Source organism: Puma concolor, chromosome B3 (assembly GCF_028749965.1).
Source record: "Puma concolor isolate L17-30 chromosome B3, mPumCon1.1.hap2, whole genome shotgun sequence".
NCBI lineage: Eukaryota > Metazoa > Chordata > Mammalia > Carnivora > Felidae > Puma > Puma concolor.
Genome location: NC_141672.1, coordinates 116,940,815 through 117,010,667, shown reverse-complemented (window position 1 = coordinate 117,010,667; position 69,853 = coordinate 116,940,815). Strand labels below are relative to the sequence as shown.

Below are 69,853 nucleotides of genomic sequence, written 5' to 3'. Positions count from 1 at the left end.
CAAGCTAGCCCTGGGGGAGCCCTGCCGAGAGTCCTCACTGAGGCCCAGCTCCCCTTCCCTGACTTCCTGGACCCACAGCCTTGGGCTCCCCATTTTGGCCCCTGTTCTCATTGCCCAGCTCCTTTCTCTGCAGCCCAGGGCACTGGAAGGAACCTTCTGCTGAGGTCGGCAGACCAACCTTGTCACAACGGGCGGAGTGACTGTAGGCAAACCACTCCCCTCCTGCTTTGGCAGCCTTCCTGGCAGAGGGGGTATGTGAACATTACAGGTCCCTAGGAGCCTCGGGCTAGACCCTGCTCTGAACTTCTTCTAAGGAAGGCCCCCCGCCATGGCTCTTGACATGGAGGCCGCCATGTTTGATCCTACCAGCAACCCCTATTTACTGGGCACGGTCTCACTACTTCTCACAACAACCCTGCGGGTAGTGTCTCCATTTTACAGATGATAAATCCAAAGTCAGAGAGGTGAAATCACTTGCCAAAGCAAATTCACCTGACAAATGGCAGGGCCAGGATTTGAGCCCAAATGTGTCTGACACCAGACTCCCCTTCCCTCCCACCCTGGTTGCTCCTAGAGGTTATAAGGCTGCCAGCAGGGATGTGTGGGCAAGGCGGACACCAAAGTGATCCACTGAGATAGGCTCCTACTTGGGACCGACAGGCCCCCAAGTTCTACAGGCTTATCTGGAATGTTCGAGAGGCAACCATCTTCCCATAGTGAGGGTGGGCAGTGGGCAAAAACTGGGCAGGACCCAGAGAATCTACCCCTGTTCCTGGGCCACTTAGGAGCACCAGGGCAGGGCTGCAGAGCCCTAGGTATTCCGAAGGTCTGAGACCCCAGCCTCTCTGGTCAATCCGCCAGGCTGGCCCAGGCTGCATGGAATTAAGAGCCAGTGGCATATGGAGCCCTGCCATGGGGCTCCTCAGATAAATCAAAGACCCTCATAGACCTAGACAATACTGTATCCATAGGGGCGCCTCTGTACTGTGTGCCTGGGATCGGTTTCGTCCAGGGGTGATGCATCTCACTCCTTGCTTGTGCTTTGCTTTGGTTGAAATTAAATTACCTTGCGTTTCCTTCAGTGCGCGGCAGTTAGAGTTGCAGTGATAAACCCAGGGGACCCTTACAGGTCATTTTGTTCACTGTTTCTCAGCCCTTTTAAAGCCCTGCCTCCCTTTGATAAATATAAAAACCTCACACTTGCCTTTAGTGACGGGTGACATTTCTAAAGGGAGTCAATGCTGTGGTTCTAGTATGCTGAGTAATGGCCCCCAAGCAATTCCTGGGCCCAGTGAATGTTATCTTATTTGGGAAAAGCTTCTTTGTAGCTGTGATTAAGTGAAGCTAGAGGGGAGAACATCTGGACTGTCCGGGTGGACCCTGCATGCCACCACATGTGTCCTTAGAAGAGGGAGATGTGACACTCGCAGAGGGAAGGCCATGTGACTACAGAGGCAGAGGTAGGAGTGATGTGGCCACAAGCCAAGGAAATCCAGCAGCCACCAGAATTCGGAAGAGGCAAGGAATGGATTCTCTCCTAGAGCCTCTGGAGGGAGTGTGGCTGTGGCGAAACCCTCCATTTCAGCCCGGGACTACCGATTTCAGACCCCTGGCCTTCAGAACTATGAGAGAATAAATTTCTGTTGTTTTAGGGCACCCAGTTTGTGTCAATGTGTTACAGCGGCCACAGGAAACTGATACAATGATTTAAAACAAGTCAGAGGGGCGCCTGGGTGGCGCAGTCGGTTAAGCGTCCGACTTCAGCCAGGTCACGATCTCGCAGTCCGTGAGTTCGAGCCGCGCGTCAGGCTCTGGGCTGATGGCTCAGAGCCTGGAGCCTGTTTCCGATTCTGTGTCTCCCTCTCTCTCTGCCCCTCCCCCGTTCATGCTCTGTCTCTCTCTGTCCCAAAAATAAAATAATAAAAAAACGTTGAAAAAAAAACTAAAAAAAAAAAAAAAAAAAAACAAGTCAGAGCCACTGTGGATTCAATAAGCTGTTTGTAAACTGCAGAAGCCACCCTTGGAGGTTCTGACAGTCCCTCATGCTTAGGGTTTGATGTTATCTAATGCACCCAATTTACAGAGAAGAAACCTGAGGTCCAGAGAAAGGCAAAGACTAACTCAACGTCACAAGAGTTGTTATTGGCCGAGACGGGACTAAAGCTGAAGAAGCTTGACTCTCGGTCCTCTGAGGGTCCCAGGCTGTCTTCTTCCCCCTTTATTCCCCTATCTGGGGAGACAGACGGGTCTAGAAAGTTCTGGTGATCAGGAATGGGAGATAGGGGCCAGGCTGAGAAAAGCCTGGAGCAGCACCCCCTAGTGTTAGAAGCTGATCCGATAGATTAGGTGCAGATGTTCTAATACTCTTCTTACTAAAAAGTAAAAACGGTATCTTTTATAACCTGTGATGGAGATCACAGTTGGGTACTGGGCAGTCAGGAGAGGCATCTGGCGGAGAAACAGCACAGAAGGGAGGGGCAGTGGGGTGGGCTAGGAAGGGGGCAGAGCCACGGCCAGGGCCAGCGAGCGGAGTGGGCGCCAGCCTCAGAGTCCTCAAACTGCTCAGCTTTGCCGAAGACTAGATCTTGCCATGAGCAGAAGCGGGCAAATGCAGCCAAGCCTTAGCGTGTACATGTGCCGTGTGCACACGTGTGCTCAGAGGGACACACTGGATTCAGGCATGCACACATAGACCATAGACCATACGCGCGCACACACACACACACACACACACACACACACCACGAGGGCTGGAGCCAAGCCTGGGCAGCCGGGGAGAGCTATTCATAATTCGTCAGTTGCCCTTTGGGTTACACTTTAAGTCCAAAAGCCAAATGGAGCGTGTTGCCACGATTTGTTCTCTTGGCATAACAGCTCTTGAATGAGCCCAGATCCCTAGCGTGAGATGCGCTGCGGCCGGGAATCGTACAGCTTCCTCTCTTATGGTCTGCAGCTGAGCCTACCAAGGGCATCCCCCCCCCGACCCCGGCCCAGGGCCTGACTCCCTCTCCCCTCCGTTACATCACTCTGCTTGAGCCCCAGCACCAGAAATGGCAGGCCCAATTTCCCATGAACAATCACAAGCTCAAATGCTCCAGGATTTAGAAAATGATTTTTTTGAACTATTTTTCAGGGCAGAGAGAAATTTTCAGGGTAGAGAGTATGAGAAGGCCTGGGGTAGCAGCTGACCTGGGAAACGGAGCTGCCCAGGCCTGGGCCTCCTGTCATGTCACCTCAGCGTCTGTCTCAGAAAGACCACTGTCTGGGGAGCGGGAGATGCACACCCGAGGACAGCAGCCAGACAACGTGTGCCCGGATGGTGCACAGAGGAAGGTGAGGACATAACCGGACAACTGGCTACCAATGCAGCACAGCCATCTGGGGTATAGGGACCAGAGGGCAGCTTATGGAACAGATAAGGAACCCCAGGAAACTTCTGGAACCCTGGGAGGAAGGACTAGCTCCAGGGAAAGGAATGATGGGCACAATGATTCCGGGTTGAGGTTTTGTTGTGCTGTTGCTGTTTTTTAAGATCCTAAATAGTCTGGAGGCAGGCCCTGCTGCTGGGATGGTGGCCGGGCTTCAGGTCAACACCAGGGGAAGACCGGGAAGCAGTGTGTGCTCTGCCTGGCCCAGGACAGCAAGTCCACTCGGAGACAGACCAGGCTCTTTCCCGGGGCTGGGATGGGTATAGACCCAGGGCAAGCAGGCCGGGCCAGGTGGATGCTGGGCCTCTGGCACTAGTCTGACCTTCCTACCTTAAAGCGTGTATACAGGCAGCTTGGGGTCAGAGCAAAGGGCTTCGCTCTGGCTCCCATTGTTGGGGGGTGGTACCTCAACACGGTCCAGTCTCCTGTCTGCTGTGTTGACCCTGACCCCTGCATTGCTCAGGCCAGACCTGGGCACCGAGCATGCCCAGTGAGCCCCCATCCTGGGAGAAGTGAGGGCTCACCAGGGCCCCCCCACTAAGTTCTACGTGGAGACTTCACTAGAAGCACCCGAAGGTCCCTTCTCCTCCAGAGTCTGGGAGCTACTACCTTTTGAGGCCCTCCTGGCAAGAAATGATGGAAATCCAGTTTGAGCCAGTGAGACACAAAGGGGATATGACTGGATCACGAAACCAAATGTTGGGGAAGGTCGGGGAGCAGCAAGCCTCAGGGGAGACGTGAGACCCTTACACTGCAAGGCCTCCCTCACGGCCTCTCCTCCCTGCTGGCTGAGGCTGTCAGCCTCCTTTTCCCATGCCAGCCTTCTCTGTAGGCCAGAGCCTTGCACATGGGCTCCGGGGTTCCCTCTGCCAAGAGCTCTCTGCAGGAAAGAGGGGGCCTTCTTTCCTGGGTTCAAATGTTCAGATCCCAGGGAAAGATGCTGATTGGCTAAGCTTAGGTCATGGACCTGTCCTGTGGCTGGGGACTGGAGCGGGGGGGTGAGGGTGTGCTGTGATCGGCAGGTCCCAGAGCAGCAGGGAGAGTGGCTGGGTAGCCACGCAATGGGGATCCTAGATCATCTATAGCATCCTCTCCTCTGAGCAGATAGGAGCAGGGAGTCGGGGCGGTATAGGTGGGAAGGGGTACAGGTGACACGCAGAGACTGTCACTCCTCCTACTGCCCTGTCACAAATAGGCTCTCAGGTCCTGTCTTTGACATTGAAGTCCCTTTACAGCTCCTTCCCCACATCCTTACCGCTCCAACTCCTCCGGCCCCAAACCACTCAGGGACAGCAGAGCACCTGGGTTACAAGTGTGGCCTCTGGAGCTGCACTGTCTGGGTTCAAATCCCAGCCTTGCTACTTACTAGCAGTGTGACCTTGGGCAAGTTACTTGACTTCTCTGTGCCTTAGTTATAATTTATTTTATTTTATTTTATTTTATTTTATTTTATTTTATTTTATTATTTTTTGGAAAGAGAACATGAGCAAGGGAGAGGGGCGGGGGGGGTGGAGAGAGAGAGAGAGGGAGAGAGAGAATCTTAAGCAGACTCCATGCTCAGGGTAAAGCCCACTTCAGGGCTCGATCCCACGACACTGGGATCATGACCTAAGCAGAAATCAGGAGTCGGTCGCTCAACTGACTGAGCCACCCAGATGCCCCCCTGCCTTATTTACTACAAGGATGAATTCAGTTTAGCCATACAAAATCACTTCGAACAATGCCTGGCACACAGTAAGCCCTCAGGAAGTGTTAGCTGTCATCCTGGCCTCTAAGACTCGGTTTGCACCGACCCCCACCTAGCACGTCCCTACTGTGGTCCGAATCCTCGTCTTCCTAAAGCCCTTCTGGCCACTGTGCCACTATGGATAAGCCTCATTTCAGAATCCCCATGGCATTCAGGGCCAGGCATCTTTGGGAATGACTCATCTTCCTAACCCGTCCAGGCTCCCTCTCTCGGTGCCTTCCGTCCCTGGAGCGCTGTAGCTGGTCTGGGCACACAGGAGTGTCAGGAAACGCTTGGGCACACCCCACAGTCCTTACAGGACAGGCAAGCAATGGAAAGAAGCAGTCATCAGTCACCCTGGAGCCCAGCACCGATGAGGCCGTTAGAACCAAGTAAGCAGGGCCCTGTCTCCCAGATGCCACTCCCCCAAGAGACGGGAAGACCTGTACCTGTGACATCACACCTTCACCCATAAAAATAACCAGCAATCTTAGCAGCCCGGGTGCAGCCTGCTTCATGAGGTGACAGGTTATGAGTGCACGTCAGCACCTGCTGGCTGAATGATACCCCTCCTCTCTGACCCTGCAGCAGGGGACATAGATGTGCGCCCACTGGCAGAGATCTCTGAGACCAGGACGGACAGGGAGACGGCCATAGGCCGAGTCCCGGTTTTCCAAACCTAGTTCTGGAAACTGGCCGGGCCGGTTTGGAGCGTCTGATACGCGGTCTCGCTCTGGCTCTGGAACTGGGTCTCTGCCCCTGCTCCTGCCTTCATTCCTCCCTCTTCCGAGTCCATCAGGGCTGAGGGAGCGCCCGGGGCTGTGGGTGGCATGACAGGGGTTTGAGGAAGATAAACACAGATTAGTCAAGGACTGTCAGACCCAATTATAGTTCCATGGAGCCTGGCAGCAACAAGATTTAGTCTTGGCCCCCTTTAGTCTTGGGCCCCTCCAAACCAGACACTCTGGACTCTGCTGTCTACCACTGGGCCTCCCCTGGGCTCTGGTCACAGAGACAGCCTGGCTGTCCCACCCAATCCTCTGAGTGAGCCCAGGATCAGAGCGGGTGCCCACCTGTCCCTCTGGGCTCAGAGAATTGCCTAGGATGGGTAGGTGCATTTCCATGCCCTCCCAGCCTGAGGTGATACAGAATGGCACCAAGCAGGCCGGGTCACTCTTGGACCCAGGGTCCCCCATCTTCCTGTTTCCCAGCGTCTAGGAGGTTATTAGAGGCAGCAATGGCCTAGAGGAACGCCCAGAGCAGGCCCGGACGCGTGCACCTGTGTGCAAAAGCAGCGGCATGTGGCACCAAGTTTGGGAGTCCACATTTGCTGTGACTGGGCCTGGAGGTGAGTGGTCGGAGGGGAATGTAGAATAGCTGATGACTGTATGCGGTAAGAGGGTGTCTAGGCGTGTGCCTAGGAGGATGAAAGCTGGGGAGGCTTCCTGGAGGGGGACACTGTGAAGAAGTCTCCTCCTACGCTTACCTGGGCGAATCCCCTTTATCCTCCTATCCTGCTGTATCGTTCCTGGCAAAGAGTGGGGCCGGAGAATTCCAAACACCAAGTCTATTTGGCTTGGGGCCTCATTACAGAATTATTTTTTCCATCAGAAAATTTGCTGAAGCAAAATGGTGTTTGGCTTCAGCAAATATTAAGCCAGTTTGCTTTCCCAGAGCTCACACTGGAGGGAGGGTGGTGAAGAGCCTGGGGCTGTGAGAGGCCAAGTGGGGACCCTTAATTGGCAGGGAGAACCCTCTGGTGTCTGCCCGGTGAGCAGCCTCACATCCAGGAGGGTCTCTCACCTCTCTCTGCCTTTGCCTGAGCCTGGAGCGCTCTCCCCCCCGCCCACCGGGAGCGCAGCTGCTCTGCCTTCAGGGGTTAGTGCACCTGCCCTGTCTCCGTCTGTGAAGCCGGCTGATTCCCTTCCCCTCGTCACACCCCCAGCACCCGCCTCTTGTGCTCGGTTGTCCTGATTCCTCTGAATGGTGAGTCTGTACCTCTCCCAACTGGGGTCTCTTGGCAACAAGCCTTTCCTTCGGTTTAATGCGCGGTAGCCACTTCCAAAAGGTTAGTGCGTATTGACCACCCACTATGTGCCAGGCACTTGGTAAGGAGCGCTGCTTTTATTCTCAACATGACCACCTGTGAGCTCAGTTCCCTGTTGAGTATTCTCCTTTTAGAAAGGCGATTGAGACTCATCCTGTCCAGGAAAGGAGGCGGGCATCGAAGCGTGTCTTTCTGAGGTCAGAGCCCAAGGTCTTCACCGCTGTGTTACGGCGCCTCCCCACTGAGACGGAAGATCTGTACTCGAGGTCCGAAGGCCAGAGGTCTGTGCTGGCTGTGCCTCCTAGCTCTTTACGACCCAGACCTTGGCTTCTCCCTCCGTAACATGCAAGGCAGGTGCTTCCACCTTTAAAGGTCTATGCCAGTAGCAGGAGAGGCAATGTGTCTTTGGATCAGCATCTTGTTTTAAAGATTATTCTCTCTGCTTTGTTTGTTTGTGGCCTTCTGCCCATGGCCTCTGGAAGCCTGGCTAAGCGAGGCGGGCATGTTTTCTCCGGGCAGTTTGGAGCAGGACACGGTGCCCAAAGCCGGGGTCTCAGACACTGGAGTTCAGTTGTCACTCTGCCTGGGCACTCCCGTGTGGTCTGCGTTACCCAGCCGCAGGTCTGGGGTCTGAGGCCAACGGGCGTCAGCTGAGCTGTATTGGAGCTGGCCTCCAGGACTGTGGGACAGGTGGCGCTGACTGCAGAGGGTCCCCCCTCCCCCCTCTCGGAAGAGCCTGTCATTCTGAGTGTCCCTAAAGCTCAGGCTGCCCTGCACACATCCTCCCCAGCTCCTCCAAGGGAGCCAAAAACCCAAGTCCCCAGCTGGGCAGCAGAACGTGGGAGGTAGTGCCCAGGGCACTGGCTGCCTGAGCGCCCAGCTGTGCCCACACCGCCTCTGGGCATTGCCAGACAAGCCTGCCCACACCACCCGGGCCCTGGACAAAGGAGCCCTGGAAGAACGAATCAATGGGCCCCAAGCCACTACCATCTGAACGCTTCCCACAGGGCACACATCTCTCCCTTCCTCCCCCTTTCCTGGCTCCTGTTCGGTTTCCTTGCTCTCTCTCTCCCCTTCCCCTCCCTTGCCTTCTCTTTTCTTTTTCCTCTCTCTCCCACACAGCTGCCTCTAACTCCAGACGATACTTCACAGCCTTGAAGCAGAGGAAGGCCACAGGGTCACGGTGTGCTGTTTGTTCTCAATTAGAGAAAATTTTCACCGGAGACAATCAGCCCGACTCAGGGTACCTGAACCCCAATCTGCAGGGACCGCGAGCTCCTCACCGGCCCTTAACCTCTGATTAAAGTCTCAAACATAGCTGGCAGTGTGTTAAGTCACTCCCTATGCACACGCACAAGCTCACAGGCACGTGCACACACATGTACACACCAGACCCCCCCCCCCCCCCCCCGATCAGACCAGAGACTGAGTGGATGGATGGGTAGATGTGCCAGAGGTGGAAAGGTGGGTGCCACCACAGTCAGACTAACGAAGCTGGCTTGGACAAATGAAGGGATGTTGGATGGTGGGCTGGAGGTGAACGGGCGAACAGGAAGATGAGAGCAAGTGTTTTGTGCTTTGCGTTGTCGGGGCGTTGAGGTGGGGACGCACCCACTGGGGAGCTAGGCTGATAACACCCCACACGATGTGATGGCGTGCCAGTGTGTGTGCAGCAACCAAGGGATCGCCTGAAAATTTGTCACCCGGCCACTTGGGCAGATTCCGTGACCCAGATGATCTCTGGACAGCCTCATCAACAGGCCTGGAGGCAATTCGGTAAAGAGATAAAGGGCATAGGAGATCAAGGACTGGCCAAGAACAGGAGTCCGCTGACTTCTCTGTGAAAGGCCGGATAGCAGACAGTCAGGCTTTGTGCAGGCTGCCCCGTCTCCGTTGCGACTACTCAGCTCTGTGCTTGTAACACAGAAACAGCCCCAGATTGCAGGAAATGAACGGACGGGCTATGTTCCATTATTCAGGGGGGCTGAAATTTGAGTGTCATATAATTTTCACATGTCACAAAAGAGTATTCTTTTGATTGTGTGTCAATCATTTCAACGTGTAAAGACCATTCTTAACTCACAGCTCTACAAAAATGTCAGTGGGTTGGCTGAGGCCCACGGGCCATGGTTTGTTGCCCCTGAGGGTTAGGGGGGGCCTGAGACCGATCAGATCCCAGGGTGGGGCATAGGCATCAGGCCAGCCTCCCCTGCCCCACCCCAGCTCTCTAATTCAGATTCACCACCGAGTCTTCTGATGACGATCTCCTCTTGTCACCTGCTTTTAGCGAGAGAAGACAGACTTGGCAGTATGTCAGCACCCAGACCCCTCAGAAGTCCTGTGTCTCGTTGCAAATTACCAGCCCAGGGTTGCTGATGGTAATTTGACTTCCCATGTAGTTTGCCTACTGGGAGAGATTGTTCTGTCAAGGCAAACATCCGTTCCACTTGAGTAGCATTTCTTATTATAAATTAATAAATTGGCATCAGGGCGTATATATAAATATCAGTCCATGTGAGCTTGGTAAATGTGAGTCTGTTGCAGATTGATGAATCTCCTTGCACCCCGCCTACCAAAGCAGATTCCTGCTTTGGCCCCGAGGCTGCTGGCTGGGTCCTTGGTACCGTCACAAGGTAATGCCACCTTGAGAACCCTTCCGGCTGTTAGGTTGCTGGCGACGAGCCTCTGTGCTGTGCCCCACCGTGTGCCTTTCTGTTGCACAGGTAGCTGGCTGAATGGGTGGCTGGATGTGGGAGGAGGGTGGCTGGATAGCGACTAAGTGTGTGGCTGGCTGGGTAGATGAGTGAAGAGGTGAATAATGGATGAGACACTCGGGGGTGGGAGGATGCAGTCCAATCCGTGCCCGCCAGAACGGTGGGCCCGGTGGGCACGGCGGATGAGAAGGCAGCCACAAATGCCCCACGAGGTAAAGGCTGAGCCAGGAACTAACCTGTGTGGAGCGCCTGCCCCCTGCAGCTCTGAGCATAGGGCTGGTTCCCTCTCCCTTGTCCCCTCTGTCTCTTCTCCCTGCTCTCATGACCTGGTTTGCATGACCTTGACCTTTGTGGGACTTACTCAGGCCCTTCCTGTTTCAGGGTTACAGGGGCTTTCTGGAACTGGGATCTCCTCCCACACCCTCCCATCAGCTCCAGCCCTTGGTTTATTTGCAGTAGATAAAAATGTTTTTTCCTCAAACTTTACTTGGTGGGACAGAGTCCATCTCAAGAGAGATTATGCAAAACTTAAGATTCCAAAATGGGTCCCCTGCCCACTCACTGGTCTTCCCTTCATAGCAGCCCTGTATCCGTTTCTGCCTTTGGCCTATTATGGGTCAGAGTCAGACTCTCCCTTCCCATTCCGACATCTGAAGGGCCTTTCCTCCAGGAAGCCCTCTCTGATTGCTCCCAAGGAAGCCCAATCTCCTACGGCGTATTGTAGCTCCGCACCTAGACTTCATTTCACACAGAGAGATGTAGCAGTCTGTGGTTTCCGTGTGTGTGTGTGTGTGTGTGTGTGTGTGTTGGGAGGGAAGCTCTCAGGCTTCCCCACCTCCTCTCCCTGTGGAGCTGAGCTGGGATGACGAGCCCCCATAGGTGCTGAGCTTCTTAAATAAGGAGCCGTTTAATTTTCTCAGCGAAGCTTCCGTCAGTGGACGCGCTAAGGGAGCATGGTGGGCCCGTGGAGGAGGGAACCACCAGAAAATAAACACTGGGCCTGGCTATTATCGCTTTTTGTTGTTGTTAATTTGTCCCCTGTTTGGCTTCTGATAGGCTCCGAGATGACGAAAGAAACCCAGGAATTGTCTCCCCGCTCCCCAAAACTTGATCTTCAGCAAGGGAGAGCTCAGGCTGTGGCATAAATTAGCAGAAGCTGGAGTGTAAAAATATGATTCTGTGAACAAACAAAAGCATCCAGTCATGAGACCAGCAAGCGGCTGAGCTGTTCCCACTGCTGTCAGCTCTGTTTCCAAGCAATTAAAAAGCAGAGGAGAAGAGACAGCACGCCCTGAGCAGGGGGTGCAGGAGGGAGGCCGGCAGCAGGTGTGGCCCCCACCAGGGCCCTGTTACGTCCCTTGAGAGGGATCTGGTGCCCGGCTGCCCCGGCAGACCGGAGTCGTGGTCTGTCTAGCCCCAGGCTGCTGGGGGACCTCCTGGTGTGGTTTTTGCCTCTTGGCCTCAGTTTCTTCATCTTTAAAATGAGCATAATAACTCCTGGTAGCTTTCGCATATATCTGTCACGAGGATCAGACAAAATACAAGGTGAGAAAGGGTTTAAGGAAAGGTAGAGGTACCTACCCCCAAGGGGCTGCCGGGAGGGTGTGTCGGCCCCGAGACCTCTCTTCCTAGGCAGGCTCCACCCCTGCCCATTCTACGGATGTCAAAAGTGAGGTTCCGCGAGGTTGGAACTGGCCCGCTGTCACTTTCCAGAAATCAAGCTATGTCTGCCAGACACAGAAGCCAGTAGGCTCCCTGGTCCACCTTATAATCAGAGCACTATTTGGCAAGCTGGAACTGAACAGCTCACTGGGGACCCACAGAGAGCTGCAGGGTGAGCCAGTGTGAGAGTGTGGGGGTGACCTGGGCCTGGTCCCCCAGAACCGATCTCCTGAGGAGAGGGATTGGGCAGCCCACAGCACAGTACCTTCCAGAACACTTGAAATTAAAACTAGCCTCATCAGAGCCCAAAGGCATCAATTCTCTGGCCTCTTGCAGTAGAATTCTGGCCACTCAGATCCTAAGAAGGCCCATTATGAACAAGGGCTCTGGGGACCCTGGGATGGAAAGGCATGGTCCCTGTCACCAAAGGGTTTCCGGACTCATGGGCAACCTTCATGAGAGGCTGTTACATGGTGGTGATGCTATAGAGAAAAATAAAGCAGGAAAGGTGGGGGTGCAGTGGGGTATGGTTTTAAATCAGGTGGTCTCATTTAGTCCTTAAAATAGTCCTCATTTGACAGTGGAAGAAACTGAAACTCTGACAGGTTAAGTAACTTGTCCAAGATCAGACTGTGAGGAAGGGAGGAGCTAGGATCCGAACCAGAATCTTCTGAAGGGGGAGCTTTGTTCTTAACTACGGGGCAACCATGAGTCCAGATGACCCCACAGCAGACAGAAAGCCATCTGGACAGAGGTTCCGGCAAGGAAACTAACAGATCGAAGAGTTCTGTTTATTCTGTGCGATCAGGAAGGCTTCATGTAGGAGGTGGCAGCGCTTGAGGCTCACAGGGGAGAGGTCCCTGCTGCCCCCATCAGAAGCTGCATTGGGCCTGGTGGAGGGTGCCAGTGCAGGCTGAGGTTGCCTCTGTTTCCCTGCTGGCCAGCCTTCCCTCTGCCTGGAGGGACCGCCACATTCTGTCAGCCAACCCCTGCCTTCCGGAGCCGACTTGGCTTGGGAGGCGAACAGAGATGAGAGGTCCCTCCCTGTGCCAGTCTGTGCCGGGCCCACAGCCAGCCCCAGGCTGTGGCTCCTCCTGGTTGCCTGCACACAGCAGAGGAACCCCCAGCCCTGAGCTCTGGGCGTCAGCCTGTTGGCTCAGCCGAAAGGCTGCCGGGGGAAGTTTGGCTGAAAAAAACGTAGAGTTGAGGGAACTGATTTTTTTTTTTCAGCCACAGAGTCGTAAACATAAACTAGAAGATGCATCCCTTCCTTCACGGGAGACCATCAAAAACACAATACAAGTTTATGGAGGGAATGTGTCTTTCTTACACGAGATATTTTCCCCCAAACACTTGGCAGGTGAAACCACTCCATTCCAGAGGTAAGTTATCAAGTGGAAGAGGGAGGGCAGGGGGGAGGAAGAGAGAACCCCGGGTTTCATGAAGTCCTAGTCAGGAAGGGGGTGCTGTCCCCTCATCTCTCGCTCCCCTGGAGACCCAGTGCCATCTGAGATGAGCTCAGGGACCCACAGTCAACCTTGGGCGGCCAAGAGCATAGGCTGGGACGTCACCTCCCACTAATGTTTAAGTGCGGGTCCCCCTGGGTGGCCCCTCTGTGCCGGGCCCTGTGTGGAAGCCGAGCACGGGCAGATCGGTCCTGATCCTCAGCCTGGAGGAGCCAGCCAGCCAGCCAGCGGGACAGGAGACGTTTAGGCGACTCATGCCGACCATAGGGAAATGAATTAGGAGCATGTAGATGTCTTCTCTGCCCGCCTCCTGTCTTTTCTTCTCTCCCCGAGCACTCCAGGGCCCCTGGCTAGGCACTAGCCAACAACTGGTCAGCACGGCTCTCCCTCTGGGTTGCTGAAACAGGGCCTTCTGTGGCAGCAGCGGTGCCCGGAATTTGGTTGCCCAGAACCAAATGCAAGCAATCCCCTCTAGCAGAAACCAGTTATGGCTCGGCCGCACTTAGGGGTGAACAGTTCTACGCAAACTCGGCGTCCACCTCAAGCACCAGTCTTTTCCCCCTTTTCCTGTTTTCTTTTTTCAAGTTTATTTATTTATCTTTTGAGAGAGAGAAAGAGCAGGGGAGGGGCAGCGAGCCAGAGAGACAGAATCCCACATAGACTCTGCGATGTCAGCGAGAAGCCCAGCACGGGGCTCGAACTCACAAACCGTGAGATCATGACCTGAGCCGAGATCAACAGTTGGACACTTAACCGACTGAGCCACCCAGGTGCCCCTTTCCCACTTTTTTTCTGATGACACCGGTGCCCGTAGGGCTCATGAGCAAGTGCGACCCGGGAGGGCAGAGAGGGTTGAACACCCTCCTGGGACAACCCCCGACCAATGGGGGATGGGAGCCAGTGGATAGATAACTGTTCCAGCCTTCGATCTTATAGGCAAAGGGTTCCGGAGGACCCAGGAAGATAGAGCCCGCTTGCCCCCTATCTTGGCTTCTCTGCTAATGCTCCTTTAGACCCCTCTCTCTCCCTCCCTACTCCCTCCTTCCTGCTTCTAGACTCATCCCAAATCTACCACCATTACCCAAGTCCCGGTCTCGAGTTTTGCTTTCAAGGAAAAGCCTCTCCAACTCCCACTTCCATACCCCCCAACCTACAGTATCTCTGGCCTGCCAAGCACCTGGAAAACTGCTCAAGATGTATACATTCTCAGGGCCAAGGAGCAGAGCCCAGAGTCAGCAGGGCGGGGGGAGGGGAGAGGACAGGGCCCCTCCTCCTGGAAGCCATCCCTGCCCCCTCTGTAACTTGGCCACAGATAGCGAGGCTTGGGGCCCGGTGGACTTGGGGTAGGGCTCAGCTCCACCACCACCATGTGACCTCTGAGAGCCTTGCTTTTCTGGCTGTAAAGTGAGGACAATGCCGCCTCCTGAAAGCATTGTAAAAGCTACAGGAGGGCGTGTGGGGAAGCAGAAGCACGATCCAGGCTGAACACGTGAACCACTGTTTGTATGAGTCTCGTCTCCCTAAACAGACTGCCGATTCCTTGAAGGCGAGGGCCTTCTTGATCTTTCCCCGTCTCCCCCACAGCACCAGCGTGCAGCTCTCATTGAAAATTCTCTGGGCAGACTGGGGATGGGTCCTAGGCTCCTCTCAGACCAGCCATGCCCAGGGGCCAGATGACGGGGGCTGACTTTGAGCATGCCCTGGGCTGCATGGGGCTGGCCTGGCCACCTGCCTGGTGCCAGCAGGAAGACAAGTGGCCTTCCTAAGCTAAGAATGGAGGGGGGGTGGGGGTGGCTGGCAGGAACCTCGGAGAAGTGGCACTAGCTGATGCAGCCAACCCCGCCCCCCTCCCAAAAATTCCAGGATGACACTGTTGGGGGCTTTCATCAGCCCTGAGCTCTCTTTGAGTAAAGGGAAAAAATTGGCTTCCACTCTGAGCCCAACTGCATCCGACATCTGGCAGCTCAAAGTGAAGTGACTCATGCAATCCTTAGATACAAGGAAGTGGGGGGAAGAGAGGGAGAAGGAGGAGAAGAAAATCCTCCCGGAGGGAGGGCAGGCAGGCAGGCAGGCGAAGCCACCCCAGACAAAAGAAACAGCAGCCAGAGGGGAGAACAAAGGCTGGTCCCACGCCCAGGTGGCTTACAATGGGTTGCCCAGCCTTTGTTGAGCTCACCCAGCTCGTGCCAGAGGTTCTGACTCTGAGCGTTGCCGCCCGGGGGGTGGGGAGGGTGGGGGGGGGAGGGGGGAGGAAGAGGCACAAATTCTGAGCAACCCAGGCAGAATAAAAAACGATGCTACAGAGAGTGAGCAGACTGTCCATAGAGGCAGACAGAAGCTGGATGAGCCCTGGTGGGAGCGTGTGAAAGGCTCTGGCCTAATAACCGCATGTGCTTGTCTGACCCTGAGATGATCCATCAAGGGCTTGGGAGGGGACCGGCCTTGGGGGTGGGGGATGAAGTCACGAAGATTAAGAGGCACCTAATCTCATGCCTAAAAGCCTGGCCATCTGACTCCAGGGGCAGACGCCATCCCTCTGTCCATACAGGTGACAAGGGCAGGCAGGAGAGGGGTGGCGGGGCCCCGCGGCGGCTTCCCCCGTAGACCAGGGCTTGGTGGCCTTCTCTTCTCCACCCTGATTGCTCTGGGATGAGGCTCATCCCCTCAGGGAGCTCAGAGCGTGGCAGAGAAGCAGGCCTGTTGAAGGGTAGAGGGAGAAAGCCCGCTTTCGCACAGTCCCATTAATTTCATCAGAACAGGCAGGCCAAGAGCCGCTCGAGGAAGCGAGTGGTCAGGAGGTGCAGGCAACCTTGAGAGAATTCTTGGAGGAAGTAGAGCCCAGAGCTGGTTCCTCCCACATGCTTGGAGATTGACAAGATTTCCTGCCCGCCGCCGCTCCCCTGGGAGAGCCACGCACCCGCAGAGGGAAGCGTGGAGGCGGGAGAGCTGCCCCCCTCTGAGCAAACCACAATGTCCTCCAAGGGCCACCGGGAGACACACACGCTGTATGGGGCCTTAGGGGCACGGGCTCAGCAATGAGATCCTGAGCTTATGTGCCAGCTTCCCACCCACAGTCAGATGATCATGGGCGAGTTAAGGAACCTTCCCACACCTCAGTGTCCTCATCTATAAAATGGGAATATAATAGTATCTACTCCTTGAGTTCTTATGAGCAGTAAATGAGTAACCTATGTGAAGTGCTCAAATGGTCACACCCGGCTTATCACAGGGGTCCGGCGTTACTCAGGTTTAATGTTCAAATGGTCCTGTTGTGAGGACCCAGGCCCCTCTGTCTACTTGCCTCCAGGTTCCTCAAGGTCAGGGCTTTGGAGGCCCCTGAAGGTACAGAATGTGTGCTTGAGAACCATATCACGAATGTACATTTGATTGTTTCATAAGTCTCTTGAGCCCCGAGGACTCTCAGGGACAGCCGGAAGGGAAGGGACCAGGAATGTGGAGCACGAGGCATCCCAGAGAGGTTCCTGCGTAGTTGGGGTGCTTGGTAAGCCCTGGGGGAGGGGCTACTGCCGAGAGCAGAGCAGCTTTGGCCACATTGGGACTCTTTCACCGTCAAGGAGATTTGAGAAAATGACATCAAGGGACAGGCAGGCCCTGTCTTTCTCCTCAGGTTTCAAAGTCCCTCGGTCCCTTGGCTGGGTCAGACCCCCAGGCTGCTACATCTGCCTTGCTACGGATCTGGACTGGAGGAGAAGTTCGGGGTGCTTCTAGGGAGGGGGCCTGGCCAGGGGGTTCCAGGAACCATACTACAGGAGACGCTTTTACTTGGAGATGCTCTGAGGACAGGTATTCTGGCTTTGGTCTGTTTCCTTCCCGATACTCTCCTCCCCCCACCAGTGACCAGAATGGGGCCTGTCGGTGGTGGCTGCTCTATCGAATGAATGAACGAATGAGTGAACAAGCGAATGAATGAACGAATCAGCAAGTGAGTGAATGGGAGCCAGAGTTATTAGGCAGAGCTTGCCCAAGGGACGCTCCCCGCGATTTCCCAGAAAAGCCCATATTCTTGGAACCCTCCCACCACCCCGCAGTCCCTGCCCAGCTGCAGCCCAGTCTCTGCCCCTACCCCTCCCGGCTCCCACCCCTGCGGGCAGCCCAAAGCAGCCCCTAGCAGACTTGCATGCAAGCCCAGGGAGGGGAGCCGACTTTCCAGCTCTTTGCTGTCATTAGCTGTCAGGTGTCAGGTAATAGCTCCTGTGGAGAGCCAGCTGCCTTCCCAGAGGAGTTTGCACTGCAGCCCGGGAGGGGGCAGGCGGACCTCTGCAGCCTTCTTGCTGGCTGTGCTGCTCCTACGACCGGGGGCAGGTCTCTCCCGCACTCTGAGGTCTCCTGCGGGACAGGCTGCAGGAGGTCTGTCCATTCCTGGCCCCTCCTGGCCCTACCCCTACCTGGCCCAGGCCACTCCTGGGCAAGGAGGAAGGCAGATGGGGAAACTGAGGCTCAAGCCAGGCACATGCCTTACGCCAGATCAAATATCCAGCTGCCTTCTGTCTGTCTCACCCACTAGGTGGGTGAGGTATAGCCGGGCAGACAGAATGCACAAGAGTGTGTAGCCAAGGATACAAGTGGCACCGACAGGCCCCTCAGGTCACAGTGTTGATCCCGAAGGTCAAGGGGCCAGAGGTAAGAGGGGAAGAGACAGCCCCTCCCTCCTGTAGTTAGGGGGTCCACCACCCAGGAGAAGCCTGAGGGTAGCTACTCGCTCTCCAAAGAGCTGTGTCAAGGGTTAATTGCTTCCAACCAGGGTGACCAACTCGGTTCAGTTCGCCTGAGACTGTCCTGGCTTTAGCACCAAAAGTCCCACGTACCAGGAAACAGCTCTGACAAACCGGGACAGCCGGTCATCCCACTCCCAACTTGCCCCGCCTGTGCCCTCCCAGCTGAGCACAGCCTGGGCTCCAATCTCAAGGGCTCCTCAGTTACCTATCCCACCTCTGCAGGGCTGGGGCCTCCCTGGGAATGGCCCTGGTCTCCTTTGAGAGCCCCCAGAGGCCTCCCACGACAGAAAGCTCCCTCCGTTTCTGGGCCCGGCTCCAGTAGAAGGCTGTAACTGGCCTGCCACACTGTCCCGTCAGGAACCTCCGCGGCCATAATGCAACACTGACAAATGGGACTTCTCAGCCCTCCCCAGAAGACGGACGCAAGTGCAGGCCTCCCGCCCCCGAGGGGGCAGGCCCGGGGCCAGGGTGTAAGTACCCAGCCAGGCTCAGGCTGCCCTGTGGCCCCCTCCTGTGCTGGCTCGGGGCCGGTCCAGCAGGGGCAAGGATCTCTAATTGGGTCACCCCACCTCTCCCTTCACCATCACCCTTCCACCCGCAATAGCGTTTCAGCTGCAATTAAGAATTTTAAGCTGCAATTAAAAATTAATTGGCAACCGTGGGTTGTTTATGTCTCTCGGACCTCTGTCACCCGGGGGCTGGAGGGACAGAGTGTGGAGGCGGGAGGACAGGTGAGGGGAGGAGGATTTTCAGAGCAGTTAGCCATGGAAGGAGGGGCCCTCTGAGCCGGCCTGGGTTGAGTTGGAGCAGATTTCTCCTGGAGGCAGAAAGGAATGAATCAACAAGTTGGCCCTGGATTCTTGGAGAGCCCCAGGGCATGGGGTCCGTGGGCGTGGGCGGAAGAGAGGCGTGAAGAGAGGAGTGAAAAGGCGCTGGTGGCAGAGGCAGGACCGAGGTAAAGGTCAGGGTGGCCTGGTTCACGGCTGCTTCCTCAAGTCCCTGGCTGCCCCTCCCCAGAGGCACTGACAGCCAGCAGGGTGGGCAAGGAAGTGGGACCAGGTTGGTCGGTCTTCTTAGAGCCCACAGAGGGCACTGGATACAGGGTGGGAAGTATGGAAACTTCCAGTATATCCACCCTCTGAAATGGCCCACAGGCTCTCTGGCCCCACATCCTGCTGGCCAGGCCCAAGGGCGAGGTTCTGCCTGATGCTCTGAGGCAGAGAGATGGTGAGCTCACACTCCTCTGTCTCCTGCCAGGGCTTGGCCTGACCGTGATATCTGTACTTCGAGATGAAGGCATTCCTCCTGCTCAGTTCCCTACAGAGGTCGAAGTCCCTTTAGTGCTGTTTTCTCTTAGCCTCTGCTTTCAGAGGGCCTCTCTCCCCTCTGTATCTCTCCTTCTCAAGGCGTGCTGCCCTCATTTGGCCCTTCCAGGTTCAGGGTTCCCTCTGCCTCCAAGAAATTACCTCTAATTCCTACAGGCCATCACCTCCTCTGAGATTCAGAACCCTTCCTGGCTACGGCCCTCTGTGGACCCGGATTCTATCCTGTCTGTATCACTAATAAACCGGGCCGTGTGAGGCTAGTCTCCCCCAGGACTTGGCGAGGGCAGGTCCTGGGTTCTCTTCTACTCCATGATGTAGAAATTTGGCCCAACAGCCCTAAAAGCAAAAAGGCGGTCAGTAAAGCAAATTCTAGACGCCAGATCTAGACGCCAAAGCCTCAGAAAGAGTGAGCCATAGTAAAGTCTGAGGTGGGGACCAAAGAGATTGTTGACCTCTTAGAGAACATCCGTGACTGCTTCTTTCCCATTGAAGTTGTGTGCAGAATAGTGCAAAAGCACATACATGCCCATCCCTGCTTACAGGTGTCCGTGCCTGTAGAACTGGATACCATGCTTTATCACATTCTCAAAGGTGTCAGTGCATTAGTTAGGATTTGCATTCAGCTGCTAATAACGGAAACAATGGCTTAACCAAATTAGACATTCATTCTCTCTCAAAAGAGAAGATTGGATGTAAGCAGTTCATGTTGGTGTGGCAGTCACATGATTATCAGGAATCTGGGTTCTTTCTATATTTTGACCCAGCATCCTTAGCATACAGCATTAATCTTCAAGGGCCCAAAATGGCTGCTTGAGCTCCAACCATCACCTCCACATTCCAAGCAAGAAGCAGAAGTCAGGAAAATAGGATAAAAGGGCATGTGTTATCTGTCTACCTTTGTCTTAAGTAGTATTCTTGAAAGTCCACCCTTACAATTTCTGTTTCTATATCACTGGGTGACCTCTAGCTGCAAGGGAGGCCGGGAACTGTCTCTTAGCTGGGTATCTTGCTACCTGGAATAAAACTGAGGTTCTATTACTAAGAAAAAAGGGAGAGGGGCGCCTGGGTGGCTCAGTCAGTTGAGCATCTGACTTTGGCCCAGGTCATGATCTCACGGTTCGTGAGTTCGAGCCCCATGTCAGGCTCCGTGTGGACAGCTCGGAGCCTGGAGCCTGCTTCGGATTCTGTGTCTCCCTCTCTCTCTGAGTCTCCTCCGCTTGCACTCTGTCTCTCTCTTTCTCTCTCAAAAATAAATATTTAAAAAAATGTTTTAAAAGAAAGGAAAAAAGGGAGAGAATGGCTACAGGACTGCAATAAGTGAGCCGTGTCAACAGCCAGCCACCACAACAAGCCAGATAAGCCCCTAAACGTTGAGTTCGGCTGGTCTGGGTCAAGAGGTTGTCTCTTCCAGGAAGGACAGGGGCCCCACGCAGTCCCAGGCCTGCCCCTGAGCCACCACCTCCCGGTCCCACTAGAGAGTGGGAGGCCAAAGGTCACTTGAGCAGGTGCCTGTAGAGTTGCCTCTTGGCTGGAGTTTATGGTTACACTGGAGGGAGTTGGCAGGAGGAGGACTGGCCGGGTGAAGCCTGGGCCCGAGATGGGGAGACAGATCAGGGACTTAATTATATTTCATCTTCTATTGCTGTTTCCTCGTGCGTCTAAATTGCTGGCCTCCACATAAGTCTTCTAGAAGGTGGTGGGCACCACGACACCCCCTTCCCCAGCTCTTTTCTAATGAAACACCTTTGCCAGCCTCTAGCTCCTGCTAGGAGAGGAACAGGATGCTGCCCAGAGCCTACAATCCACCCTGCTGTTTTAATTAGGAAAGAGGCATCTTCTGAGGATGTCCACAGCGAGGCTGGTAATGAGGGAGCAAACTAACTGCTTGCTCTTTCAAAACTGATTTGGATACCTTGGAAGGGGCTGCCTTGGCCAGTGCTGTTTAGAGCCTCATTAGTGAACTTGTTTTGAGCACTTGGGATGTATCAGGCAGGGGCGAGGCGATGGGGAAGATGGATGCCCCCCACCACGCACACACAAGTAATTATCAATGTGATAGGGGTCGTGAAAGAGAATGCAGGTTAGAAGGGGGCCAGCCGTTCAAGCAGAAGGCCCAGTAAGAAGTCCCAAGGCGCAGAGGTGGGGGCTGAGAAGCAGCAAGGACGCTGGTGTGACTGAAACAGAGTGAGGGAAGAGGGACAGGAAGGGGGATCAGGTTGGTAACGGGAGAGAGGTCGTCAAGGGCCTAGGAGACCACAGTGAGGACACAGGGTGCTGAGCTGGCCGCAGTGTGGCGAGGAGGCTGGGGCAGGCAAGGGTGGGAGCAGGGAGACCAGCTGGGAGAATATTATAATGATCACAGGAGGTAGTGAATGTTTTGGCCAAAGCTGTCAGGTACATTTGATTTAAAAACAACAACAGGGGCGCCTGGGTGGCGCAGTCGGTTAAGCGTCCGACTTCAGCCAGGTCACGATCTCGCGGTCCGTGAGTTCGAGCCCCGCGTCAGGCTCTGGGCTGATGGCTCGGAGCCTGGAGGCTGTTTCCAATTCTGTGTCTCCCTCTCTCTCTGCCCCTCCCCCGTTCATGCTCTGTCTCTCTCTGTCCCCAAAATAAATAAACGTTGAAAAAAAAATTAAAACAACAACAACAACAACAACAAAAAACTCAGAACGGTCTAAGCACGGAAAAAGGAATTTACTGGCTCACATAAAGGTGTAGGTTTCAGGTATAGTTGGATCAGGGGCTCACCCGGGGTCATCAAGAATCCATATGCTTTTCTCTGTGCCACCTCCCTTGTGGTACAAGGGAGTCCTCAGCAGTTTCCAGTTTACATTCTACCAGCTTAGCGATTGTAGTGGAGACCCCCTTTCCGTGGTTCCAGCACATGTCCCAGAGCAGGGTCTCATTGGCCTGGGATGGATCACGTGGCCCCCACTGTGACTCTGATTGGCTAAAGCATGGCTGATGTGCCCATCCTTAGAATCATGGGGGTGAGGTCAACCCTACGCAGACCTCACAGATGGAAAGAAGGGAAGTTTCAGAAAAGGAAAAGATGGTGTGGTTTCCAGTAGAAGGGGAGGCCAATGCAGGGAGAGCAAGAACAAGTATGCTTTGCATATAGCACACACAGAGCAGAGCAGGCTGGGTGCACAGCCAATGTCTGATGACCGAAACGGAGGGAGACAGGAGGAAAGGAAAGGAGGGAGGAAGATTCAGACCTAAGAGGACTTGTTCCAAAGGGAGATTAAAGGGGGAAAAAAAGCCATTAGGGAGGGCTTCCTGGAAGGGGAGGGACTGGTTCAGGGGCAGAAGAGGACAGGTATATTTGGGCAGGGAAGGGGTAGACAGAGCCATTGCCCTGGGTAGGCGCAGAGCCTCGCGGGTTAACTGCAGCGGGAAGACACTGAGTAAGTAGCAAGGGTGAGTCTGCACGTGCCTACCCGATGCCCTTGGAATATGTCCCACCAACTGCCTCCCTGGCCACCTTTCTATTTGTGAAGCAGTCATCACGCCCCATGTTAGACACGGCTGCTGTTCCAAATGGATTATTGCAAATGATTTAATCACCCACATTAGCACTCTCTGGCTCCCACGTGGGGGCCCCAGAGCTGCTCTCCTCTCACGTCGGCCTGGCACAAGCTTTTCTGAAGGGGCTGCTGCCCAAATCGCTACAATTCAGGCAGGCTGCTAGTGCATGAAACGGTCTCCAAAGTACAGTGCCTGCCCCCAGTGGGGGGGTGGGGGGACACAAAAGAATCCACTGTTCTGTGGGAAGGCAGTATTAGAGCTTCTATTTACATTTGAGTTTTAAACTCATCCTTTCGAAATCACCGTTTTGTATATGTTTTCTAACATACAGAGCATATTAGCACAGAAACAGACACATGGAATTTACAAATGAATTAATATCGCTCTCTATGAGAGGGGTCCTTAAATTTTTTACTGACAGAAGTGGGCTGTCAAAAATGTTTCGGGGCTACTAGTGTAGCCAGTAATAGCTGACAATTGTACGGAACTTGCCACGTTCTAGGTGCCGTGCTCACTTGTTCCTCGTAACAGCCTACTTTATAGATAAGGAAACTAGAGTGTGGGAAGGTTAAGTAACTTTCCGAAGGCCGCTCAGCCTGGAAGATATATGGCTAGCTCGGGTCGCTCCCTGGTGGTCCGGATTAGAATCCATAATGCCTGCCTGATAAGACTGGGGTCTTGGGACAGGAAGCGGGGGGGGGGGGGGGGGATCCAAGATTATTGAGTTCATCCTTTGCTTCTGACAGGATGGCTCCTCCCCAAACAGAGATCAGCGGCCGGCCGGGGTCCCAAAGGAGCGCCCCAGCTCCAGCCCAGCCCCAGCCCCAGCCCCAGCCCGGTCCTACTTCTCACGGTTCTCCTTTGCCAGCCCATCTGTCTCATCCTCGCTGCCCCATTGCAGTTCAGCCCATTTCTCTCCTTTTCCCCTCTTGGAAAATGGAGAGCAGATGATCACTTTTGTTGGGCAGGGCAGGGAAGGCTGGCTGGTGCCTGGAACATTGTCCTCTTAGAAGACATCCAAATGCAGAAGAGAGGAGGAGAAAGGCCAAAGGGAATGAGAGAATCCTGGAGCGTAGTGACGGAGGGACTGAGAGGTATGTCCACGGGCAGCAGGAGCAAGAGAGGCACGTGGGACCCAGAAGACAGGGGGGAGCCCAGCAAGCTACCATCTAGAAGACTTGAGTCCTCACCTCCAATCTGGGGACTGAGGGCGGGGACTGCAGGGCTGATCTGTCCCCCCGAGAGCACAGGCAGCAGGAGCCAAGCAGAGTGCCAGAGACCTCTGAGAAAAGTTGTCAAAGGGATGAGACTCCTGTCCCCAAACCTTTTCTACCCCAAGCCCTCCTGCCTCCAATTAAATTCCCCCCCACCCCAGGACCCGATGGTTCTCTTGGCCATGAATGAGCAGGGAAGCTGATCCTTTTGGCTTTCTGGCCTCCCTCCCCTCCCACCCCCCCACCCCCCCCCCCACCCCCGCCCTGCTGAGTCAGGAGGGCAGTGTTGGGACCAGCTGTGACGCGGTGAGCCCCAGAGCCTGCAGGACCATGACGATGGCACGCATATGCACAGAGGCTAATGTTTCCTGACACTCACCATGTGTCAGCCTCAGAGCTAGCCGCTTGTTACCTCATTCAGCCTTCCCAAGCTATGAGGCACATCCCCACTTCCAGAGCCATGGAGGGTTTAGAGGCTAAGGACGTTGCCCAAGGTGAGAGTTGGCCGGTGGTGAGCAAGGATCTGCACCCAGCCTGGGACGGGGCTGCACCCGGGATCTGGACCCCACAGCTCTTTCTCCTAAGGATTACCTTCCACTGCTCCTAGCAGGCTGTCCCTGTGCCCCTGGAACCCTGCTTCAAGGCGAGTCAGTTCCTAGAGACTTTCCCTTCTGACAGCAGCTCCAGGCTGAACTCTGAACACGGTCACACAAGGAGCCATGAGCCTGGTCACAGACCCCGCCCCCCCCCCCCCCCCCCCAGACCTGGTCACACACTAGGGATGGAAGTCCACATTCAAAACAATGGCCAGTGCCACCATGTGTTCAGCAGGTCCTTGCTGCTGGGCTCCTGGGAGCTATCCTCAGATCACGGTCTCCTCGGTAAGCATTTGGGACATTTGGACCGACAAGGGAACATTGGGAGTCTGGTTGGAGGCTTGGGATCCAGAAGGGGTTCTTCCAGTGGTCACGCTCCGGATTTTGGAAGACAGGCCCCGGCAGGTGCACCACGCAGGTGTCCAGCAGGTAGGGTGGCCAAGCTGGGGCAGAGCTGCCCAGAGTCTGAAGCTTCTGTGATGGCATGGAGGGGAGGGCCATGTCTGTCCGACTAATTCACCAGCCCTGCCTACTGGGAACCTAGCCCACTTGACAGGGAAGAGAAGGGTCCCACGAGCTCCTCCCCAGGAACACTGGGCAGGTCTAGCAGAGTGAGGTACCCTCCTGGGCTCCCACAGAGAATCACCTTTTCCTCGCTGGCTTCCTGCTAGCCTGAGCCTTCCCAGAAAGAATCTTACTTAATCACCCTCCAGCACACCCTCAGATACCCCACCCTGCAGCATGGAACTCCCTCCCAGGGACCTCTAGAAGGAGGGAGTGGAGCAGGGATACCACAGCCTGTTTTCCAGATGAGGTATCTTGGGTCCAGAGAGGGAAAGTAGTCATCAAGTTCCCTCCATACCTCCCAGGAAGCCTTCCTGATGCCTTGGATCCTCTCAGAGCTCTCTAGCCCCCACCCACAGGCATCGAGGACCCAGGGCTTCTCCAAAACAGCTTCTCTGTCCCTCACCATGGGTCTGGCCCCAATTCCCCTCCCACTATCGAGATCAGGCTCATCTCCCACCTGGAGTGGATGGGGTTGTTAAAGCTCTGTGTGACCTTGGGCACGTTACTTGCCTCTCTGTGCCATTCTCTCATGGGAAATTAGAACAGCAAAAGTGCTCACCTCACAGGCTTGCTGTGTGAGTTACATCTGGTGATGCATATAAAGCAGCTTATAAGTGAGTGGGATCCAACAAAGCACCTGGGACAAAGCCTGGCCTTAGGAGAAGGTCAATTCAGCAGACTTCCAGTCCTTACCCTCGGCCTACTAGCTTCTCTACACTCCAATTGGTAAGAGGTGGGGTGGGGTGTCCTTGCCTGGCCAAGGGATCCCTAAACCCCAATCCTTTATCCCCCTTGAATCCTCAGACCCACTCCCTCTTGCCTGCCAGCTCATTCCAGCCGTTTCTCCACTCCGCCTCCTCCCACTGCGCGCCTTTGCTCTTGTAGTTGTTGGTTTAATGTGCACAATACAATTAAAGCACAATGGCTTTCCCATCAAACCCCCAACAACTTCCCACCCCACCTCGGCATCACTGGGCCCCATTCACTCCTTCCCTCAGGGACCGTGGAGTTTAATTTCAGGAAATAATTCCCTGAATAACTCTCCTCCACGGAGCCTCGCACACACCCCAGAGACCCCTTGGAAGTTAAGATAGGGTTTTGTCGGACAAGAAGCCCCAGGAATCAGGGTCAGAGCCGGTGAGAGGAGGAGTCGTCAGTCAAGAAATTTCTTCTGCGTAGCTCATTGTCTTGATAAACGTTTTCTCCAAAACAGAACCTGAGACCAGGACTCGAGAGCAGAAAGTTTGATGGTGTAGGACAGCAAGCAGGGAGAGGGGACCAGCCAGCATACAGAACGCCCTCAAGGTCTCTCTGGTGGAGAGTACGGCTCCATCCCGCCTTGACCCCTGAGGAGCCCAAGGATCCTCTCCAGAACCGTCCACCTGAAAAGCGGGGACTGGAGCCATTACCCACAGGCTCCCATTCCCCATCGGCTGAGGATTGTCACAGGGTGTTAGTTCCCCTGCGCTTTTGGCTTGCGTTTGTTCACGGGCCAAGTGGGCTCTCCTGGCATGGGACAAGGGGTGTGCTTGAGGAGGGACACTTCCAAGACAGGGCGAACCCGAACTTGCCCAGAAGCGTCTACCACGGCTCTGGCTGAAACGAGCAATGAGCAGAGAGAAGGTTGTGCCGAGCAGGGAGACATCCATCGCTCTAGGTGTTGCCTGCCTGCTTAGGTTTAAGTGGCTTCATTTTGTTAGAGATCCTACAAGAGTGGAGATCACAGGCTTTCTCCGTTGGAACCATCCTGCACATTCACGCCAACATTTATATTCTATAAATATTTCTCAGGGCCAGGCCCTGTGCTGGGAGCTGGAGACATGCAGGTGAGTCAGGCATGGGCCCTTCCAGCAAAGACTTCCCAGGCTAGGGAAGGAGGTAGACCTACCCTTAGGCAATGCCTTAGAGGCGTGGGAAGTGGGAGCATAGAGGAGGGAGTGAGCTTGGAGGAGTCAGGGGGGCTTCGCAGGGGAGGTGCTATCTGAATTGGGCATTGAAGGATGAGTAAGAGTTCACCAAGCTGAGAAGTAGGCGAAGGTTGTCCAGGTCTGGGGCCTGCCCACGGCACACACACGGCGTTAGCAGAGCACCTTACTAAAATCCATGTCAGCTCCTTTAAGATCTCCTGCCCAGCTCCGCCTGCCCCTCCCCCACCAGCATGACCTGGGTTGGGCCTTCAGGACCTGAGCCACCCTCCCTGGGCCCCTTTCAGACACCTGGGTCCTGCCTATGCCTCGACCTCCCAGGGCCTCCATCTTGGCCTATGTCAGATCCCACCTCCCTCACCTAGTTACCAGGCCTCCCTGGTGCCACCTTGCGTCTCACCGGGTCTCTAATGCCACCAGCCCGTGAAACTAGTGTGGAGCCAAAAGGTCTAGGAGCTGGAGTCCTGGGGTGCACACCCTGGATTTGGATCCTGAAGCTACAGCTGCAGAGTCGGGGGCAAAGAGCCTTCCTCTGTGAGCCTCGTTCCCACGGGCTGCTCGGTGAGCGTTACAGGAGCGAACTGAGGTGCGTGAAGCACCTTTGGCACAAGCAGGGTGAGGTGAGGCGACTGTCATGGTCAAGCGGATTGTTACTTGCATGGGGAGATTGGGAAGGGGCTACCGGCCAGCTCAATGGACGACAGGAGCTGTGGACTCTACCCAGCCCACCAGGGAACTTACCAGGACTGCTGGGTGTGGGGCCGGAACCCAGTGCTGGGTACCAGGAGGCCAGGCTGGAAAGGACCCCAGAGACACTGTCCCGGTCGCCAGGAGGAAGGCTTGGGGTGGATTTCCTACAGCAGCGAATTCTTCTAGGAGTTACTGGCAAACTCTCTGTATTAGCATGAGAATGGGGCACCAGCTGGGATCAGGAGGGTCCAGAGGTATTTGTATTCCAAAGAGCTCCCTCTGTAGCCTCAAAGTCAGTGCTGTCAGAGCTGGGAGGCCAGGCTGGGATCCAGAGGCCACTGAGAGGAAGGGGAGAGAGGCACCTTCCAGAAGGGAGCCGCCCTGGGCTCCGGGGCCTCTGCTGTCCTCCCTTCCCAGGCCTTTGCCAGGTCTCTCTCTGGTTGGCCCGAGGGCCCCACAAATCCAGCCCAAACTATTCTTACCTCCCACCCCCCATAGTGAACCTCATTTGTGTGTGTGTGTGTGGGGGGGGCGGTGTTCTTTCACTTGAAAAAACATATTCCATATAAGCACTTTGATTTGTTTTTGGCCTCGAACTTTTATTTCTTTGCCATTTTAATCCTGTACCATTAAAGGGAGGAGTTTGAGGTCTCTATGTTTACCACAAGGGAGGCTGGAATTCTTTGAAGTTGAGAAACACTGCCCAAGGAGATTCACCACCACAACCATACTAATAGCAGACACGAGGTAGCATTTGCCCCACGCAAGGCATTATGCTAAGCCGGTTACCTACACGGTTTTATTTTAAACCTCATGACAACCCTGTACTGTTACAATCCCCATTTCACAGATGAGACGACTGAGGCTTAGAGGAGTAAAGTGACTTGCCTAGGATCACAAAACTAGTCAGCGGCAAAAGGGACCCAAGTGGCACGCCCCCAGCCCCCCCCCCCCCCCCCCCCCCCGCCTCAGGCTGCCTCTCTGAAAAGCAGTAGCACTAAGTGGGCATGGGGACGTCAGGCACCAGAATAGGGGTGGGCACTATTCCAGGCGATCCCTCAGGCCCCTCTCCACTGATCCTGCCCTGGAGGTGCCAGCTGCCAGGGAGGACCGGCTGGCATCAGGCTAAGAGACGCCTTCTGAGCCTTGTATGCAGCACTGGGGCTCGGAGCCCATAGTTAGGGTCTCTACACAGGGCTGAGTTTGAGGACGTTTCCAGGGGAAGGGCAGAGGAGTGTCCCCAGCTCACGGTACAGTGTTGAGTGCCATCCACAAGAAAGAATCCTGGGTACTGGGTCTGCCCGGTAAGGATGTTTTTTATCTGTCTGCCCAGCTTCTCTCTCTCCTCTGTGTTCTTGCTCAGACACTCCTGACGCCTCCTCCCTACCTCCTCCCTTTCCCCTCCTCCCTGCCTGCTGAGAGCCAAGAGCACATGATGAGGGCTGGCTGGGGCCAATGAACAGAAGAAGGTGGCAGGCCCCTGCCAGGAGCCGTGGGAGGCCAGCCCGTGACCCCCCAACTGACTCTTCTCTGTGAAAGCTATGACTTGATTCCCTTCCATCAGGGTTCCATCATACAAACCAGAAGCTCCCATATCTGACTTTGTCACTTCCTCATCCAAGGGGTCCCAGGATCCCAGTGTGGTCTAGGAGATCCTGACCACTCCTTCCATATTGGGTAGGAGTACTAGGGGTGAGATCAACAAGAATTGCTAATGGGGAGGGGGGGTCCAGGCACAGGGCAGTCCCTGTGGTCTGGCATCCCGTGAGAGCCATGGCTGCCCAAGCCCCACTGTAGACCAGGGAACAAGGTCTTCATCTGAGCCCAGAGAGGCTGAGGTAGGGGTGGGGGCAGGCTGGGGGCTGGGTGGGGAGGGGGCCCTGGGCAGGAGTGGCCTTGCCAGGATTTTCATCTGCGCCTCATTATCCTCTCCCTCTTCTGGAGAAGGTAATTAAGGCTTCCTCCCACCCAAGGCTAAAGGCTGGCTTCCCCCCAAGGCCTAGCTCACATGGAAGGCTAATAATGAGTGCTCTCCAAAGCCCAGGGAGGGGGTAGGCGCCCAGCCCGGGCTGTGCCCCCACCCCCACGACACGCATTCAGGAGGCCGGTTTGAAGGTCCCCCATTAGTGCTCAGGAAGCTGAGGGGGGGGATGTCCAGCTGTCCAGGGCATCCCGATGGCCAAAAGTGGAGCCGTGTTGTCCCTGGTCCTGAGGAGGGTGGGCAAAGGGGAGGGTGACAGCAGGTCCTGGAGGTGATGGGGAGCCACCGAATGTTGAGGAGCAGCAAGTACCAAGAATAGGCCATGGGAACAGTGTCATGGGGTAGAGGGGAGCAGGGTACAGCAATGTCAGGAGACTGTTCTGGTCCCTGACCTCCAAACAGGGGAGATGGTTCTTAGAGCTCAGCCTGAGGGGATTGGGCTGGGGATAATGTAGAGGCTGGTGCCACACCTTTGGCTATGCCATTGTCTGTGCCACCTGGCCCCAGGCAGCAAGCTACCCTGACACGAGACATGGTACGGTAGGAATCAGCCACACCTCTTTGAGCCTCAGTTTCCTCATCTCTGAAATGGGATAATGACGATGCCTACCTTGTGGGCTGGAGAGCATTAAAGGACATAATGTGTGTGTCAGAACAGATCTGTTCAAGGTTGCCACCGGTTTCTTCCAGCCAAAGGAGGGCCTGGACAGGTTCCCTGCCTTCTGAGGGGCTCTCAAAGCCTGGAAATGAGCACATTTAATAGGAGGGTGTCAGGCCAGCCTCCAACTTCCAAGTAGTAAGCATCTTGGCCCAGAGCAGTTACTCAATTACCCTTAATCTTCCTGATGATATGAGCTGGGCCAGATATTGCACAGCCCCAAACCCAAGTCCCCGAAGCCCGATCTACCAGCTGCCCAGCCCCAGGCCCCCTTCCTACAATCCTCAGGTGACGTGGGTGGGAGTGTGGCCAGCTCAGGACAGCTTTTCCCTCCTGCCCAAAACTGCCTCCTTGTGCCAGTGGGTCAGGCTGGCAGGCCGGAAGAGAAAATGTTTTGGGCCACGGAGACCTGGTTTTAAATTCCACCATTAGCGCTTGGCTGTGGGCCTGGAAGGCCCTTCTCAACCTGTCAGTCCCTTCTGGGCACCCTTATTAGTCAGGAACAGCTGCCTCCAGCAGCGGTTTTATTGGATCCCTCCTAACCAGCACACCTCTGGGGAGGGGCAGGTTTGGATGGTGGGGATCAGAGCAGAGGGCATCGGTCTCGTGGGGCAGGAAGGGAAGCCGAGAACGTTGAGCACTGACAACCACCCGGGATGGGCACAGATCTCAAAAGCCAAACACACCAGGGCCCTGCCTCACAGCTGGTGTTTAGGTTGAACGTGAGCACACACGCACACGTGCATACACGCGCACACACGTGTGCACACACGCACATGCACACCAAGGAAACTGACTACTTCTAGGTGAGACCCTACACCCATCAGAGAAGGGGCAGAGCATGGGAGGCTGAGGCTGGTAACCCAGGCAGTAACCTCACTCAGCTATGGACTCTCTTTTTCTGGAAAATGGGGACGTTTTCTCACATCCTGCTCCCAGAACTGATGTAAGTACCACACAGGTCAGAGCCCTGGGACTGGAGGACTGAGCTGTCCTGAGGACTGAGCTGTGACCACTTCCCTGGGGAAGCCGGCTCACTTTGGTGTGGCTAAATCACATGACTGGCAGGACAGGGGAAGGGCTGCATCAAAGGTGCTGGAAGCCTGCCCTTCTGCTCTGAGGTGAGACAGGCCCCGGGGGGGGGGGGGGGGGGGGGGGTGGTGGCAGAAGGGACACCGGGGCGGGAAATACAGGTTTGTTTTCTTTTTCTTTTTTTCATCCAAGCACCGTGGTTTCAAGCAGATGCTGCCACAAGGTGTCACTAAAGGCCCAGAGAGGTTTACTGACTTGCCCAAGGTCACACAGGCCTTCTGATGCCCAGCCCTGGAGGTGTCTCACCGGACCCAGAGTGGAGCTGCCCTCCATCTGAGGTTGGGTAGGGGAGCTGACACTGCTGGCTGGTTGACCCAAGCCCTTTCATAACCCCTCTCTCCCCAGACACCTTCAGTGACTGGTGTAGAGATGGCCATGTGACCCACTTCTGGTTAAGGAGATGCAAGTAAAGCGCTGGGTGGGGCTTCCGGGTGCTCGTTTTAAAGGGTGCAGAACTGGCATTCCTTTTAGCCTTTCCATCTCCTTTCTGCCTGGAATGTAGACAGAGGTCTGGAGCTGCTGCAGCCATCCTGCTATTATGAGGCAACGAACATGAAGACAAAGACTTTCACACTAAAGTTGTCAGAGGGGAGCCTGGGGCCCAGAGCTTCCACACAAGCCATGGACTGCCCACTCCTGAACTGCTTGCTGTATGGAACAAATACCTTCCCGCCCCCTTTGTGTCTTAGGACAGTGTTTTTTAGGTTATCTCTTATAGCCATATGCATCCTTAATTGTTATACCACCCTCCCCCAGTTAGAAATGCTGAGCCTATGCAGAAAAGGATCTCTCGGGGTGACTGGGTGACTCAGTCAGTTAAGCGTCTGACTCTTGATTTCAGCTCAGGTCATGATCTCACAGTCACGAGATTGAGACCTGCGTCGGGCTCCGCACTGAATGTGGAGCCTGCTTAAGATTCTCTCCCTCTTTCCCTCTGCCCCCTCCCCTGCTCACATGTACATTTTCTCTCTCTCTCTCTCTCTCTCTCTAAGAAATTAAAAAAAAAAAAAAAAGGATCTCTTTCCCCTGACCTTGGTACTTGCAAGGGAGGTCGGGTCACTGAACTTCCAATGCACTGTGAGTCCAAGACCCTCTGGGAGCAGGAAGTGCCCTGGAAATAAGGCTGAGTGTTGACCATCGGTAACTTCACTAACAGACTAAGGTCAGGACTCACCCCCCTGTATGGTGCCTGCACACCTCTTATTCCCTGCTCTCTCTCCCAGCTCCGCCAGCCTCCCTGCAGCCTCCCGATTATTCTTCGCCATCTCTTCCAAGAAATCACTGCTGCCCCCTTCCCTGCCGCCATCCTCCCTGCAATGTGGATTAGACATTTCTCCTTTGTGCCCCCACAATACCCTGGGCCCCTCTTAGCACTGCATTTATCACCCAAAGGTAGAATGTGGCATGGGTGTGTTAGCCTCCCTCATTGGACTAGGTGTCTTTTTATCTCAATGTGCTGGTACAATGTAGGTGTTCATCGTTCAGCGAGCCATTGTTAATTTGCTCATTCATTTGTTCCAAAGATGTGGAGCTCTCTGAAAGATCCCAATGCCACGTGGAGCAGCTCTGCTGTGTCAAGCTGTCACAGGACTTAGGGCATCCTTGCATAGGGATCCCCGGGAGCAATCCCCAAAGCCTGGACTTGGGTGGGTTCTTCCAGCATGGGCCTAGCTTCACAGAGCAGGGAGGGGATTCAAGCCTGGAGCCAACACAGCAAAGCAGATTCTTTGTGGCCATTCTGCCCACACCCCCATTCAGCCCTGCTATCTGGTGAGGAAGGAGAGTCAAGGTGAGTATGAGGCAGACCCCCCCATTGCCTAGACTCTGGAGCTGGAGGGCTGGTCATGGGAGTACCTCGCAGAGCTGATGATTATAATCACCCACTCCAGGACTCAGATTTGGAAGCTGGGGATCCTAGAGGGGGCAGGGGCAGGAGACATCCCCTCTGGTTGCACCCATCTAGTCTTGAAGGCTTACTGGAGAGGGAAGCCCCTTAAGGGCCCACTGATGGGTCCCCTCATCAGTAGGGACTTACCCCACTTCTTCTTCTGCACCAATAAATCTTTCCTCTGCACTTCCCCTGCCCTCATTCCCTTGTTCCCTTTCCCTCCCTCAATAAACATTACCCAAGTGCCAGTTGGGCACTCAGCATTTCAAAACCAGAACGGTGGGGCCCATTGACGTAGAGGTCCCCAGTGCTCCACTGGCCCTCCAGGCTGTCTCAGCCTCGGGCAGCCCCTCTGGTCTCAGGTGCCAACCTTTTGGGGCCTTTCTGCCCTGGCGCAACTCTCTCTGGCATGAGAAAAGCTCAAGCCCCACACCCAATGGGGAGGTGCCCAACCTGGCCCTCCTGCTTTGATGGAGGACAGGGGACAGCAGGATGCCAAATGCAGTGCCCCGAGACCTGTGTCCCAAGCCTAGAGTGGGTATACTCTGTTACAACACACAAGTAAGTAAGCCCTGTCATTGCCAAATAACCCTGTCTGGCAGGAATTGTTACTATCTTCTTACATTTACATCTGCAAAGGTATCAAAACTGACACAAGAAGAAATAGAAAGTAGGGATGCTCCCAAAACTCCCCCAAAACTTGAATTTGTAATCAAAACTCTTCTCACAAACCTCCAGGCCCAGATGATTTTGCTGGTGAACTCTACCTAACATTTAAGAAAAATAGATATACCTTATCACACAGCCTTCTCGGTAATAGGAAAAGGTGGATTTCTCTCTGAGTCCTTTTACAAGCTCGGCATAACCTTGACATCTCAACCCCCACATCTGTCAAGTGGGGACAATAACAGGTAGCACCTATCTCAGAGGTAGGGAGGAGAATTAGAATTAACAATTAGGGTTAAGGGAGTTGTATGCATAACCCTTGGCACGATCCCTGGCACCTACCTAGCACGTGCTCAGTGAATGGTAATTGTTTCTATAAGGCCAAGCCAGGACTGAAGCCATGGCCTATGTCTTACTTGCCCCACGCTGAGTCCAGAACAGCATCCCTTAGACAAAGAAAGGAGAAGATCACTGGGGAGCGACCGTGAACGGGGCTGCCGTCAAACTTGACCTCATTCAACCCTCACAAGAATGTTTCGGGGTAGGTGGATCCATCTCATTTTACAGGTAGGAAAGCTGAGGCTCAGAGAATCTATGACACCGCGTAAAGTCAAAGCCAGGCCCATCTGAAGATAAAGCCCATGATTCTCTGACCCTTACTAATTAGGCAGGCGTACTAACCAAGCAGACCACAGCAGTAGGGCTCTCTGACCTTGAGCTAAGCCGTCAATGGACTTAAGGGTCCCTACCTAGAAAATGGGTAGATGAGCTGCTCTCTTGGTTGTTGAAAAACAGATTAGGCACACTGATTCTCCCAGAAGACCTCTGCCACGTCCGTCTAAAAAGTTCCCGTGAACCAGCCCACCTGGGCCCATGGTAGACTCACCCTCGCAAACCAGGGCCTTCCCCCACCCCAGGTCCCGCCTGCCCCAGCCCTCACATGTACTGCCCAGGACATGGGGAGATGGGTCGCCCTCGTGGATACGACGTTTTTATGGCACAAGTAAGACGTGAATACATTCTCATCGTGATAAAGTCGACCAATTCAGAAGCACATCGTATCGTAAGGGAACATGCCCCCTCCACCCCCCCTTCACACCACTCCTCTACCCAGAGATGAGCCCTGTTCAAACAACAGGACAGATCCCCTTCCGGATCTACTTCCGGATCATTTAGGCTCATATACATTTAGGATCTACTTCCGGATCATTTAGGCTCATATACATTTCTATGCATACACACATATCAGTACCAGGTTGTTTTTTTACATGACTGCAATCATCCTGTATGTATTGTTTGGCAACTTGCTTTCTTCACTTCACAATCCCACGTGCTATTTTTAGCTTCTCTATTTCCCGAAGGATTTGAGGAGGTTTACCAGAGTCCCAGAGGGTGGGGTGCAGAGCCACGGAGAGAACGTGAGTGTTAGGATGATGCTGACCCGGATTGATACCCCAGCTCTGCCACCTGTATCTGGGTGACCTGTGACCAGTCCCTAAACTCTCTAATAACAGTAGTTACCTCCTAGGGTCAGTGTGACTTTGCTGGAGCCAACAAAGAGGGTTTTCAACTGTTTATGCTCCCCAGCCTCCCTGGGGCTTTGAGAACAAAGATCTGGAGGCCAGAGGTGGGCCAAATGGTCCTTAGAGGACCAGGGTCCTCAGATTCCAGGGTCTCTAGGCCTCCCCACTTCTCCAGCCATAGCGATGTTCTCGGGGTAGGGCCAGGTCTCCTGCTCCTCTGTATCCATGGCGGTGGCAGTTATGACATCAGCCTGGCTCTGTTTTCCCTAAGCAGGAAAAGCAAGCTGAGCTTAATAAGTATGTGCTAATGTTCTTTGAATAATTCCACGATCCATTCCTTCACTTCCGAAACTTATTGGAACTCTCTTCTCCCTATTTGGAAAATGGGGAAACTGAGGACAGGGAAAATCAAGGGCTTCTGGACCTCTAGATGTCATCTGGCCCAGCCTCCTCATTTGACATAGTAAACAGGCCCCAAAAGGAAGAAAGTAACTGCCACACAGGCGGTTCTGGCACAGAGTTAGTGTGATAAACATTTGCTATGGTTGGGGCCAGATAGTGCATTAATTCTCACTGGGCCCTGTGAGGCAGGTACTGTGGTTTCCCATTTCACAGGACAGAAAGCTTAGGTCACCTCTTCAAGGGAATACCACGAACAGGAGCCAGAGTTAGAGCTCTGTGTGTGTCTCACCAACCGGCTCTCCAGAGCTACCATCTACTTGGGATGCCCACTCTGCCTCCTAAGCACCCTGCCTCATCCTCCTGGCATGTTCCATGAACTGCGGCTCCCCGAGGAAGCCTCTTCTGGCCCCGCAGCTGGCTCTGCCCACTCTGCTGTGGCCCGCTGCTCTCTCTTGACCTGCAGAACACCTGAGCTCCCTGATCCGGTGTTGAGTTTGTCTGCTCCTCCCCGACCGTAGTCCTCAAGGACAAGGCTCTAGTTTCAATTCATCTCTGCACCCCCATGCCCAGCACAGGGCTTGGCACGGAGTAAGCAAATGTAAATATTTGTGGAAGGAAAGGAAGGAGGAAGGACTTCCAGAGCTCATGCTCTTTCGTCCATCCCACAGGTTTTGCTTGACCAAGTCAAGGTCAAGAGACAGAACCCCATGCCCCAAGGTTTTATACCAAATATGATCTGCTTCCCCCTCTCATAGTCACTGCCCCTTCCCCTTCTTCCCAGTCTCCCTCTCCCAGGGGCTGGTGCCCCACCCCCCGCCCGCCACTGCCAAGGGCAGCAGGCCTGCCACACCACCCACGGCTCCCAGGAACTGCCCTGCCAATCTCCCTCCCGTGAGGGCCCAGGCCTCAGGAAGGGCTCCCTCACCAGGCCACTTGCCTTGAACAGGTGACAGAGCCGCGACCACAGACCAGTTGCAGGGTGGGGCGGTTAGAGGCCAGCCTTGCCTAGACCTTCAAAGCAACTGAGAAAGTGGCACCTCCTCCATCGGGGCCACCCTCTTGCTCACCGGGAGCTCTCCAGGTCCACGTTCACTCTCCAAAGTGGGTAGGGGGCTGGGGAGACTCCCGGTGTTTGTCAGCCAGAGTACTGTAGTTGGGAGGATTGCGTTTCCATGGATACAAGCCATGGGAGCTGCTGGGAGAGGGGGCCATGGTGTACACAGACAGATCCACACGGATCTGCAAGAAAAATAGCAACAGATTTGCTGAGTCATTGGCCCCACATATTTATAGTCTCTGGCAAAGGCAGACCTGCCTATCAGAGGCTAATAATACTGCAGCAGCGTGTTAATTGCAAAGAGGGAGTCTTCAAGCATCCATTCAGACAGCGGAGACCGCTGCTTGAATAAAGAGTGGGGCCCTCACAATGAGAGCCGGCATGTATGCGTGTTAAGGAGTGTGTGTGTGTGTGTGTGTGTGTGTGTGTGCAGGTACGTGGAACTCAGCTCTGGCAGACTAAGAAAGCTCAAGTATCACATCAACAAGTCTGAATCCACCCCGTGGCAGTGTTACAAAGCAGTCTTCAATCACCTAAAGATGTCTAGGACTCAGCCCACGTGAAGAGGGGGACGGGAGAGGAGAGGAAGCTGACGGCTATCTATCTCTCAAGGAAGGGGGACAGAATGCTGCTGTACTGCCCAGGACCTTCAACCCACAACCCATGGGCAACCATGGTCTTCTAGCTCTGGGTAGTCGGGCAGTTAGAAGAAAGGGAAAACGCAACCCCTGCCTTCTGGGAGGTCAGCCCAGTGGGCCACTCGTCCCCTGCCCAGGCCACACAGGGGCCCTAATTCAGGAAGCAGAGTCAAGGACAATGGGTGCCCAGGAGCCCGGGTGCCATCTTGAATAAACACCGAAGGGCCAAACTCAACTCCAGAGGAGTCTTTGCATCCTTGCCTCAGGGAGCCAGCAAACCCCCTAGCTCCGAATCAGGCCAATTGATTGTCTCCTACAACTCCCATCAGGACGACGTGGCCCTGTCCCTAAAGCATTCCCTGCAGAAGCATTAGTTATAAACATAACATGTTCCTGCCCACCGCCTCTGCCACTCTGGGACCCCCACAGGGACTGGGGCCATACACTCCCAGCACCTGGCAGAGTAGCCCTCAGTGGAGACTTACAGTCGAGAAAACAAATCCCTCTGCTTCCTTGAAGGCAGTTCTCAGGTCCCCCTGGGTCTTCTGAACTCCAAGTCACATACTCCTCTGGCACGGGTTCTGGTCTCCTCCCTGGCTCTGCTCCTCTGCGGGTGTGCTCCTTCTGACACTGCGCCCCTACTGGATGCAGAGGGCAGGGGATGGGGCCCTGATCCCTCATCCCAACCTATGGCCCATATGGCCCCCAGCAGCGCTAAGACAAGGATTGCTGGGTCCACATTTGCCTTTGCTTCAGCTGGAACACGGCCCCCTGGCCTCTTCCCTTGGCTCAGTCTAAGAGGACAGAAGCCATACTCTCCCTCCAGAATTCTGACAGCAGAGGGGTGGTGGCCTCCACGGCCCCATGACCCCTCCATGGTCCCCACAGAGGACCAGCAGAGCAGGGCTGTTCAGGGAGGAAGGTAAGAGGTTCACTGCTGGGCCTCAGTCCTCCCACTGCAAACCCCCAAACGGCACAACACAATCGTTCGTGACTGAGTTCCCAGTGTTCTAAGGAAGGGAGGCAGGCGGGGAGGGAGAGGGGAGGGGGGAGGGAAGACAGGGCCATTCTTTCAGTTCTCATTTCTCTTCAGGAGAAGGTTGACTCAAGAGCTATTATTAATAGTAAATTAAATAGTGTGGTTATTCTGAATAATAAAGAGCTCTCCTCTTCCAAGTTTTCACTGTCCTCTCTCCAGGGAAATACCTGCTGTGGCCCGAGATGTGGCATCCGGTGATGGGCATTTGGAGGGCAAAGCTGATGTCCCCATCATGCTCAGTCACAGGCTCAAGCCCCCAAGGATGCCTCCTCCACCCCAGCTTTGAATGTGGGACAAGACAGGTTCAGATGTCCCCGGTGCCCTTCCTGATCCCACTCCGGAGCCTGGTCTGTGCTCGCCTGAGGGTGGGAGCCTGGTCGGTGGAGTGTCCCGGCTGACAGAAGGTGGCTGTGTCACCGGAGGGCGGGGCGACCTTGGGCAAGTGCGAACTGGTCAGTTCCCTCATCTGTAAAATGGGGATAAGAATAGGAGAAAGTTAATATACATAAAGGGCCTCTAACTCTGCTGGGCACTTAGCAAGCACAATGCAAAGGTTTATTGAATAAACAGGACTGCCAGGATGTTTGTAGGGCAGGGCCCAAGATCCAAGACTGCAGGTGGCGAGGCCTTTGGGATCGAAATTATGGTGAAAGTCTCCTCAACAGACACGAGCCCCGGCTGAGTGTTTCGGCAGCTTGATGTCCTGCTCTCTCTGGGTCTCGGTTTCTCCACCCACCAATGGGAGACAAGGCTGTGTCAGGTGAAGCTGTGCCCAGCCTGCTCCGACCTGTAATTTATAACATCAGCTGCCCTTAGTTGACTTCCTATTATATGTCAGACATGGTGCTGAGTGCTTTACAGTCAGTCAGTCATTTCACTTAATCCTCACAACGACTCTGTAGGTGGGCATTGTTCCACAGATAAAGAAATTGAGGCTCAGAGAGGTTAAGCAATGTGCCCAAGATCACACAGCTAGCAAGAGGTGAAGCTGCAATTTGAAGCCAGGTCTGCCTGACTCCACAACCTGACCCCAATGCCCTTTAGGCCATGTCACTTGATCTCTCATTAGATCCTTATCCAGGGATGTGTTGTGTAATTTAGGATTGCTGGGGTTGGGGGAAGGGCGTAGACAGGGGGACAAAAGAGAGGGGTAGATGTGAGCTACCCCTACCCGACCCCAGGCTTAGTAGCCTTCCATTTGACATCAGCTTATTCCCAGAGGTCACCTGGTGACTGGAGGAAGGCAGGGAGTTGAAAATGAATCCTCTTCCGGAGGGGCTGAGGACACCCCGGGGGGGCCAGGGGAGAGCCTGAGACCCAATGGAAAAGACCAGGCAGAGCTGTTGCCGAGGCCCAGCTCAGGTGCTGGCATCTGGGCTGCGCAGGAAACCCAGGGGGACACAGCCCATCTAAAGCCCCTCCTGCTTGCTCCCTCCCATGGATCCCCAGTCATCTGGTCCCTCTTGGGCCCACTTGGCCTCCCCTCCCGCGTCTCCAATGGCAGCAGCTTTGGGGGGAACACTGTCCCATGGGGCCCGATGCTGTGCTAAGTCGTTGTTTATGAAGAGGAAACAAGGCCGACTGCATTTTTTAAAGAGGCTCCAGGGAGCTGTAGCCGCCCATGAACCTCTGTACACACTTAGCTGTTGGAGTGAGGACAGTGAGCCCTGGGGGTCACAGGTGGGGTGGGGGCTCAAGCAGGGTGCACTCATGAGAATGAACATTTGACTGTGTTCATGGATGTGTTCAGAGTGTGTCTGACGTGGGGCTGGCAGAGAAACACTTGTTGTAGGGCAGGCGCCGGGCTGGGAGAGGGGCCCTTGCTGGGGCTCCTGGAGATAAAGGTACACACAGAACTACCTTCTGCCTGGAAAGTACAAAAGACGTAGTGAACTCATCGGCTGTGGCACCCAGCAGGCTGGGTCAGGAAGGCTCCCTGGACCAGGGACTGATGAGCCCTCCCTGGGGAAGGACATTCCACACAAAGGGCACAGTGTGTGAGAGGGCCCAGAGGCACAGAAGGTGACAGGTTTGCCACCTGCCGAGATTTCCACGCGGTTAGAGGGCAGAAGGTGGAAAAGATGGCGGGCAGGGGGGTGGCGCTGGACAAAGGCCAGTTGTAAGAGGCCCGGGCAATGTGCCTAGAAGCTTGGATTTTCTGCTGAAGGCAATGGGGAGCCACTGAAGGGAGTCATTTGATCTGCCTGGCCTTTCAAAGATCACTCTGCGATCAGCCGACACCCCAGATCTCCAGAGCTGTGGCTCAAGCCCCTAGACATCCCAGGGGCCTGCGTGAGATTATGCCCTGGATTAGGGGGCGGGGTCGGGGGCAAAGCTTGCTCATAGCCCTGGGACTCAGAGCAGCATATAGAGCTGCTATTCAGCCCAGACTCCTCTTGAGCAACAGATCTCCGCCCCTATTCCACAGATAGCCATGTTAGAAATGCAGCGGGGTGAAAATGATCACATATCAGGAAATCAGTCCATGTAATTAATCATGTCACTTACCAGAGAGGGAAAAGTTACCTGACGATCTTAACAGAAACCCCAAACACATTTGACAGAGCTGAACATCCATCCTGTGAAAACTCTTTCATGAAATAAAAACAAAAGAACATTTCCTTGACGTGATGAAAAACATCTGTCCTCAACCTAACGTCAACAACATTCTTGGCAATAAAACACCAGCGAGAGGTATTCATATTTAAGCCGGAGTGGCACAAGAATGCCTGCTGCTGCCACAATTAGTTTGCATCGTTCTAGAAGTTCTAGCCAACGCAAGAGTACGTTAAAAATACAAATAGAAAGAAGCATAACATTCAGGAAGGAGAAACTGCTATCATTATTTGTTCATGATACGATTGTTTATCCAGAACACTCCAGAGGATAGACTGAAAAACCAGTAAGAGACTATGAAAGAGGTCAGGAAGATGGCCAGTATCAATAAATACGCTAGCAAAATCCAGTTAGAAAATGGAAAAGGGAAAAGAAAACAAAATCCCCAACATGAGGTTTTGGGTTTTGTTTTTGTTTTTCAATTCTTGTGCAGTTAACATGCAGTGTTATCTTCATTTCACGTGTACCATACAGCCATTCAACGGTTCTACATATTACTCAGTGCTAATCAAGACAAGTGTACTCTTAATCCCCTTCACCTATTTCACCCACGCAACACCCTCCCCCCACTGCCCTGCCCCCCCCCCACCCCACGAATTCTTCAGTGATTCCTCGAGCGTGAGCAAATGGAGCGATACATCAGCCCAAGGACGCTCAAAGTTCAAGAATAAGCTCCAAGCACCAGGGACCTGGCTGGGACAAAGGGAGATGGGACACAGGGCAGAGATGGAGAGAGCAGAGAAAGGAGGAAGAGGAGGGTGTCCCGGAGCATCCGCCAGGACTCGCAACTGGTGGGCTTGGGCCGGAAGCTGCCCTGTTAGCAGAAGACCCCAGGCCTTTGGGCCCGATTCCCGCGGCCCTGGCAGACGGCAGCTCGGGACAGTGAGACCCAGGTAGTTCCCAATGGTTCGGTGAACCTGGGCTCACCGAGGGGCAGGACTCGCCCACCGGGGGATCCAGGCTGCACCGGATACGGTGTAGAGGGCTGCAGACACTGATGCAGAATCTACACCCACTACAGGCCACAGACTCCCAGCAAGTGAGATTCTAGCTAAAAGAGTGTTTCTGAACATTTGATGGGCTGATTGCAAATTGTGCTCAGGATTCATTAAAGCTGCCTTTCCAAGAGAACCTGTCAAGGCAAAGAGACATATCCAACCAACCTCCAAGTTCCACTCTGATGCCAAGGGGCTCACTCCCCAGCTCCCTGCCTCCAGACTCCTAGCAACTGGGCCCTGTCTTGCTTGAGGTAGCATGATTCCCCTGGAGGCACCCAGCAGAACTGCTGGTGTATCTGGCACAGGCCATCTGGCTTCTAGGACCTAGTCTCAGAAAGTAAAGCTTGTAGCTTGCTCTTCCATTTTCCGTGGTGTGAGTATGGCATGATATCCCTGTGTGGCTCCTCTCGGATGTTGGGTAATCTCTGTGTTTTCCATCACTCGCCCTCGGAGAAATCCCACAGCCAAAGGCGTGACTACTGGCCAACATTTCAGGGTAGCAAACTCTCTTGCCTGCTTTCTCTTTCTCTTTTGCCCTCACTTACAGACTCCATCTACACTTTAAAAAAAAAACCACTGTCCCCATACCTCAGCACTACTGCCCCTGTCCGGGGTCCAAGGATAGGACAGTCTCCTCTCAGATGACATGTTGCCATTTACAGGGAGGTTCGGTGCAAAGCAGTGGAGCTTCCGTGGTGAAATTTTCGGCACTAGGACAACAGATAGGGGCATTTTAGTTACTGTACTAGGTAAAGACTGAATTATTCAGTGCTTGAAAACAAGAAATTAATGAGAAGCAATGTGGTGCTTCAAACCCCTCAGGAAGCTGTGGTGGCCCCATGGTTGGGAGGAGGGAAAGGGCAGCCGAGAGGAAACAAATATATATCAAGCACCTGCTAGGTGCTTTAACTGTGATGTCCCATGAAATCCACAACCACAGGACATAGGTGTTATTTACACCTGGATCACTTGGATTCCACATCCACAGGCTGTATTCTAAGGCACTGGCCCCTGTCTGCTCCTTAGAAAACTGAGCTTTAGGGGTGCCTTAGGTGACTCAGTCAGTTAAGCATCTGATTTCGGCTCGGGTTATGACCTCATGGTTTGTGGGTTCGTGCCCTGCATCAGGCTCTGTGCTGTCAGCTAGAGCCTGGAGCTTGCTTCAGATTCTGTGTCTCCCTCTCTCTCTGCCCCTTCCCTGATGGAGCTCTGTCTCTCTCCCTCTCAAAGATACATAAACATTAAAAAATTAAAAAAAAAAAGAAAAGAAAACTGAGCTTTAGGCAGCAGCCCCCAATTCTTCACCAGATGCTAATCTCCTCCCCTTGCAAACCTACTTCTCTGCTCTGTTTCCCACCTCCCTCAGTCACCTCATCTACCTTGGTGCCTAGAATTACCCTGTTAATGCTTCCTACACTGGGGATCAGAACTGCCCTCCTATCAGTGCTCGGTAACCGTCCAGGTCTGGCTGTGAGAGGCCACACTCAGCGCCATGCCCTCCAGGAAGGGACCTTTTTAGGCAGAGGACAAAGGGTGGAGCACAGAAAGGGAAGGAGGGCACAGAGTTCTTTTGCAAGCTTTGCCTTTGTGCCCCACTCCCCACCCTTCCCTCTTCTGCAAGCTCATAGATTAGAGTCCACTTCCGAAGCCCGGTATCAGGAAGAAGATTCTACCGGGTGGGTTTGTCTGGCCTAATTCACCACGTCCCCCTGGCTCCTTGGTCTTGTCACCATGGAAACCTTGTGAGGTCACCAGTGTCATTAAAATGGGAGGGAAAAAGTGTTTCTCCCTCTCCCCGAGAGGGCACCCGCTTGGCTCCGGTGGCTTCCGTGTCAGAGTGAGGAGGACAGCATGCAGGGTGAGGGGAGAGATTGCTCCCCATCCTCAGGGATGTATTAACCCCTTGATACCCAGGATGCTGGCTGCTCAGACACAAGCCTTCTGTATCCCTGAACATTTTCAGGCATCCTTGCCCAGAAAGAAAGAATCCCGTATCTTTGCACATGTGTCAAAGCAGGCTCCATGCTACACCCGGAGAAGTGCGAACGGGCTCTTCCCAGGCAACGCTACCAAGTAAATGCTCATCTATCAGACCCAGGTGGTGGTGGGGGCCGCTGTGGGAGAAGAGAGGGGGAGCCCCTCGGCCAAAGTGAGAGCGGGGATCGCTGGTTGGGGCTGACACAGGAGTGGCAGGGGTCAGGGTTGGTGCCATAGACCCTTTAGCCCTTCTTCCCACATGCTCCAACAGACCGTGGATGCTCGCCGGCACTCGAGAGGGCCCAGTGCACCTACTGCTCCCCTCAGAGGTCAGCAGTGGGGCCGACAGCTCCGCTCCTCCTCTCCCCCTCTGTTCTGCACACAAGTCAACTCTGGCCCGTCTTCCTCCCACGATCCGCAAAGTCTCTCGGCTGCCCTCCGGGAGCCCAAATTTCTCTTGCCACTTTCAAGACCCTCCCCAGCACCCACCGCCATGAAATTTCTCCCCAACCGTCCTGTCGGCCAGTAGATCTCCTCCCTCTTCTTGGCACTAGACTCAGGCTGCTTCTTTTAATCACACTGTTCCCCAAGCCTGAGACAACCTCTCCCTCCTATGATGTCTGTGTAATCCCATATTACATTTTTATCATCACTTGTACCATTTCCACAACACCCCACATCACTGCAGGGACGTCGCTAACCCTCCACTACCACGGCCACCACCGCCACCACCATTGGACTCCCTTCCCTGCCACCACCATCACCACGGCCACCATCGCCACCACCGTGATTGCCTTCTAGCTATCAGTGCTCCCCCACGCCCCCGCACCGTCTCCTCACAATGCCGCACCCCCTCTCACCTCCACCGTTACCTGTCACCACCCATGTCTTCACTGCATGACCACTTATCATTACCAGCACTAGGCTGGACTCGTGATCATCACCACCATTTGGAGGGATGTAACATTTCCCTTCATATGATCAGTGGTTCGATCAGTCAGTCAATTTCAAATCCCTCCATGGTGGCCATGGAAGAATCCATATAGGGAGGGGCAGCTGGGTCACATGGCCCCTCATTCTTGCTCCCTGGGTCTAATTGCTCACTGGTTGCCATTGTTGTCACCAAAGTGGGGCATGGGGGCTCTTTCTGTAGCACCTCAGGGCATGACTGAGACATAGCTAGAACGCTAACAGTAAGGGGGCCATAATATGAGCGGCTGCAGAGAGTAGAAATCAGTGAAAACTCGTTCAGTGACACGACAAAAGCCCTTGGAAAGTGCATTCTCAGAAATTTTACTTCTAAGAACCCAACCTAAGGAAATAATTAGATAAATGTGCAAGGATGATGTGTGGGTGTTATAATAGCAAAAACTGGAAACAGTCTAAATGTAAAAAGAAAAAAAGAGATGGCTTTTAAAAAATCACATGGATTAATATGCAGCCATTAAAACAGAAAATATAGATTTATCTCAGGACGTAAAAATATGCTAACTCTGCATTGTTCGTGAACAAAAGCAGGTTTGATATCAGCATTTGTAGAATAGCCCCCCTAGTTCTGAAAAATATAAACGTGTTCGTGAAACAGAGTGAAAATAGTTTATCTTCACAGTTGGCACCAAATTCTTCTTGGACAGGAAACTGTCTTTGTTTAGAAAAAAAAAAAAAAATAGCTTGGTCAACTGTTTAATCAGATGATGGTCGCAAACCACTCAGCATGAGACAAGGAGAGGAAGTCCTTTGGCTCCTAAGGAGGATAGCAGGGAAACACACAGTGATCAGAGAAGGGAGAGAGATAGGGCAGTTGGCCTGGAGGAGATGGGACATGTGTACCAGGAAAATTCCCTGGCCATTTGGGGGGGGGGATATAAGACTTTTGGGGGGGGGGTCCCTGGCCTCTGCTTGCATAGCTGCATATGGGCTACTTTCTCTTCTCTCCCACATCAAATATGTCGTCAGCTTCCAAGTTTTCCATTCATTCAGAATGGACTTGGAGAAGGGGCCCAATTTCAGGTCTGATCCACCCCAAGTGGTTGTTTCTGGTGGGGTATATGATGGGATAGTACCTGCATGATTTAGTTTTGTTTATTTGTATTTTCTGATTTTCTAAAATAAACATTAATGAAAAAAATGTAAATTTCAGGAACCACACATTGGGAATACACCAGAGAGTCCGGAACCAGATCACCTGAGTTTAAAAGAATGGCCCACACCCCCCACCACAGACCCCCAAAGTGCCTGCACATTGTGGGCACAGTCTTGACGCGCCCCCCACCCCCACCCAGGACCATCCATCCAGATGTTCAGTACCTTGGAACCTGGTCCCGAGAGTAACATTCTGGGAAGATACAAGGAATTCCCAATCCTGTGTCTAAACTTAGGTCTGTTTTCTCAGTCTGATATCTGCTCAGAGGACCCACATCTTCCTGTGTGGTTAACACACAGGAAGGGAATGACCCCCTTTTACAGGGGGTGTCCCGCAACTCACAAGGACTTAGGCATTCACAGCATGGTATCTTAAGATAACACATACGACAATTTCAATAATCACACAAAAGATGCACACACGTACCAGCAGTGTGGCTGTGTTTTGGAAGATCACCATCACCACCGTAGCCTCCAGCCCCCTTTTATCCAGCCAGTTCTGCCTCCATTTGGGGTTAGCTTGAGGTGGGCCTGAAGGGACACAAAAAAGAGGAACTGGGGGAGGACTGTTTTGGCCCCATCTCCTGCCGTGTCCCTAATCCGCACAAAACCCTGTGCGGTTCATTCACTTGGTATTCAGTGGAATAATGTAGCTGGTAATGAATTTGTTTTGCATTCAGTTGAATAACACTGTTAGTTATGAATTTATAATTTGCAAAGGGATAAGGCTTTTTTTTTTCTTCGAGGCGTCAGAGAAGCTGTTGCTTACAAACTTGTAATTCGCCGCTGCAAATCCATCTGTAAATGACACTATTGCAAGCCGAAAATCTCTCAGGCACGGGGGATACAGCCTCAGAATTAAATTGTGTGTTTGACAAGAACCTGCTGTTCTGTCCTGCCCCGGCCCCGTCGGCCCCTCCCTTCCTCATGCGTTCAGGCTCAGCCTTGCCAGCTTGACTCTGGCAGTTCGGCTCCCCCCACCCTTACCCCCAAGTCATCCAGTGCCAGCCCCTGAGGGGGTGGGGTGGGGTGTGCAGACGGGCTCGGCCAACACAGGTGTAATCTGGGCCTGTGGAACGAACACAGAAGCCCACTCTCCATTCCCCCTAACTCCTTCTGGGCCTCTGTTTCCCCATCATGGGAGACCCCAACCCCCTTAGAAGTGTTTCCCACAGATTTGTCAGCCAGAGGGGTGGTGACTGCGCCCAGGGGAGTGCCCCCCCCAACCAGGACTGAGCCCAGACTACAGGAAAAGGGTGGGAGTACTGGCCCGAGGACCAAAAGGACAGTGATCCGTAAGACCTCAGCCCACACAGACTACACGGAGCCGAACCTCTTTGTCTCAACCATTTCTGGGCTCTTGTGTTTTATATTTTGGGTCTTACTTCGTTTTTGCTTCTCCCAATTACTATTCACTCATTTATCTTTTTTTTTCCTTTTTTTAGTAAAAGTTTCTCTTGAAGAGTTAACTCAGGACGAAAATGAAAAGGAGGCTCAACCCATAGCGGCGCTGTAGAAGGAAACTGGTGCCGGGTAGAAAGGCAGGGCTGGGAAAAAACTCGAAGGCGCATCAGCAGGGAGTCAGCCATCCTCGGCACGGGCCAGACACCGATTGGGAGCACCGGGGCACAGCGTAACCTCTGCCGTGGAGGCTCGAGGCTCTGCCAATGATCAGGCAGCGAGGACTGTTTTGATCGAAGGAATCTGTGTATTGTGAGGTCCCATGGCAGAGGCTGTGTGACCTCCGGCAAGTTGCTTAACCACTCTGAACTTCCTCCGTTGTCCGTCAGTATCTGCTGAGCACTTGCATTGTAGGCCGTCAAAAGGATGTACGTGCAGTCTCACGGGGAATCCAGGCATCACATTATTACAAATAACTGGGGGCATAGTCTGGGGGAGAGTCCTGGGAAGGACTGAAATTGAAGCCAGGATCTGAAGGATGAATGGAAGTTAGCTGGATGGAGACGGAGGAAGAGTGCCCCTGGGGCAGAGGGAACAGCATGTGCCACAGTCTAGAGGCAAGACACATAACATGTGCATCCAGGGTGCTGAACGAAGGTCAGTGCGGCTGATGTGCGGGAGTAACAGGAAGCGGGGAGAGTAGCTGAGAGAGCTGCAGGGTCCAGACCACCCAGGGGCTCATGGGCGCCCTACAAATGTGGGATTTCAGGGAGATGTGAAACACGTGACGATTTTAAGCAGGGGAATGATCTATCCGACTCAGTGTTTTGCGATCCTTTTGGCACTATGGGGCTAATGCCTTGAAAGGACCAGTGAGCACGTGGTAGGGGGTGGATTTCATTGTCTGGTGGAGACATGATGGTGTCTCAGACAAAGGGGGTGGCAGCAGAGAATGGAGACAGGGGAAATATGCAGGAGGCAGAATGAGCAGAGGTGGATTTGATGTGGGGGGTGGAGACAGGAAGGTACCAAAAAATTCCAGAGTTTCTGTGAGAGCCGCAGAGATATGGGATCGGGGTTGCGCAGGGGTGGGGGCGGGGGGCTTGTGTCAGAAATATCCCGGGTTTAGTTTTGAATCTGAGCTCCCCGGGAGGCAGAGGATCTCACGAGTCTGGAACCTGGAGAGAATCTGGGCTGGAGATGCGTTTCGGGGATGAGGAGCCTTGTCGGTGGCATCGGCGACCACTAGATGGGTGGGGGCGGGGGGGGCAGGACAGGACGGAGGGGGTAGGATGAGGGTTGAGGATGAACAGGACAACGTAAAGCTGAGCCTGGGGCAACTCCAGTGCTCCGACAGGGCAGGGGGGAAAGCAGCGGAGGCAGCTGAGAGCCAGGGGTGAACACTCAGCCAGCAGAAATCCGGGAAGGCTTGGTGCCCCTGAAGTTGAGGGCAAAGAGGGGGCTGACTAAAGAGGTGGTTAACTAACTGAATGCAGTGGGAAGACAAGTCAGATCAGGACCCGGGGTGGGGTGTCTTGGAGGTCACCGGTGACCTTAGCATTTCACTAGACGAGCGGCACAAGCAGGTGCCAGATCGCTAAGGGAGGGAGAATCAGCGGGGGCTGGGGAAGAAGAGGCAGGGCATCTTGGGGAAGAGACAGCTCTTGGGGTAAGTCTGGCTGTGGAGAGAGGAAAGTCGAGCCAGTGCTTGGAGAGGGAAGTGGGATCTTACTTTTAAGACAGAAGAGTTTAGAAAGCGGTTTAAATGCTGATGGACAGAAACCAGGAGAAAGAGGCGGGGGGCAGGGGGGTGGACGGTGATTTCAGTGACAGGAGAGCAGAGAGTGAGGGGTAATGGATAACATAAGACTCCCCAGAAGACAGGAGGGGATGATAACAACACAGTTTGCTCATGCTGTTGGCAGACTAATGCTGTTAGCGGGGTCTGGGTGTCAAAGGTTCAGGGGAGGGAGGGGTGTGAAGCCTCGGAATGGGCACTGGGGCCTGGGGGGGGTGCTGAGTTATGTGTCCTGTTCCTTCTCTCCAGCTTTTTCCATCCCAGGTCACCTTAAAGCTATTTTGTTTCATAAAGACGTAAGACAAATAAGCATTGTAGAGATTCCATATTCACGAAACATGGCTTGAGAAGTCACTACAGCAGACTCTGCTGGACGTCAAGGAGGACACGGAGGTATCGGCTCTCCAGCAGCTCGTGGTCCGGTGGGGGAGGGTCGGACTCACAGTGACAGTGTAGTGTGGCAAGTGCCGCACTTGCAGTGGACAAGGGCTCTGTGGTGGTGCAGAGGAGGGACCTCACGCACGGCGAGACTATGTCAGGAGGTTCGGGCGGTTGGTCTCCCGGAGAAGAAGAAGGCGAGCATTCCACCCAAAGAGGAGAGCGGGTGTATTGGCTAGTGTGTTGAAGAGCTGCGAGGAGCTCCTCCTGGCAGAAGCGATGGGAGCAAGAGGCCACAGAGAGGAGGTTGCGGAGACAGACAAGGGCCAGCTCCTGAAAAGAGCAGAATGCCAAACTAAGGACACCGGATTTTCCTTGTAGGAATGGGGAAGCCATGGAGGGTCATAAACAGGTAGATCAGAAAGCTGATGTCAGACGGGGCGCCGGCGTGGCTCGGTCTGTTCGGCTTCCGACTTCAACTCAGGTCATGATGTCGTGATCTGCGAGTTCGAGCCCCCGCGTCAGGCTCTGGGCTGGCAGCTCCGAGCCTGGAGCCTGCTTCGGATTCTGTGTCTCCCTCTCTCTCTGCCCCTCCCCTGCTCGTGCTCTGTCTCTCTCTCGCAAAAATAAATAAACATTAAAAAAAAAGGTGGGGGCTGATTCCACCAACAGTGGACTCCACAGAATAAATCTGAAGGTTGGCAGATCCATTAGTTGGCCATCAGCTAATGCGGGGGCCAGTGGGTCCAAGACAGGGCCTGGTCATCAGTAGAGAGAAGAAACCTGTCTACACAATTTTAAGAGGGTGGAATGAACAGCACTTAGTGCCCAGTTGGATATGGGAAAGCAAGAGTCTAAGATGATCACAAGTTTCCAGCTTACGTGGAAGGCTGGAGGGTGGCGCCATCGTCCGAGATGGGGGAGATAAGAGGGGGTACATTTGGGGGTGGGAAAGACAATGGGTTCTGGCTTGGGCACACTGAGTTAAGGTGCCTGCATGACATCCTCATGGAAATGTGTAGCAGGCAGGTGGCAATACGGTCTGAAGTTTTGGAATAGTCTCTTCTGGAAATAGCAAATTGGAAGTCAAGAACCTTTAGGGAGTGTGGCAGACTTCCCTCGGGGAAAGTGTACAGAGTGAGAAGAGAGTCCTAGTGAGAATCCTCACGGATCACCAACATCCCAGGGACCAGAGGAAGAAGAATCCTTGAAGCCAACTCAGAAGCGGCACTCAGAGAGGTAGGAAGAGAACCAGGAGAAAATGAGCTATGATGCTATAGAGTAGAGGGTGCCCCAGTTATCAGGGTCGGGACCACAAAACGATCACCTTGGACAGGGGACAAAGAGGGTCTGCTGGTCTTAGCAAGCGCAAGGTCTTGCTCAGTGAGGGTGATTTCAACAATGCAATGACAGCTGAAACCAGGCTGTGAAGTTTAAGGAATGATCGGAAGTGAGGAAGAAGAGGCAACCGGTGTACAAAAATCTTTGGAAAACCTTGCCTTGGCTGGGGAGATTACAGCGAGCAGGAAGGTGACAGAAATGTCCCCAGACATGGCTTCCTCGATAGGAGCCCCACCGCTGTCCAGCTGCAGAAAAACACATGTCGTCGCCTCCTCATTCCGAAATGGCCTTTCCTAGGAGATCAGATATAGGCACTCCTTTACCTGGGGATTTTCTCATGGAAAGTTTGCCTATAATATTATCCATCGATCCCACCTTTGTGTTCAGAAATTTCCCTAGGCTGCAGATATTGACAACAATATTTATGAACACTTACTAAGCCCTGTGCTGAACATGTTACATGGCGTTAGCCCTCAAGATAACTACCAAGATACTTGGTATCTTGATATCTACCAAGAAAGAAGGGAAACTGAGGCTTGGGAAGATTTTAGCAAGTCACGTGGTTAACAGAAAAGCCAGCAAGTGGGCCTTCCAACTCCACTGCCAAAGTGAGAGCTTCTCTATTATCTATTTTCTCTGAACGTGCTCTCTCTGGCTCTGGCTCTGCCTCCCTGGTGCCAGGACCCACTCTTTTTGAGAATTCAGCCTGCAGACTGAATCCTGGTTTCCTCCTGACCTGCATGCCAGTCTCAGTCCTATGCTAGCAGTCACAATGGATTGCGGGCTAATAAAAACAGCTACCATTTTTCTAGCTCTGCCTCCCATGCCCCCACCTGGGGCACAATGCTTGGTGCTTCCTGTTCTTATCTCATTCCATCCCCAAGGCAACCCTATGCAGTCTCTATGACTTTGACCATTTTGCAGATAAGGAACCTCAAGTTCAGAGAGGGTAAGTAACTTCCCCAAGATCACACCGCTAGTAAATGGCAGAGCTGGAATTGAAACCCAAGTCTGCCTGATGCAAAACCTTCCAGTACCCACTCTCCCCTTCCATGGCCACACGGCAGCAGTTCCCAACCTTCGGGTTGCAGGATCTCTGACATCCCACCCTATCCGGGAATCCAATCACTTAGTCATCCGTCAGCGTTCCCTGAGTGTGTTCGTCAGACTCCTATTGGTCGTGTGAGACACAAACCCAACGAAACCAGTCGGAACAATAAAGGGATTTATTGGCTCTTAGAGATGGATAGGATGTAGTTGCAGCTCCCAGGACTGAAAGAAAGGCTGCCAGGCCATAAAAGCCAAGATTGGGACTCAGTGCCACCAGCGTGCTCTCTAAACTCCTCTCCCCTCTGTTGCCTGGCTTGGCTCCTCCAGTTAGTGGGAGAGTTGGCTGTCAGCAAACTTTGCATCCTGGTAGGAAGAAGGCTTCCCTCCCCCCTGCATCTACATATCAATCTCCGGGAACGAGTCTGATTGGTTCCGCTTGGGTAGTGTGCCCACCCCTTGGGCCAATCACTGGTGCTAGAGGATGAGGCTCTTTGACACCTGCAGCCCACCTGCTGGCAATGGGGTAGGACAGTGGGAGTAGCGGGCTCTGCAACGGACGACCCACCAGGTCTATGTGACAACACGGGGGAGTTTCCCAAAGGAAGGGGATGTCAGAAGTGGGATGATGGAAAACGGGCTGAAGAGGTAAAAGCCACCGTCACAGTCCACTACACGGGTCCGTGTGAGAGACGGGGGCGGGCACGACACAGACACCATCTTGGGGGAGGTCACAGCCTCCCGAAGAAATAAGGCTTGTAGGCACAAAGCCGTTAAGAAGAACTGATGGCAGCTACCATCCATGGAGTACCTACCTGGTGCCAGGCATTGGGCCAAGCATTTCCACAGGCATTATTTTATTCCAAGCTCACAATGACCCTGGAAAGTAGGTACCATTATCATCCCTATTTTTCTGAGTCAAAGAGACATTAGAAGACAACTTTCTTTTTTCCTTTTTGGCAAGGCAGCCAATATAGGGAAAAATAAAAATGTTTATGGGCTCCTTATCCTCGCTCAGAGAGGTTAAGTGACTTGCCCAAGGTCACACAGCCAGCACATTAAATGAACATCCTGGGAAACATTTGGTTAGGGGCCAAAAGAGTGCTTCTGTTTTTCTCTGCCAACTAAGGACTAGGGAAGGCTGTCTGGAGATGGCAGGGGGATGGAATATGGATCTAAGCAGAAATCTGAAGGCTGGGACATCTGGGTAGGCAGCCAGGGAGGTTGAGGGGAAGAGAGAATGAGTTAATCTCCAAACTCTAAGGAAGGCAAGCCCGAGCACCACCCAGAACCTAGTTATTCCCTCTCACCCGTGACAGCCCTTTGGAGATTTATAATCAGATTTATAACCTTCTGAGAATTCTCTTCTTAAGCCCGCTCTGACCAGCCCACCCCTTCTTCACAGGACATTTACACCAGTCCCCTCCTCTCCTCCATCCTGGCTGTCCTCCTAGGGATCCACCCAGTGGACTGGGGTCCTAGATATTTGATCCCCACAGGTGACAGAAGAAATGTCACCTCCCTTTTTCTACACAACTCACTTCTATTAATGAGACCCAAGATCAATTAGGTATTAAGCAGTCACATCTTACTCTCTGAAACCAAGCTCTCTGTCTCCTAACACTGACAGTTCAAACACATCTCCCCCATTCCGGACATGGGCAGATGGTTCCATGGACCTCAGGCTAGAGAAACTTGTTCTCTTTCCTCAGGCTCAGCCCATTTTTGATCTTGGCTAGTCTTAGCATCATAGCTTCTGTGCAAATGGTCGGTGGGACTATATGATTCCAGTTCTAGGAGGTACCTAGAGAGGTCACATTCGTAGGCACAGAAAATAGAATGGTACTTATTGTTTACTGCATTCAGAGTTTCAGGTTTTCAAGATGAAAAGAGTTCTGCAGATGGATGGCGGTGGTCATTGCACGACAATGTGAATGCACTTAGTGTCACTGAACTGCACGCTTAAACATGGCTAAGATAGTAAATTTCATGTGTATTTTACCACAGTTTTTTAAGTGATAATTGCTGGGGCCTCTCGTTTCCCCATGTCCCCAGGAGAATATCTCCCCCGCCCCAGGCAGCTGGACTCCCACCCTCACCGCTTCTGGAAGACCCAGGGTCTTGCAGAACACCCCTGTGCACACACCTCTGAGAGAGCTTGGAGAACAAGTGAAACCATTGGTACCCTTAACACTTCGCTGTCCCTGGAATTCAGTCTCCCTGTTGGGCCAGCCTCAAAACAACCATCCAGCCCCACCTCTGTTGATCATTCCTCCACCTCTAGCTCAAGATCTCTACTTCCCTGTCATCTGAACTTTTGTCAGTGTCACCTAGACTCACTTCTATTCCTCACTAAACCAGTCAGCACCCAATGCCCAACAATATGGCTCCTACCACCTTCCATCTCCTCCCTCCCCACCCCCAAAACCTTCCCCTGCCACATCACCAGTGGCCTCCTAAGTCCCAAGGCCAGTGGGTACTTTCCATTCCTTCCCTCCCGGCAGCTCTCCGCAGCCTGTGACATGGCCGACCATGCCTTCCTCCAAACCCTGCCCTCCCGGGCCTGCACGACACCCTACTCGCGTTCTCCTCCTACCTCCCTGACTGTCCCTGCTCCAGGGACCCTTTCCCAAAGCTCCAGCCTGGACCTACTGCTTTCAGTACTAGTCTACACAATCTTCCTGCTTAATCTCATCCCCTCAAATAATGATTCAGTGAAACAAAAAAACAACCCTCAAGGCCAGACATAGATCCATATACTCAGCTGTCTTCAGGATGTCTCCACCTGTCCCAAACTGGACTTTTCATCTTCACCCCAGATGCGTTCTTCCTCTCTGTTCTCCGACAAAACTGGCCGCACAAGCATCTACCCGGTCTCCCCAGCTATAAGCCATAAGCTGTAAGAGGCATCGTGGACTCCCTCCCTCTCAAAGTCCAGCCAGTCTCTAAGCCCTGTTCTAGTCTCCTAAATTTTTTTTTCAAAGCATCCCCTCCTCTCCGTCTCTGCTCCCGCTCGGGCCCCTCCTCTCTCGGCTGGATTCATGCAACAGCCTCCTGACTGGTCCCCTCCCTGTGGCCTAGGCCTCAGCTCCCCCATCCACAATGCCACAGTCGGTCTCCTGAGAAGGCAAGCAGGACCAGGTTCCTCCCTGATATCACCCTCCCCTCTGCCCCAGGAGAAAATCCAAGCCCCCAGCTGTGGCTTCCAAGTCTCTCCAGGATCTGGTCTTCCTCTAATCCACTGTCCACAGAGCTGTCAAACAGGTCATCGCTAAAGGGCCCAGGGTGTCAACCCCCCCCCTTCACTTCTGTCTCTGAGCCTCGGCTCTAACCCTCCTCCCCTCAGCTCTAACCCTCCTCCCCGCCAGAGCGCTCATCCCTACCTCCTCCACACTGACAGTCACCGGGGTAACTCCCACTTCCCCTTCCCCATGCAGCTCAGAGGTTGCCTCCCGAGAGAGCCTGCCAGCCCCTGACCTGGGTTGCTCCCCGCCCTCCCCACTCCTTTACCGTTTCTTCTAGAACTTGCATTTGTCCTGCATTTACCACCTCTCAGCTTACTCAGGAGTGCCCCCACTGCCCCCAGGAGCTGTGAGCTTCCTAAAATGCTGCCTTTCCTTCCTGAGACCCCAGAGTCTAGCATGGGGGCTGGCACCCAGAAAGCGCTGAATAAATGTTGAGTAAATGGATGAGTAACCGAAGAAATGATCAGTGTCTAACGCCTACCCCGGCACCGGAGCCTCCAGCTCCCAACTGTGCCTAGCCCAGAGCTTGGCACACAGTAGGCGCTCGGTAAAGGTTGTCCGTATTCTATTTTCTGAATTAATCTGCCTCAACGCAAGCTCTGGGGCAGGCTGAGATATGATAAGGAGAAAGGGGAGGGTCTGGATGCGGGAAACTTTAGCCAAAAGAGACGCTTGGGGGTGCACCGCAGTGGGGGAAGGGGCAACAGGGTTGCCTGGAAAGGCAGGAAGAGCTAAGTCCCCAGCCGGCTGCCCCTCCGCGCCCCGAGGTCGGGCACAGTCCCGCCGGGCTAGTCCGCCTCAGCCCGGACAGCGCAGGACCCCGGCGGTCACCCGGGTGCTGAGACCCCCCGGCTCGCGCGCTCGGCGCTCGGCGCTGGGCGGCGTGTGTGTCGCTTTAAAAGCTCCCTCCCGGCGCGCAGGGCCGGCCCCTTCTCTGACAGCGCCGAGCGAGCGGAGCCGAGCGAGCCGGGCGGCCTTTGAGGGAGCCAGCGCCCGCCCGGGCGGCCAGTCCGGCGGGGGGCGGCGGGGCGGGCCGGGGGCGGCCGGGGCGCGGGCGGCGCGGCGGCGGCGGCGCTCGGGGAGCGGGCCCAGGCCCCGCGGAGCCCGGCGGGGCAGGGCAGGGCGAGGCAGCGGAGGGAGGCCCAGCCCCGACCCCGCGCCCGTCTGCCCCACCGGCAGGCAGGCGAGCCGAGTGGCAGCGGGCGGGGGGCGGCGGGAGCCGAGCGGAGGCTGCGAGCCCCGAGCGCCCCGGCCGGGCCGGGCCGGGCCCGCCGCGCGCCCCCTCCCCTCCCCTCCCCTCCCTCGCCGGCGCTTCGCCTCCTCCTCTCGCTCTCCTCGCCTCCTCTGCTCCGCCCGGCGCCGCTCCCGCCCGCGCCCGGGCCGCCGAACCCAGCCGGGCCGGGCCCCCTGCCTCGCGCGCTCTCGGCCGGACCCGGCGGGGACCCGGTCCCCGCGGCCGCCACCGCCCCTCCCCCTTCCCCCCCGGGGCCCGGCGGCTTCCGGACCTTTCCGACCGCGGACAGAGCGGTGGGAGCGTTCTCGCCCCCGGCGGGCGGGCGGCCGGGCCGGGCCGGGCCGGGCGGAGCAGACCGTTGCGGCCGCTCCGGGCGCCGCGGGTGCCGGAGCGCGGACCTTCTGGGTCCCGGCTGAGCGCGCCCCGGGCGCCCGGCGGTGCCCGCTCACTCCGGGGCAGGGCAGGCAGACCTCGGCGGAGCCCGGAGCCGGCCGATCTGGACTGGACAGAGCGAATCCCGGACTGTGCAGAGCCCGGGGGATGCCGGGCGTGGGCTGAGGGGATCCCGGCGCCCTCCGATCCCTCCGACTTTGGCTCACGCGCTGGGACCGGCCCGGCGTCGCCTTGGTCGCCCTGCGCCCGGGTCACCTGTGGCCTCGGAGCCCCAAGCCCACCGGACCCTCGCTCGGTCCCGACCCGGAGCCCGGCGGGGGTTGGGGGAGATTTTTCCTGCCCCCTTCCTTGGAGCTCGGAGGCCCCGCCCCCTCCCACCGTCCAGATGTCTCCCGTGGCGGCTCTGAGGACCTCCCTGAGGCCAGGGGCCGAAGGGTCCAGAGAGAGAAGCCCGCCCTAGGGAGCCTTTGGGGGGGGCCCCCAACCTCCTCCTGGGGCTTGGCCCCCGACGCTGCTCGGAAGGAAGGCCGGTGCTCCCACCCTTGGTGAGTCCGGGAGCGGAGCTGGGGTTCTGAGGGAAGGCGGGGCTGGGGAAGGGAGGGTCCGCTGCGAGTGAGGGCACCTGGGGGCACGGGGAGGGAGGACAGAAGGACTGGAGAGGCCCTCTGGCAAACCAGCGGGACCAGGCCTGGCTGGGGGTGGGGGGGGGGAGTGGAGGCACGGGGGAGCTGGGGGAGCTGGGGCAGGGTGCCCCGTCGCAGGCTGAGGACTTCTGCCTCCAGAGCAGGGGCTCCTTTTCCTTCTAGAGGAGGGGCTATGCTGTAGACCATCTGCCTCCACCACCCCTCCCCACAAAGAAAAAAATTCCCCAGCGACGAAGGGTGCAGGCTGGCGAGAGGAGGGAGGCAGCGGCATTGCCGGCTGGTGCTGCAGCCTGGGAGAGCTGACGCCAGGCTTGCTCTCTCTGCAGGGGGCTGCCCTTCTCCTCCGACCAGCTCCCTTTTCAGAGCTGCCCACATCTGGAGCCCCCTCCACATCTGGAAGACCCCAGCCACCGTCCCTCTGCAGGTGTCAGTTGCCTCAGGAGACCTCTGGCTTTGCAACTGCCTAGGAGTTGTGAGGGATGACTGCTGCCTTCCCCCATCCCAAGGGCATCTCCTACCCTTAGTCCCTGCAGAGTCATCCCCCTGCCTCTGTGTCCAGGCTCAGCCAGAGATCAGCTCAGCACACGTTCAGGCACTTCAAGTCCTGGAGGCCACTCCTGAGACCCGAGGCCCCTCCCCCTGCTCTCCTGTGTCCTCACCTTGACCCCCTCTGTCAGACTCTGTCTTCCTCTGGGTGTCCCATTCCCCACCCAGAGGCAGAGGAGGCGGGGTGGCAGGGGGCAGGGGCTGGGTGAGGGCCACCCAGGGCCAGGGTGGGCTGGGGGGCCGTTAAGATGTGGAGCTCTGCCTGGCCGAGGGGGGCTCCGTGGAGGCAGACGCAGCGTGTGCCCGGCTGGGGGGAGTATGGGCAGGCCCGCAGCCACGTGGTAAAGGATGAACATTCGGGGCACCCCGGACCTCGGGCAGCCCAGTGACGACCCCAGCAGTGGTGGCCAGCGGGAGCGGATTCGACAGCGAATGAAGATGGTCATCGGGCAGCTTGAGGGCATCCTGCAGGAGCTCAAGGAGGTGGCCAAGGAGCTAAGGGAGGTGAGTGAGGGGCCGGCCAGACCTCAGGCCAGTTTTCCTGGGCCCGGCCCCAAAACATGCTCATCCATGTTTAAGTGTGTATGTGTACTCACAGCTGTGTGCACCTGTGTCACTTTGCTGGGGACTTCCTTTTCCTTCTTCTTTCGCCAAATCTGCTTTGCTAGAAATCTCACCATACTCCAGGACTAGAGGGGACTCAGTGTTGCAGAGTTGACTTGGGCAGCGTGTTGTGGGCCCGTGGCCTATGGTTAGCCCTCCGGGCTGCCAAGGTGACAAATATAGACTAAATCCTACCATAGCCTCTTAGTGGGAGACACTCTTCTGGGGCCCAAGCTGGCTTTTGACCCCACCATCTGCCTCGCAGACTCTGACCTGCTCAGAAGGTGGCTCTGAGAGAGTGTTGCTGGCCCTACTGAGAAGCTCTGAGCATTCTCCAGAAATCACACAGATACTCAGAACCCTTGATCCGGGAAAAAGTTAAAGCCAGCTAGGCCTGCCCTGCCCTGAGGTGGGAATGTGTCTGGGGGGCCACTAGTGGGTACCAGAGTTCCTGGGTACCTTGGCAGGGGCAAGAGTCTCGTCTAGAGGCATGCATCCCCATCTACAGTTGTGAACGTTTTTGCCAAGGCTGAAAAGTCACTGAGAGATCCCGGGATGTGTGTCCCTCTCTGTCTAAGTGGAGCCCGGTTTAATTACTGCTTCCCACATCGCTGGGGTAATGAGGTACACACATCCTCAGCCCTGCCCCTTGGGCTGTGTTCGAGCCCAAAATGCATGACCAGCGTTCTGGGCCGCTGGCCTGAATTTGCCCACTGGGTGCCATTAAGCCGGCCAGGTGGGCTTTAGGCAAATTTCAACTCCCTGTAACCAGGGCCCCTGCAGAGACAGCAGAGAGAGTGATTGAATGGGAGTTATGGGTTCATTCTTTCTGCAGCCAGCTGTGCAGGGAGGCTCCTGGAGGATTGAGGAGAGGGGGGTGATGGTGGGTACCCACTCCGGCCTGGAGAGCCAAGGAGCAGGGCATGTTTGAAGGGAGCTGTGTCCCAAGCAGAGGGGTTGTGGAGAGGCTGGAACAAGAACTGAGGTGAGGCAGGGCAGTCCCCTCAGCCCAGAATCAGCGTTGTGGTCGAAGACCAGATGCCCCTGAGCAACCCCCAAACTCGTTGCTCCAAAGGACTACAACTCCCCTTCATCCCTCTCTACCCCATCTTTTCCAGATGCTCCTGTGGGTCCGTCAGGGCCATGGGAACCATCCAGAGTCTCAGTCTTGGGCAGGGGCATGGGACCTGTGCCCCAGTAGGCCCACCCAGAAAAGAGCCAGGATGGACTCTAAGCCTGGGAGTCCTATGGCCCGGAGCCTACTCTCAACTGAGCATCTTCTGAGATCTGCCTCTCCTGTCTCCCCAAGCATAGTCACCCAGAGCTTAAAGACATCTCACAGATCACCCATACCAGCCCTGTCCATTTTCTGTTTGAAGAAACTGAGGCCCAGAGAGGGCTGGGGGCTTATCCAAAGTCACAGAGCCTACTAGTGGCAGAACTAAGCCCAGAACTCAGGTTCCCGTGGCCTATTCTGAGGCTGGAGCAGGGGGACTAGTGGGTGACCTTTTTGCATTTTGACAGGGGCCTTCTAGAGATGACACCTTCTGCTCGCGCTGTGATGCTCTGAGGGGATGCCCTTTCGAGGATGAGGCAGGGAGATCAGAAGCACTAGGATTTATTTGCAGATCTGTTAGATGTTCCCTCTCTCCCTTCTCAGCATATATAGACCCAGCCCCATGTCCTGCACAGCAGAGCTTCAGGGTCACAGGCCGTGCAGCCCAGAGGCCTGAGCCAGGACAGAGAGAGATGAGTTCCCCCCCCCTACACACCCTGTAGGCCATGTGCCTCCACCCAAGACTTTGGCAGGTTGCTACAGCAACCAGCGTCTACCCCGTATGCCACAGCCTGCCCGCTGCCAATGGCACCCAGCTGGGAGGGGGGCAGGCCTCAGAGCTCCCCCATCCCCCAGGCAGGGTCTGGACATGGGGAGATGGGCAGAAACAAGTGTTGGGGAAAGCAGGTAAGGCTCTGGGAGGCCCAGGCAGAAGAGGAGACACCATAACTGACTTCCTGTGGGATGGGGTTTATCAAGAATGGGGTTACCCGGTGGGGGTGCCAGGCATTAGTTTGGGGTAAAGGGTTGCAGCCCTCTGTTCCCTAGAACCTGCAATCTTGGCTCTTGATCCTGAAAGGGGGCTTATAAAACTGGATCTACCTGGCTCTTCTCAGTCCCTTTGTGTGGCGTTTTTCCATCAGGGGCATGGGTAGACCCAAGGTCTAGAGGGTGGCAGGCACTTCTTCCCTCATTATACCCCCTTCCCCAGATACCACCGGGTCAGCGCTCATCAGCTGGGTTGTCATCAGGAGAGCACATACCACTGATCAAGGCAAACCCTCCTCATCCTCTTGAGCACAAAGCCTGAAACTCACAGAGAGAGATGGGAGACCCTAAAGCACTTCCTCCTGAGGCCCCTGAGCCTCAGTCTACTCATCTCTGAAATGGGGATGCTGATCATTCACATCTCAGAGTGGTCTTGCAAGGGTTTATCGGAGGCTTGGCACGTGGCAAGGTGGGGGGGGGGGCGCTAACACTCACACCCCTAAAGGTTTTGGAGTTCCCTCTCCCATACCTCCCTCACCCTCCCAAACCCCTGCTGCAGCTCTGTCACTGGCTCCCCAGGTGATAGGGAGCAAGTTCTGTCCCATGGGTGAGGAAAGTACCCTCATGGACTAAGTAAGGTGAAGAATGTAAACGTGCGTTGAAAGCTGAAGTTGTGTTCCAGAGGGATGTGACTGTCAATCATTAATTAGCCCTCATCCCTCCTAGGCTCCCCAGTACTCCAGGACGCCAGGCCAATCCCAGCAGGCTCTCCAAACTCCTTAAATTTCTGCGAATCTCAACTTAGATAGAGATGCAGCACAGCCTTAAGGCCAAGAGCATGGGCTCTACAGCCAGACGTCTCGGGTTCAAATCTAAGCTCCACCCCCTTCCTAGCTGTGTGAGCTTTGGAAAGTTACTTCACCTTTCTGGGCTTCTGTTTTCTGGCAAATGGGGATACTGAATCTTATGCCTACCCACCTTCCCCAGAGTTGTTGTAAGAATTAAATGTGATACCATGTATAAATTACATGCACCGTGAGGGACACCAAACTAGCTCCACATCTTTTAGAGATTATTAAGGAGATATTCTTGCACCGGCCGGCTTCTTACTCCATGGATGGCCTCGTTCTTTTGGAGTCACATCAGCTTCTTAGCCATGATCAGAGTGGTCAGAGCCAGGACCCTGGCCTCCTGGCTGGCACCCTTCAGTATCTTTGGCCATACGGCAGTGTCGCCCTCTTCCAACATGGAAAGAGGTAGAGAGCGATGGTGATGGGGGGGGGGAGGGGTCTCCAATAAGATGCCTTTTGAACGGAGACCCAAAGGGGAGGAAGGTACAAGACGAATGGGTATCTGGGAGAAGAGCCTTCCGGGCAGTGGGAGCAGCCAGTGCAAAGGTCCTGAGAAGGAAGTGTGGAAGTGAGCTCGGCATGTTGGGAATCAGCAAGGAAGCCAGGGCGGCTGGAGTGGAGTGAACAAGGAGGAGAAAAGCAGGAGGAAAGGTCAAAGAGAGAGCCGAGAGCTAGATCACACAGAGCCTTAAAGGCCTTGGTATGAAATTCAGATTAATCCTCAGTGAGAATCCCCCACCGTCTCCAGGAAGCTCCTGCTTGTGTTTCTGGGTGGGAATCTGCCTCCCCATTGGGCTCCCTGTTCCTCACCAGCTGGGGGACCCCAAGGGCAGGGGGAAGGGCCCTCATCCTTGGCCCCTTAGATGGTGAGCGTATCTTAACCAGGTACTTGGCCTCCTCCTCCCCCTCCTCCCCACGATGTCACTCAGCATGGGGGCTCAAAAGTGATCCTCGAGTTCGCTGCTGGTGACTGTCATGTCGTCACTGACTCTTGGGTGGGACCTAACTTAGGAGCACAGTGGCCCACCTGGCGTGGCAGCGGAGGGTCCCCTCACCTGATTTGCATGGGGAACAGGCCCAGTGGCAACCGTGCAGTCCCATCAGCAAGGTGCTGCGTACGACGTGGCATGGAAAGCCAAGGGCTTTCATGAGATGAATGTGGCCCAGCCAAGAAGCAGCTGGGGCAGGAGAGGCTGGGGACCACGGAGCTGTGCCAAAGTGGGTCAGCGCCATCACCCGCAGCTCAGCAAGAATTGTGCGGATTTTTTTCTTCTTATTTTTTTTTTTTCCCTCACCTTCCTTTCCTCCCTCTTTCCCTTTGCGTTCTCCTCCTTTGGACAGATTCACAAAGCTCCCTGGCCAATTAGGCCAAATTGCAGGATGAGAGTCATGAATCACAGTCAACTCTCCCCACCCCCCACTCCACAGCACCCCCCCCCCCCCGAAGACAATAAATAACATAATCACAGAATTAAAAAATAATCAGTGGTCATAAATAATGCAGATCCCCAGTTATGTAACCAGCTGCCTGGGGAGCTGGGTGGGAGGGGAGGAGGTAGCAGCTTGTTGAGTGAGGGGAAGGGGCCAGAGGTGAGGGAGGTGCTGGTTCTGGGACTCCTGGGTCCTCGGTCCTGGCTCTGGGGCCTTAAGGAACACAGATGTGCTTTCCCTGGAGAGAGGGCTCAGCCGGGGCTGGAGAGAGGGCTGGGGCGGGCAACATAGGACCATGCAACTCCTTCTCAGAAAAGCAGCCCCAACAGTTTTTATCAGCCTCCTGTCTCAACTCATCCACTCATCCCATGGCTGTATTTGTGAGGAGTGTGCCAACCCCTGTGCCAAGCTAGGGGTGCCATGGCGGGCAAGATGCCCCCAGTCCCACCCTTCATGGGGCTTACTGTCTAGTGGGAAGACATCAATCCTGTAACATGCATGTATATGCAATTGCAGCAGTGATAAATATTGGAAAATATTTTAAGGAAAGGTGCAGAGTGCCTTGAGAGCCTATCCTAGGGAACCTGTTCCCCACGGAGGATCAGGGAAAACTCCTGATGGAAGTGAGATGGGGTGAATAGAAAAAGAGGGAGCATTCCAGGTGAGGCCCAGAGGCCGAAGTGGGCTCGGGGGAGTGGGTAGAGCTGGGGAGGCTCGCCTGGCAGGGCGGTGGCTGCCTGCTGGAGAGAAAAGTCCCTGTGGCCAGAGTTGTGGGGTTTGTGTTTGCGACACTCGGGGGTTTGGGGAGCAGGGCGGTGCCGGAAGCAGAGGGGTGACGCGGTCCTGTTAGCTGATTCTGAGATGCCCTGAATGCAGCGCGCAGCAGGAGCTGGGCAGGAAGCTGCCAGCAGATGGGTGAGGCTGTTCAGGTGAGGTTGCTGAGGCTATGAGCGGGACAGAGGTTGGGGGCGCCCTTGGGACGGGGCCTGGAACCCCCAGCCGATCTATCACGGCACTCAGCCCTGCCTTTCTGGTGTTCCTTCTTGCCCGCTCTAGATCAGCTAATTCTTATTCTTAAGGTGCCAGACCCAGCAGTCAGGACTCCTGACTTGTGGTCTCAGCTCTGCTCCTTCGAGTTTCTGGCCCTCAGTCTCCCCCTCAGCAAGCACAGTGAGAGGGGTGAAGCCGACAGCGACTCCAGTCCTCTGGCTTTGGGGCTCTAGGATTCTGTGATTCTTATGCTGTCATTTCTCTCTCCGTTTGCTCTCTCCCCATCTCTTTCCTTCTGTATATATAATTATTTCCGTGTCCTCCAAGACAATCCTAAATTACATGTAGGCAAAATGATTATTAAATCTCAGAGAGAAATCACAGATTTCAAGGCATCCGAAGCAGAGGGGCAGGTAACATGGGGCCTGCCTGTCCTCTGCCCGCCCCACTGGCCCCACAAAATGAGGTATAGGGACAGGTGGTGGGGTTTGTGGACTGACCCAGGCCCTGCATACAGGGTGGGTACCCTTGGCACGTCATTCCTCTTTCTGGTCCTCACTCATGTCATTCATCAAGTGGGTGTGCCTGTCCCTAGTGGTCTGGGCCAGCTTTGCCTTTGAGTTTCATTACCGTTTGGCATCTAGACCCTCTTCTGCTCCTGCTCTGTCCGGAGACAGAGCAGGGAACATAGGTGCCACCCATGTGCTGGGGTTTGGAATACCCAATAGGTCCCATTATTCTGCCACAACCGTTGGAAATGTCCCCATCAGAATGCCATTCTGTGGGTGAAGAAATGACTCCCATCAGCTCTTGGGCCTGGTGCCAGGGGCCTGGTTCTACCTTTTCACCCACTGGTGCACAGTGGAGATTGATAGTCTTTGTTGTTCTACCTGCTTTCTGGGAATCATGTCATTAACTACTCCCAACAGCCCTGTCAAGTAGGTACTACTAGAATTCCCTTTTATGACGACGCAGGCACAGAGACACCAGGTCATTTGGCCAAGGTCACACAGCCACCCGGTGGTGAGGCCTGGGTTGCACCTAGCTACGTCTGACTCCAGAGTCCAGGTTCGCAAGTGCTTGGCTGTGCTGATTCTACAGTTTAAATCACGTTCTATTAAACCCCCATCACCTTGGTGAGGAGAGGATTGTCCGTCCCATTTTTGTAGAGGAGGAAACAGACATGGGGAGAGAAAATCACCTGCTTCAAGTTCCTTAGCCAAGATGTGGCCGACTTGGGATTTGAACCCAAGCCTCCCTCTGTCCTGTCCCTCCACACCCCAGGATGGAACCAGAGAAGGGCGTTCTAATGGAGAAGGGGAAGGGCCTGAATGTGAAGGCTGCCTGAGCAGGTGGCCAGCCAGAAGTTCTTGGGTGGGAAGGAGTATGTCCAAGCCTGACAGCTTTAGGGCCCCTGCCCTGTGCACCCTGGGTCTTCCTCACGGGCATTAGGAGCCCAGCTTCTGGGCTTGGCCTGGCCTCAGCCAACCCTGTGTGGTCACACCCAGTCATTTAATGACATTTCTATTAGCTGTGTCCCCATGCTTCCACAGCAGAAGGCTCAGGCTGAACTTGATCAGGAGAGCCTAATTTGTCCCCAGACACTCAGGGCCTCCCCTGAGACTGGCAATGCTCCGAGGTGCTATGTCTTTACCAGCTTAAATCCCCAGACCCCTAGTCCAGTGGTTCTCAAAGTATGCCCCTGGATCAGCAGCACCCAGAAGCGTGTTGGATGTGCACCTTCTCAAACCCCACCCGGGTCCTACTGAATCAGAAACTCTGGTGTGCATCAACCCACTCCGGTTTGAGAGCCCTTGGTCTGGGCCAGGACTCCCACCCCTCAGGTGGGGCTTCGGTTGAACAGGGGCTTCTGGGGAAGATGAGCTTCTCTGAGGTAGGGGGAGTCACTCGGGGGTGGGGGACACAAGAAGGGATTGCCGGATTGGAGAGTGGGGCCCTCTCCACATTTCTTGCCCAAGCCCAGACATCACAGTAGCACCTCACGGTGGTGAGCAGTCTTGCAGGGGAGCGGCAGGAGAGGGTGGGAATCTCGGCTCCCCCCTGTTACTGGTGCCTCGGGTGCAATTTCTAGAAGCTCAGGAGGTGATGATCTCATGGGTGGAAAGCCTAACGCTTAGTTGGTGCTCAGAGATGGGAGATGATGTCATTTTTATCACCAGTGCCCCACAGAGCCCCTTTACTGCCCTTCTCACCGTTCCTCAATGAGGGCCCTGGTGAGGATGGCAGCACTGGAGTCATTGTATTCAAATGGTGGCAAATGAGGTTTGAGATCCAGAGAGGTTGTGTGACTTACCCAAAGACACACAGAGCAATGTCTAAGCTGAATCTAGAACCCAAGTGTCTTGACTCCCCCAGTTCTGTAGGCTCCAGCCAAATGATCCCACCACCCCTGGGGTCTGGGGCCATGGGGAGTGGGTACCCCTAGGCATGGACACCCCAAAACAGCTTCTCAGTCATCCCTATAAACCCAGAGTCGTAGAATCTCAGAGATGGAAGGAACCTTGGAAATAAAGCATTCACCCAACCTCCCCATTTACAGATCAAGAAACTGAGACCTCAGAGGGAAAATGACTGATCAGGTCACCCACGTAGGACCCTCTGACTCCTAAGCAAGTAAACTTCTCACTGACCCATACACCTCCTGGCCCACTGTTTATGTCCTTGCTTTTGTCTTGCATTTGGGGGCATCCCCCACCCCCACCCCTCACCAGACACCTGGCACATCACTGGACAGCAGTCATCCTCATACACGTTTGTTGGACTAGGGGCTTCCTTAGTTAATTCATTACCTCACTGCTCTGACCCCAGGGAAAGAACACCAGAGAGGCACCGGGAGCTTGGGGACGCACTGTGTATGTTTTGTCCTTGGGTCTCTTGGTCCCTCTGCTTTGCTATTGTTGTTGTTTTGCTGTTTTTGTTTTTGGTCTGAATCGTTTCCCCCTTCCCTTACTCTGCCCATTCTGGACCCTCTCTGATGGGGTCTCCCTTTTCCCCCTTCACTGTCTTCATCCCTGATTTCTGCACTGACAGGGTCTAGGCGAGGAGTCCTGAGGCAGGGCACCTCTATAGAGGCAGGGTGCTGCTTCATGTGGGATGGGTGGGGTCAGTGGTCTCTGTGACCGAGCTGCCCCCCACCCCCCGAGTGCATGTGATGAGCGGCCCTGGACCCAGGATGAAGGGTTTTCTTATTCCTCCCCCAACAAGCCAGGGTTGATCTCCACTCATCAGGGGGCAAGAAAGGGAAGGAAGGAGGAGGTTCTGGGGTACGTGGGGGTACGGTGATGGAGACTCATGGGGGACAGTCACTGACCAGCGGCACAGGCTGGTCCAGGATGCTTTGGAAAACCTGGGCAGAGTCTTCCTCGTGGTCACCCCGTATCATTTCCTCTCCAACTCATCCATCATGTGGTCTGCTCATCTCTCCACCATGTGGCCTGGCTGGAGTGTCAGCTTCTGTAAATGGCCGCCTCTCAGTCAAAGGAAGATGGAACTCTGAGCACCAGAACAGCAGCTGGCTTGGGGGGCAGCGGGGTGTGTGCGTGGATGGGGTGTGGGTCTGGAAGGAGGGACTGAGGACTAGAAAATAGGAGAATGGCCCAGACAGGCTCTCCTCACCCTTGTCCAACGTGGGCCCTCACTGGGGCAAACGAACCTGTGACCTCAAGCCCAGTCACCATCCTCTGGGGTCATCAGCCAGGCATCTAGCAGGGTGGGACAGGGGCACGCTCACACCCGCGTGATGCTAGGCCCCCCTCACTCGTCTCTCCTTCCGTGGCCAGGTGGTGAGCCAGATCGATAAGCTAACCTCAGACTTCGACTTTGAACTGGAGCCAGACGACTGGACCACGGCCACTGTGAGCAGCACCTCCAGTAGTGACAAGGCGGGCGTGGGCGGCCCCTTCGACCTGGGTCACCTAGACTTCATGACAGCTGACATCCTTTCGGACAGCTGGGAGTTCTGCTCCTTCCTGGATGTATCTACCCCCTCGGACTCCGTGGACGGCCCAGAGTCGACCCGGCCAGGGGCTGGCCCCGACTACCGGCTCATGAATGGTGGCGTGCCCATCCCCAATGGGCCACGAGTGGAGACCCCGGACTCCTCCAGTGAGGAGGCCTTCAGTGCTGGCCCCACAAAGGGCCAGCTGCCCCAGCGGACCCCAGGCACACGGGAGAGGGTGCGGTTCAGCGACAAAGTACTCTACCACGCTCTGTGCTGTGACGATGAGGAAGGGGACGGTGAGGAGGAGGTGGCAGAGGAGGAGGTGGGCCTGTCCCCAGAGCCTCCCCGTACAGAGGCCCACGTGGGCCCCCTCAAGCCCTCCCCAGCTCCCTACAAGCCAAGACGCTCTCCAGTGACCAGCCGCCGCTCAGGCCCCACCTTGGCCCCTGAGCAGACCCGAAGGGTCACAAGGAACAGCAGCACCCAAACAGTGTCAGACAAAAGCACGCAGACGTTGCTGCCCTACACGGCTGCCAGACAGAAAGCCAAGGGGAAAAACTAGGGGCTGGGGAGGGGGCTGGGGGGCAGTGGGCACATAGAGCTATAAATATATATATATATATACATATATATATATTTAAACAAACGCAGTCATAATAAAATTTTAAAATGCTAAGGATCCAACCCCAAAGGCCCCAGAGCTTTCACGGAGCTCATCTTAGACACAAAGATGCCTACTCACCATCTAGGTCCCAGGAGGTGCGGCCGGAACCACCTTCCCTTCCTTCTCATTGCAGGGCTCCCGAAAGGGGCGTCCAAAAGCATGTAAATTAGGTGGGACTCCTCTTCCAGGCCCCCCTGAGCACGGTGGTGGAGTCTGGCTGCTGGCCTGGGCCCTGTCCCAGAGGGGATCCATCGACAGGTGGCAGGCTCACAAGGAGCAGTGTCCAAGGCCAAGGGCTAACCGTAGGTCTGACTGCAGGATGGAGGGCCTCGGGGTGGCATCACTCCACACACACACCTCCCCCCATACTTTCCACTCCGAGGCTTGTGCCTCTCCTTCCCAAAGGCAGACTTACCTGGGGAGATACACAACCCTACCCCACTCCCCTTCCATCTCAGGGTTCCCCAGGACACAGAGAAGGAGCAAGCTATTCCCATGGGGCAGGCCTCCCTGCTGGGAAGCTGGGCTTCCCCAGACCCTAGAGGACCAGACTAGATTCGGAAGGGGTTTGTTTGGAGAGACTAGACCACCCCCATCCTTCCAACTCCTATCCTCAGCTTTGTCCTCTAGGGCAAAGCCCGCCAGCCCCTGAGTTGGCCCTGTGCAGAAACTGAGGTCCACGTGAGAGGGCAGCCAGCGGCCACTGTGGGGCTGTGAAAGGGCTAAAGGCAGGCTCCTGAGCTCCTTCTCTAGGCAGGCAGACCCAGAGAGGAATCCCATGGCCTTACTCTGCCCCTGCTTCCTCACACAAGGACCCCGAACCCACCCTCGCAGGTCTTGAATGACACCAACAGAGACAAGCTGGGAGCCTGCAGGTAACGAGGCTTCATCTGGGGTGGGGGGCCGACCCAGGCACAGCATCTGGATATCCTGGAGATCATAATCATAATCATTGCTCACACTTATTGGGCAGGCCTCTGG

At 54.8% G+C, this 69,853-nt stretch overlaps 1 protein-coding gene and 1 long non-coding RNA gene across 3 annotated transcripts; one reads left to right on the top strand and one right to left on the bottom strand.

The window, feature by feature from the left end:
* Positions 1 to 25,978: 25,978 nt before the first annotated feature.
* LOC147580324 (uncharacterized) lies at positions 25,979 to 38,196 on the bottom strand. Its single transcript, XR_015252799.1, has 3 exons — positions 38,015 to 38,196; positions 30,216 to 30,345; positions 25,979 to 27,962 (listed from the first exon to the last, which is right to left on the bottom strand). It is a non-coding gene; the product is annotated as an uncharacterized LOC147580324 (long non-coding RNA).
* An 18,351-nt stretch (positions 38,197 to 56,547) lies between these two features.
* INSYN1 (inhibitory synaptic factor 1) lies at positions 56,548 to 68,892 on the top strand. 2 transcript variants are annotated; one of them, XM_086711185.1, is made up of 3 exons: positions 56,548 to 57,683; positions 58,109 to 58,832; positions 68,048 to 68,892. In XM_086711185.1, exons 2-3 carry the CDS (start codon positions 58,677 to 58,679, stop codon positions 68,768 to 68,770), a joined length of 879 nt encoding a protein of 292 aa, XP_086567311.1. In that variant the 5' UTR covers positions 56,548 to 57,683; positions 58,109 to 58,676; the 3' UTR covers positions 68,771 to 68,892. The 2 variants fall into 2 exon arrangements, with proteins under 2 accessions (XP_086567311.1, XP_086567312.1); XM_086711186.1 differs by lacking the exons at positions 56,548 to 57,683; positions 58,109 to 58,832 and having other exon boundaries at positions 68,049 to 68,122; positions 68,218 to 68,892.
* Positions 68,893 to 69,853: the final 961 nt, after the last annotated feature.

Coding starts and splice junctions, on each gene's coding strand:
- INSYN1 (XM_086711185.1), top strand. CDS start 58,677: ATGAACATTCGGGGCACCCCGGACCTCGGGCAGCCCAGTGACGACCCC. Junction 58,833..68,047: donor TGGCCAAGGAGCTAAGGGAG/GTGAGTGAGGGG, acceptor TTCCGTGGCCAG/GTGGTGAGCCAGATCGATAA.